This window comes from Kogia breviceps, chromosome 2 (assembly GCF_026419965.1).
Source record: "Kogia breviceps isolate mKogBre1 chromosome 2, mKogBre1 haplotype 1, whole genome shotgun sequence".
NCBI lineage: Eukaryota > Metazoa > Chordata > Mammalia > Artiodactyla > Physeteridae > Kogia > Kogia breviceps.
Window position 1 is genome coordinate 90,977,440 of NC_081311.1, and position 72,089 is coordinate 91,049,528.

Sequence of the window (72,089 nt, forward strand, 5' to 3'; positions counted from 1 at the left end):
GAAGTGCTCAGAATGCTACCTGGCTTCTCATAAGCACTCAGTAAGTGCTTTTGATTATGAATATTGACCACTCCCGCCTAAACGCCATGCTTGTGCATCCAGCGGTCTACTGGGGGTGTTTCCTTCTCGATCTTAACCCTTCAGCACCGAGCCATCACCTTCCTCCCACGCCTCCTCTCCAGCCTGCCCTTTCCCCATGATTTCATCCACGGGATCCTGGCTCTTCGCCCCACCTTCTCCTTTAGCACCCAGGGCTAATCAATAACCAAACCCTCTTCTAGAACTTTCTTTTATATTTGCAAATTCTGTCTGCTGTTCTTCGCCGTCACTGCCAATACCTGGGAGCGCACTGCCCCCTGTGTCCTGACTGCCTGTCTCCTCTCGATTTTGGATCTGTTTTTGGAGTGGCTGTTCTGTGTTCACGTACTGCATGAACTCTTCAGCGGCTCCCTGCTCCAGAGAGGAAATGACATTCTCCGGAGGCCGTGCAGGGTGCACTGACCTGCCCCTATTGTTCCTGCAGCCCAGGCCTCTCCGTTTGCCCCTCAGCCCTGCTCTGGGAGTAGCAGCATTGAGCTGTCTGCAGTCACACGAGTATATTTGTTGTTGGAAATGTGACAGTACCGCAGACTCAGCAGAGAACCACGCAAAGAAAGTAGAATCAGGGACAGTGCCTGTGTTGGCTCCCTGTGAAGGAGGCTTCTTGGACGTCCCTCATGTTATTTCCACACTCGTGGAAGAGGGGGAAGGCTCGCTTCTAGGATCAGGGGAAGCGAGGATGGGTGACCGTGTGCCAGCTATGGGTCAATCTTTACGGAGGTCGAAGGGGAGTGGGTCCTGGAGACACCAGCCGTGCAACCATGTGTGCTGTGGCCCTTCCAGGCTGGCATGGACTGTGGAAAGGTGAACTGTGGCACCTTGGTCTGGTCTACGAGTCCTGTTCAGCTGACTCTGTGGGTCTGTCCCCTGTGCCCCTGTGCATGGAGCACCGGGGCTGAGGACCTCTTACTGCAGTGCCTGCACCCATGTCCCACTTCCCATGGCCACTGGCTCTGAGTGTCCTCTGTCGCCCCTCCCCCTCTGATCTCCTTTGGGTTCTCTGGGTAGAGAAGCTTCCAGATGACCCTGCTCTGACTCCCCAGGTCCCCCATGTGGCCTTCAGGGAGGTTCACCAACTTGCCAAAGGTCACACTGCAGTTAGATGGAGGAGTTGGAATTGGAAATTTGGTCATCTGGCTTCTTCTCTACACCTCCTATTATTTAAAACATTAAAAAAATCTCATAAAGACAATTCTCTTTCTGGCCAAAGCACTTGGGTTGTACCAGTGCTTGGTATTTTGAGGGAGAAGAGACTGGTGCAGTTGCTGGCTTTTGGATATCTGAAAAGAGGTAACAGCCCCAAAGATGCTAAGTCTAGACCATAAAAAGTGTGGAAGGTGGAGAGGAGAGGTATAAAGCATCTTTTGCCCAGTACAAAGGTGAATGGCGGCAGGCGGAAAACTCAGGCGAGTAGGGTGGCTAGAAACCCAGCTAAATCTGGGGTGTCCCAGAGCAGAGGAAATGTGGAGCTGTTGCTGCCTTGTCTCCCCCTCCGTGGACCCCTTGCTGCCCTCGGGGCATCTATTGGTGGGGCTGCAGGCCTCCAGCAGTGTGGATGGGAGTCAGCAGGAGGCAGGAGAGGCCTGGGCAGGGGGCCTGAGCCAGCCTCACCGACCTGTGCTCAGCACCCGCCCCCCCTCGCAGTGACAAGGAACAGTCCACAGACAACAGCGACGATGATAGGCGGGGGGCGCCGCAAAGAACCTGAGCTGGTGAAAGACCGTGGTGAGCTGAGATCAACTCAGGAGTAGCCAGTAGGGGAGGTCCCAGGATTGAGTGGAGACAGAGGAATGTCCCCTGGCTCCTGAAAGGCAATGCAGAGAGCCCTGGGGCCCCACCTGCCATGCCTAGATGCTCAAGGCACCTATGGTACCCAAGCCTCGTTTTCTGCCATTTTCATTTAAGGGAGATAACTTTCGACGCTGCAGCTTCGAGCAAGGTAGGGCTCAGGGCCAGCTGGGCTGGGCAGGACGCACAGCTCGTGAAACTGGGGAACCCGGTGATCCAAGGGGGCTCCCTGGTTACCCCATCTCCACCCTAGGCTGAGGACTCCCTGAAGAGGGAGAGAGGGAGGGGAGAGGAGAGAGCGAAAAAGAGCCTGAGAACTTGTCTTTTTTTTTCTCCTTAAAGGAGCAATCACCCGAATAACACTGGGGCCAGGGATGGAGTAAAACATTTCTGATGCTCACTCATCCTGAAATACCTGGGTCAGATGGCTGTGGATGCTGCCAGAATTCACCTCAGAGAGAGGCACGTTCAGAGAAATATTCCAGCTGCGCAGAGCCACAGGGAAACGGGCACCCCAGAGGTCGGGGTGCTGAGGGCGAGAATGCAGGTGAGTCCCTTCAGCGACAGGGCTGCCCTGGGTTGGGCCCGTCCCCAGCCCTCCCAAGGCTCAGGCAACCCCTGGGGCGAGCTGGGCAGGTGTCCAGTGCCGGGTGGAGGGCCCACTGAACCTCTTCTCCCCCTGCAGGGCGGGTGTTGTGATCCCCGCTGAAGGGTGAAGAAAGCAAGGCTCAGACAGGTGAAGGAACTCATCTGGGCAGCGGGGACTTCAGACCAGATTTTTCTGTAAAGCCCGTGTGCTTCCTACTGCTTTGAACTGTCATGCCCAAGTCCCCAAAGTCAACAACTCAAACTTATGTCTGTACGATGCTGAGTCCTTGCAAGTGGAGAGCGTCTGTTCGTTTAGCTGCACAAACTACAGAAGCTGGTTTCAGTTCCCTCTGCTGAGCCAGGCCAGCAGAATGCCAGGGACGGGGCTGTGGCATCCTTGCTCTGCCGTGTGCCCTGAAGGCTGCAGTATGTGGTCTGGCCCACAGCGGTGGCTGCCACGAAACAGGCTGCTGTTTTAAATCACCCGTGGGCATCAGGGAGGGCTGGGCTGGGGAGTGGGGTCCCCTGTGGCTCACAGGAGGCTCTGAGGCTGTGCCCCCAGCCCTCACTGGGCTGCCAGCCTCGGGTAGTGTGAAGGGCTAATTTCATGGCTGATAAAACTCTCTGTACACGAGACTTCACAGACAAATGAGAGCACTGCTCTTCTCCTTTTATTATGACATTTATTTTCTCCTTTCCTTGAGAGTGGGACATGTTCCAGCCTCCCTCGGTCCTGCCTCCTGTGGCCGTTGTGAGAGGGATCAGGGCTTCAGGGATGAAAGCAGGACACCAGAGGGTGATGTACTGGCTCCCAGGTGCCCAGCTGCACGGGAGCAGAGCCGGTCCTGATCCCCACCAGGAGAAGATGGGACTGACGCGAGGGTCCCAGGGGGTCTGCCACAGACCCCATGTCATCCGGGATGGTTTGTTCTGATGGGGTATGAAACAACGGGCCTTAGTTTGATGGAGAAATGGTCTCATCAGCCTGTTTCTTCTTATGGCCGTCCAGATATACCCGGCATTTCACGAGATCTCCAGAAGCCAGCTCATCTTACCTCATCCAGGAGGCCCTCTCGGGTGCCCTGGCTCACAACTGTCTCTTTTCCCAGAAGCCTGTCCGAGGCCAACTCTCTAACCCTGCTGGCTTTATCCCATGGGCCAGCTGCGCCATTTCAGTACATCCTCCCTGGCGCCCGCATCATTTGCCCTGTAGTAGACATTCGGTCTGGTGGCTGAGCCCCCCAGCTAATAAGTGATGGAGCCTGATGAGGTCTGAAGCCCGTCTGGTCCGAGTACAGAGTCTGATCCAGGCTGGGGTCACATGACAACTTTTCACAGGCAACACTTTACCATCTCGGAGAGTTTGGTTTTTCTCCCTACTTACACGGGAAACTTCTTGGGAGCAGGTACCATATTTTATTTTCTGTTCCCTCTCTCAAGTATGAAACGCAGACACACACACACACACACACACACACACACACATAAATACACACACAAAACAAAAGCACAAAAAGCCACTGACAGATCAACACACACAGGACACACACACAATGCATGGCTGCCTAGACGCGTCTGAATCTTCATGCGAGCCTATGTGTGCATGACCTCTGCTCGCAGCACACAGAGACACGGTCACTTTCATGCAATTCCCAAGCACACTGGAGTGATGAGGAAAGAAGTGTGTAAAAGGGGTTTCTGCAGAAGGCAGGACTCATGGCTGCCTTGTGTGTATTCGGCCCCTTCTGCAACCTCTGGGTCTGGCCTGAGTCATGGGGGTCGGGGGCCGGGAATCACAGCTCACTGGCTGTTCATTGAAAAAGTGCCAGGAGCTCTCCCAGCCTCATGCTGTGTTCAGTGAAAAAAGTAAAGTGTGATCAGCCTGCCTTGCTCCCGAGTTGTGTGATGATTAGATGAGAACGCATGCCACAACGTCTGTTTTGTAAGAAAGAAGAGACCTATCATTTCTCCCTGAACTGCCGTGTGGCAAAGCACGTATTAGGGAGTTAATTTTATGTGCCCACCCGTCTGGGCCCTGGGATGCCCAGGTATTTGGTTAATTTCTGTCTGTGAGGGTGATTCTGGAGTTGAATCAGTAGGCTGAGTAAAGTAGATGGTTCTGCCCGGTCCATCGAAGCCTGAGCAGGAAGGCACTCTGTCCTCTGCCTGGCTTCCAGCCAGGGCTTGGTCTTCTTTTGCCTCTGGAAGAGGCAACTTACACATTAAGTGTAAGTTACACATTCCCATTACGACTTAATGGGAACTTACACCATCAGCTGTCTCGTCCTTCATACTCTAGATCTTGGGATTTCTCAGCCTCCATAATCTTGTGAGCAGATTCTTTATAACAAATCCTTTATCTGTCTATGTATTTATGTATGTATCTACTATCTGTCAATCTACAATCTATCTCTATCTATCTATCTATCTATCTATCTATCTATCTATCTATCTATCTATCTAACATCTATCATCTACCTGTCTATCTATATCTATCATCTACCTATATCTATCTATCTATCTATCTATCCGTCATCTCTTTCTATCATCTATCTTTCTATCTATCCATCATTTATCTTTCTATCTATCGTCTATCTTTCTATCTATCATCTATCAATTATCTATCATCTTTCTTTCTATCATCTATCTACTATCATCTATCTATCTATCCATCATCTGTCATCTATCTATCTAACATCTATCATCTACCTGTCTATCTATATCTATCATCTACTTGTCTATCTCTATCTATCATCTATCTATAGATCTATTTTATTTATCTATCATCTATCTATTATCTATCTATCATCTATCAATCTATCATCTATCTAATATCTATCTATCTATCTATCTGTCTATTATCTATCTATCTATCCATCATCTATCTTTCTATCATCTATCTATCATCTATCTATCTATCTATCTATCTATCTATCTATCTATCTATCATCTATCTATCTATCTATCTATCTATCTATCTATCTATCTATCTATCTATCCATCCATCCACCTATCTTCTATTGCTTCTGCTTCCCTGGAAAACCCTGACCAGTACAGGGAGGAAACTGTCTTTTCAAGGAAAAACCTTTGGGCAGCAGATGGAGGACCGGGCTGGTGAGCGGGTCCAAGGCTGTGATGGAGGGGCTGCCTCCCTGGCCTGAGTGTCAGCAGCTGGGAGTTGTCCAAGCAATGCCTCACAGAACAGCCCTCGACAGGCTAGTGGCCTGTGTGCCTGGCTGCATTACTTTTGCTCTAAGAGAGCCAAGAGGTCAGTCTTTCCACCCCGTTTGTTTGCACCGTGAAAACAGATGCCCAGGGGCACAGAGTGGAAGTAAACACAGGTCTCTGACGTGTGGTGAACTCACTCCACGGGCACCTGGTAGTAGCTGGCTCACACTGTCCCAGGATGTCACGATGAGTTCCTGGAGTTGGCGTCCCGAGAAAGGGAGCTCTGTACACTGAGTGAGGCCCAGACTGGTGGGGGTCAGCCCCCCTCTTGCTTCCCGAGGTTGGCAGTGCAGAGTGATGTACGGGGGGGGGGGCAGTGAGTGTGTCTGCAGGGCTCGACAGGGTTCCGGAATGTTCGATGCTTCCTTAGATGACACAGGTGTGGTAAAACAAAGTAAAGAGTTCCAAAGCAGGATGTGGGGAGTGGGGAGGAGGAAGAGGAGGTGCGGGGGCTGGAGACCATCCCAAGTGCTGTGGGGTGAGGGTGCGTCTCCGCCTTTGCCCGCCCGGATCACTCGGTGCTGGGCAGACAGAGCTGAGTGCCAACACATGGGTATTTCCAGCCCCTGTCTTGAGCCGCACCCTCAGTGGACTTCACGCTCAGGGAACACAAAATCACCCTCTGTTCCCAGAAAGCATGGAGCTCCCTCCCCATTGTCCCCAGTCCTCCTCCCCCTCCCTTCCTCCTTTTTTCCATGCAGTCAAATACAATATTTTAAGGGCTTCTGTCCATGTCACATCTACATGGAAACTGTCCTTGGGCCCCAGGCCACCCTCAGCACCGCCGTGAACCCTTGTATGTTGACAGAAACCTGTAGCACTCTGTATGGCAGTCCCTCCTCCTCAACCTTTTGGGCTTTTTCAACTAGACTGTGAGCATCCGGAAGCCAGGGCTGAAGAGGTATGCATCACACACCCAGGGGTGGGCACACAGACTTCACACCTGAGAGGCCACCTCCGAGCCAAGAGACCCAGGGTCAGAGGGTCCTTGCTGAAACACAGCTTAAATGCTTGCAGCCGCCACAGGCAACACCTTGGATTTCTGTTTCGAGTGGCACCCAGGAGCAAGAGCAAGTGGTGACGCTACTCAGTGGCTTTGAGAATTTTTGGCAGTAACACCACCGTAGAAAGGTAATGCTCCATGGTGAGCCAGGACGGGCGTGCACGTAAATGAAAACAACGTTTCGCCAGCTGGTACTTACTTACTCTCATGCTTTTAGATAGTTTTTATCCTTTTTTCTTTCTTCTCAAGGAACTGGTCACCACCCATTAAATCAAGTTTGGAGCCAGTACTGGTGACCTGCGCTGACTGGCAGATGAGTCCCCGCCCATGTACACTGTCTACGGATTGCATCCGTGACTAAATCCTTCTCTCCAGAATAGATGGGCAGTGCGTGCGTGTGTGCGTGTGCGTGTGTGCGTGCATGTGCGTGTGTGCGCGTGTGTGCGTGTGCGTGCACACGTTCCTTTATGTGTGCAGGACTTTGTGATTATAGGGGTATGTGAGTGTCTCACGTGTGTGCTGGTGAACGTGCTTGCTGGGGTGTCTACTGAGTTGCGTGGGTTAACGCTGCCCTTAGAGTAGGGCAGGTTGACAACCTTTCATCCACCCACCCATCCATCCATCCATTCCTCATCCATCCATCCATCCATCCATCCATCATTAGCTGGGTCCTTGCCATGTGTCTGGGGCTGTGCTGGGTGCTAGGAAAAGTGCGGTGCGCAAGACACACACCTTTTAACACACTGTTTACAACCTGGGCCTGTTCTGGTCTCAGTTTCTAAATGTGATTGACGCCACGTGGTGAGAGGTTACTACCCTAGGTGCGATTTCAGACTCTCCAACTCAGTACTTTGCAGCCACCCTAGGCTCCGGGGGCCAGGAGGAAAGGGAGTGAGTGCGGAGAGGACCACTGCAAGGACCTCCCACCAGCACATCAGCCAGCTGGGGGCAGAGGGGCTGAGCACCAAAGCCTCATCCGGAAGAACCTCACCCAAAAGTCATGATTCCTCCGGCCCCCAAGGGGCTCAACACCTGCCCAGAGCTTGTCCTAGGAACGTCCCGGGGTTCACTAGTCCCTCCTGCCCACTCACTGCTGCTTCAAATGCCTCCCCACGCCTCTGGGCACCTCTGGAACTGCACACACATGCACAGGAGGGTCCTGACCCTCAGGGTTCATGGCCAGGCCCTGCTCGTTCTGCACACCCAGATTGTCCTTCACAGACCGTCCCCGTGGGAAGCCTGCCTCCCCTCCACGCCTCCCCAGGGCTCCTTAGCCTCGTTTCTGCGGAACAAGCCAGAGTGGCGCCGGTGACGGGCAACCCCCCCCCTCCCCCGCCAGAGCCGGAGTCAGGAGAAGCCACGTGCTTCTCCACGTCCCTCACCCCTGGCACGGCGCAGAATCACGCACATCCATCTAATAGAGTTAACGCCCATCAGAGCTGATGCTGGGGTGGTAGGTGGCTCTCAGTGGGTGAGGGGTGTCTGGGGATCAAGGGCTTTATTCTAATCACACCCTTGCTGTCCTCACAGACCTCGGCTGGTCAGCCCGGCGTGAATCCAGCCTCCAGCCAACATTAGCTCCATGGCCTCACGCAAGTTACTCAATTTGTTCGTGCGTCAGTTTTCTCACCTTAAAAACGGGCAGCGGCTGTCCTCCCGCAGTGCCATGTGTGTGAGGTCCTGCACCTGTGGCCTTCACTGCTGCTTAGGAAGGCGTGCGTCTGGGCCACTCCAGCCCCTGGCACGTCCAGCCCGCCCCCTCTCGTTACCCACATCCATCTTTTTGCACTCAGGCCTCCCACGCAAATCATCGGCTCGCTCTTGGATCTCTGTTTCTCCTCGGGCAGAAAGGACAAAGCTGATTTAAATGTGGGGAGCCTGTCAGTGGGGCAGAAGTGGGAAATGAGGATGCAAACAATTACAAATTAAAGCCTGTCTCTTCTGCTGCGTCTGACCCCCCTTCTCATCGTAATTGAGGTCAGCTGCCTTCTGAGAGGCCCCTGTACAGGAGTCGGGTGCGTGCCCTCCGAGGTCAGCTCTCCCCTTCCTCTGTGGGACTTGCCTGGTGGCACTCGCTCATTCATTCATTACACAAAGATCTGTGGAGGGTGTAACAATGTGTCTGGTAGTGGTCCGGTGCCTGAAGGTAGCATCACGATGAAGACCCATCTGATTTAGCTTGATTGGGGATAGTGACAATTAGATCCTTTGAACTCCCAGGTGTTGTGAGGCGCTGGCTCTTGAGAACAGGGAGGCTTGTGCAATCCATTCACCAAGACCAGGTACAGAGTGACGGCTGATGGCTTCTGGAAGGCCTGGAGGCAGAGAGCTCAGGTAGGGCAGCGAGGGGCCCCGCGGACAGCTGGGTAGAGGATTCTCAGGATGGATGTGTCGGACTGATGGAGGTGGGAGGGAGAAGCCTTGGCGGAAGGGAAAGAAAGAGCAGGACAAGGCGGTGGGATCTCCAGGCCACGGTGAGATCTGACGTTGTCTCTGCTCGCCCATGGGAGCGGGAGTGGGGTTCCAGAAGCACAGGGTCTGTCTCTCCAGGGTCCTGTGCTGGGGAAACACCAAGCTCTCATTCCCCTGCAGGGGGCAGCCTAGAGAGGAGCGTTACTTTGACTTGAAGGCTGAGAAGACCTCAAAGAATTAGTGGGGCTACCAGACAAGCCCACTCTGGGCACTGAGTCCTTTCTGGAAGGGGGCTCGAGTGGTGCATCTCTGTGTCTGCCACAAAAAGCAGTGAGCTTCGGTGCTTTGTGACCACCTAGAGGGGTGGGATAGGGAGGGAGACGCAAGAGGGAGGGGATATGGGGATATATGTATACATAGAGCTGATTCACTTTGTTATACAGCAGAAACTAACACACCATTGTAAAGCAATTATATTCCAATAAAGATGTTAAAAAAAAAGCAGTGAGCTTTGTTGGTCAAAAAGAGGGGAAGCACCCCTTCCCCCTTCCCCCTGGTCGCAGCCCCAGCAGGTTCTGAAGACGGGTCTGCCTGGAGTGGAGGGAAGGCAGGCAGGAACACAGCAGCCGTGCAGCCTTGGGCTTCCCAGAGGCCGGGAGACAGACCTCAGGGTCTTCACCCCACTGCGGGGTTCCCGCTGCAGGACGAGACTGGAGTTGATGAGCTGGGGCTGGGAAAGAAGTCCTGGCTGCCTCCCAGCCTCAGGGCCCGCCACGGCGTGCTGGGTGCTGCGGTTGGACGGGGCATCCCAAAGCTCCTATACAGGTCAGGGATGAGGGGACTGGTCTGTGCAGACTGAGGCCACCGGGGACCTCCCAGGTTGACGCACTTTGGGTTGGTATAGGTGCTGGAGTTTCTGTTCATTACATTTTAAAATAAAATAGGGAAAACGCTGGGTTCTTATTTTAGATATGGGGGGGTGGTATGTCGCCTGTCATTGTTCCTTAGAACCAGTTACCTGGGGGGGTTGCTGTAGCACATGTGCCGACCAGTTGAAATGTTCAGAGTGTGGGCAGGGAATGTTACCTGCGTTCCAGTTCTACAAGGATCAGGCCACCTGCCACTGTAGCCGCCCCCAAAGGAACACCCTGAGGGGAATTCAGGAAGGAGAAAAACAGGACACTGGCCCTAGATAGTTAAGATGCATATCAGAGGAATCATTTCAATGAGCCCAGACTCATATCAGGGAGATCAGATATGGCCATCTTCCCATAGAAAAGCACGAAAATCATTAACTTGAGGTGTCTGGAGTTTTGTGTGTGTGTTGTGTGTGTGATTAGCTATTGATGCTCGACTACCTTTTTTTCTTTTCCAACAAAAACTCCTATATATCCTGGCTCCACCCCTACCTCTTTGGAGAAGTTCCTCAGAGCTACTGAGAGCCTGTCTCCCAAGCTATAGTCCTCAGTGAGGTCCCCGAATAAAACTTAACTCACGACTTTTAGGTTATGTGTTTTCCGTCAGTCGACGAGACTCAGGGTAGTTTATGAGAAGAAAACTGAAAACTGAGGGTGTGTGCACTTCACGTAACAGTGAGGGTGGAACTCCTGCTGCACTAACTCTGCCACAAGGCCTAATTGTAAGCTTTGGGTACAGTATTGAAACAACTGCCTGAAGGCACAGGAGAGTCAGCCAAAGCGGGTGGACACTGCAGTGGGAGGAGAGAGGCCAACTGGGATGTGAAAGCAGGGACAGAAACCCAGAGTCTCCCTGGCTGCAGAATGAGGGACTGACTCGGGGCAACCATATCTGCAGGAAAGTGTGGGGAGAAATCTCAGAGAGGAGAGAGACTGGGGGTGGGGGACAAATCCTGTGGATAAACTGCCCAGATGTCCACGCAAGGAGTCCAGTTGAGGCTTAAAGAATCAAACAGACATTTCACGGCCCCCATCACCATGGAGACAGCTCTCAGTATGACGCTGTGGCCGTACTGACCACCTGCTTGAAAACAAAATCTGTTGTGGGAAAAGTGGATGCACAGGAGGAAGAAAGTTCACCCTGAGGAGCCAGAGAGGGTCCTGGGGATGCTGAGCTTGGAGAAGAGAAGGAGGGGAGGTGATTAGTGGCTAATCATTCCTTCAAGGTCACTGTGTGTAACGGGAGTAGATGAGTCGTGGGGTCTCGGGGGTGAAACGGGCTCTCTGAAGGATGTTACAAGCAGACAGTTCCCAGCTCCACATAAAGAAACATTTGCTAAGAAGGAGAGGTTCAGTGACATGGCAGGGGGACTGCTGTAGGTAGCACAGTGATGGAGGAAATGAGACAAATATTGTGGAGAGGCTCTGAGGTCAGGTGGCTCTGGGTTTGAGTCCCAATCCAGCTGTGGATACCTCAACCTTATAAAAGAGAAGTTGACCTTCTTGGGAAGTGGATTTTCTTGGGCCTGGTACACACACACACACACACACACACACACACACACACACACGAGATGCTTAGTGAGAAATGAGACTAAATGGGGCAGCAGCACTTTTGCAGAAGCAGCGCATTTGCAGATGCAGCGCGGCTGGTCCCAAGCTGCCACTGGATCCTGGATGGGAATCCACTCTCGGGGCAGCCCTGGGATTGGTGAGGTCAGACTCTGGGTACCTGACCCCGAGACGGGACCCAGATCTCCCACCTCCCAGCCAGGCTGCCTTCTTCCCCGCCCCGGGAGCTGCCCACCCAAGGCACCACCCCTCCTGGTTAAGTGAGGCGTGGAGGTTCCTCACATCCACCCTCCCGTGAAGAAATGCAGAAAGGGCAAACTAACCGGAAAATTACGGTGACTGGAGATGCTCACAGGACAGCAGAGATGAAACGGATCTGACTGCACAGACGGGGAAGAGAAAATGAGCTCTGGGGCCTCATCACCCCACTTTGATCAGCGGAGAGGCTGTGAGGGTCACAGACAAGGAACCCTTCTGGAATCAAACACTATTTTTATCTGTTGGAGCTCCTTTGAATTGTACCACATTGAAATCTGCCAGGCTCTCTGGATTCAAGGGAGCGTGACTTGGGGAGGAAGGAGGTTGTAAGCTGGAGGCTGAACAAAGCCATCCTGAGCTCTGCTCTGTGATGATCATCACAGCTAATTAATACAGCCCCTTGAACCACTCTGTCCCAGGGGAGGCCCAGCCTGGAGGGGGCGAGGCCAGCAGGAGGAATGGGCTAGTGGTTAGTAACCCACGTCTCCCCCAGCTGCTGCCCCACCCCCAGGACTGAAGGGGGCAAGGCTGCCAGCCCCAGGAACCCCAGGCTGGACTCTCCTAGCTGGGATCCCCTGCCCTGGCTCCGCCCACCCCTCCTCCTTGTCCTAGGTCCAGAGGGCTGGTGTCAGCTCCAGGGCAGGTGGATGGGTCCAGGAGAGGGAGCTCACTCCTGGGAGCTTCTGTGCCAAGTCAGGTCACCAGCAAACTGCCCTCTCACCCTCATTTGTCTTGAGTACCTACCGTGGGCTGGGCACTCAGCAGACCCTGGGAACATGCCCATCAGCTGTGCCTGGTGGTCACAGAAGAGACAGACACTGGAGGTGACCTGGCTGAGAGGGGAGCTTCCCAGTAGGGACTGCTGGGAAGAGAATGAAGCAGCTGGACTCCCAGGGCTGGGGTAGTACCAGGAGCCAAGGAGGAGGAGTGACAGCCACAGGACAGATTCCCAAAGAGGAAAAGGCAAGTGCAGAAATGAGAAGCAAGGGAAACACCTGGCGTGTCTGAGGTACAAAAGACAGGATGAGAATGGGCCGGGTCCATGCCCTGCACAGGCCTTGCGGGCAGGATAAGCAGTCTGACTTTTTATTCTAAGTGAAATGTTTGAAAATAGCCACAAACAGTCCCTTAATTGGCTTGGCTCACTCGGTGCAGGCATTCATTTCGCTGTCCATTCATTCGCATGCTCACGCACCCATTATACTCACCTGTTATCTATGCACCCTGAGGTTTGTTTATCCCATTCCCTTCCCTATTGATTTTCTTTTTTTTAAAATCAAGAAAACAATTTTATTTTTAATATTTATTTATCTATTTATTTATCTACCTATCATCTATCTATTTATCTACCTATCTACCTATCATTTATCTACCTATCATCTATCTACCTATCATCTATTTATTTATATATTTATATACATCTTTATCGCAGTATAGTTGCTTCGCAATGCTGTATTATTTTCTGTCGTACGACAAAGTGAATCAGCCATATATCACGAAGGGGCGCTGGGGGCTTCGCTGCCTGGGAGGCGCAGCAGCGGGAAGTGGGCACTAGAGGGCGCGCATAGCACGCGCATCTCACGGGCCGCGCCCCGGCCCCGCGGCACCGGGGAGAAAAGCCCTGAGCCTTCCCTCCCGCAGAGCTGTAATCCATGCCAGTTCTTCCACCCCTCGCAGCACAGATGGGGAAACTGAGGTCCGGGAAACGGGCGTGGCTTGTGCAGGGTTACCTGGCGAGGAAGGGGCTGAGCAAGAGACCGGGAAGGAGAGGTGGGGTAGTGCCGGGTGGCCTCGGGGTGAAGGACGAAGTCGCCGTGAGGCCCCCAGAGCGGGCGCGGCCCCGAGCCCAGGGGGACCCGAGGCGCCCGCGGTGGCTGTTCCAGCCGGGGTGGACCCCTCCGGGAAGGGAGGGGAGTGGGGGAAGCCTGGGCGGCTCGGTCTCCGCAGTCCATGCAGACTTGCGGAGCGGGCGGTGCGGGGCAGGCCCGGGGAGGTAAGGGCCGGAGGGCTCGCGCCGCCCGCATCCCTGCCCCTCACCTCCTGCCGCGCGTGGCGCCAGGGCTCAGAGCCCCTGCGCTTCCTCTTCAGCGAACAGTGCTGTCCCGGCGTTAGGAATGGTGGAGGCGCCCGAGAACCAGAGAAGTCGGGCGATTTGCCCGAGGCTGCACAGCGCGGAAGCAGCGAAAGGCCGAACCTCCTAAGCCTCGCAGCCGGAACTCATCGGGGGCGCGGGTGGAGGTGCGGCACGGGGTCAGGGCCTGGGCCGGTTCCGGGGAGCAGTGACCCGTAAGGGTGACGACTGTCCTGCGCTTCCCCGCAGTCCCGCCCCTCCCGGGAGTTCCCGAGCCGGGCGGGGAAGGTCGGGGAGAGCTGAGGGGCGCCTGCCTGCGCGGGGGTTGGGAGACTGGGAGACGCTGCGCGGCGGGGCTGGCAAGGCGCTGTGTCTGGCCTTTTGCCCGCATACCCCGCCGTGACATGGGCCCGGACGTGCTGACCTGTCTGCTCCTGAAGGTTTTGTCCGCAGTCCGGGAAACTGCACGTCGCCACACTCGGGGATTAAAAGCCGCCCTCCGCTCCTGCTGGTCCGCGGGAGACTGGGCGGGGTTGGGACGGGGCGGGGTCGAGTGGCCCTGCAGCGGGGCTCTCCTTGTACCTTCAGGGGTGCTGCTGAGTCCAGGTGGGCTCTGGGCCCAGCTCACTGACTGGCTACTCCAGTCCTTCTCGGAGCCTCATCTTATTCGTGAGACCCTGTGCCCCATCCGCGTGGCATCCACCTGGCCCCCGTGGGGTGGCTTCTCCACCTGAACTCTGCCTAGTTCCAGCCCCACCCAAAGTTCCGTGGCTTCCAGCACCCACCACGCACACGTGCACCTCTGTACCCTCGCTCACCCTGTTTCCCCTCGTGCAAACGCCCCTCCCCTCCTGCCGTGGGCTGTTGATTTCCTCCCCTCCCATGGAGACAGGGTGGGTGGTCGGAGCTCTGAGGTCCTGTCCCAGGGCCCACTGCTCTCCAGTTGCCCAGTCACTGCTGTTTGTGCCACGCACCTGTCTCAGGATCTTCAGCTTTCACCTGGATGACCTGCTTGATACTCTGATACACTCTAGCCTCAGCTTCCTTGACCCCCTTGGCTCTGGGGACCATCCCTAGGGGTCCAAGTCAGCTGCCCAGGCCCTGCATCTCTTTGGATCCTGGTTGCTGTTGAGAACCCCACCCCCACCCCAACTTGTCCCTCAGCTCTCTGCCCCCTCAGCCCCTTTGTGACCCAGACCCTCTCCCTCTCCACATCGTCCCAGGGCACCGCCCCTTTCTCCCTCCTGACCCGGCTTAGCGTTCTCAGTGGATGCATCCTCTCAGTGCTTGCTCCCCTATCCCACGCCCTCATCCCCGCTTTCCTCCAGCAAGTCTGGGAAATCCCCATTCCGGGGTGAGCCCTGCCTCTCCTCTGCTTTCTCCCCTCCTGCTCCTGTGCAGTCAAGCACTGCTGACAGAGGCCCAGGTGAATTCACCATCACTGACCTCAGGTGAGGACCCACCCCAGGCTGGTGAGTATGATTGTGTAGGGCACACTGGCTCGGGGGTGCCGGCTCCCCCTCTACCACTGCTAGCTCTCCAGCCTCCTCATGACCCTGATGTATAATGGGCAAAACAGAGGATAGTAGCAGAAAGTGACAGATTTGCACAGGTAAGGAAACAAACAGCCCTGCTGGAAAAATCATCCAGTCGGAGGGCCCTGTTTGCCAAAGATACAATGGCCCACGGGGTAGGTCACATGAAGAAAACCAGATTTAAAGGAATTGGTGAAGACACAGGGAAGGACAGGCTATGAGCTGCAGGTCCCTAATGGGCCAGCAGTCCGAGGCACGCAGAGATCACGGGACTGAGGGCTATCATCAGAAGCTCCGGGAGGAACATGAGAGAGAAGACAGCCGGAGGCAAATGTGGATGAGATGGTCTCAGGAAAGGCTGAATAGAGAGAAGAGAAGTAAGTCTGTGAACCACCAGCACTGAAGGAGGAGGCAGAGGCAGGACAGCCTGAGGGGTCTGTCCTGAGCAGGAGACACTGGTACCCATCAAACCAAGGCAGAGAAGAAGTGTACCCAGCAGTTAACCATCCAACAGCCTCAGATAAAAAACCACTTTCCCAGCTTCCCAGCATGTAGGGGTGGCCAATAATACCTAAACAGAAGTCATTAGATAGGGTTCCTGAGAAAGCCTTTTGCCTCCCCCTCTTCCTCCTTGCTGCCACCTGGAACTCAGATATGGTGTCTGGAGCTACTGCAGCCATATTGGACCATTAGGCGACTAGAGGAGCAAGACACTGTGCTAAGGAGAGCAGAGCAGAAAGGTAGAGGTCGGCTCTTCATGCAGCTTTGGACAGCCCACCCCGTGGACTTCATTTATGGGACAGGGGGCTAATCCTCTGTCTTGTTGAAGCCACTGTCATGAGATGGTTTTCCCGGCAGCTGAGGGTGTGGTTTGGGGCAGTGAGGGCATCCTGGGCCTGTGGCTGTGTGGGACACAGTCAGGAGGAGTTCGTGGGACAGTTGGCAAGGGCAGGGGTGGGGTGAGGGGCAGACTGGCACTGTTTGATGGAGCAGGTGCAGGGCACGGCCTGTGTTAGGGAAGGTGGGAGCCCCTCCTTGCCCACACGGAGCACAGTGCATGTCGGGGCCAGTGGGCAGGCAGCCTCTTTTGTGAGGGTTTGGAAAGTTGCTCAGTAGCTGGGCCCTGGACAGGGCACTTTGTGCTGAGCTGTGTCAGGGCAAATGCTGCGAAGCAGGTTCTGTTTCCTCTTGTTCCTCACTCAGACCCAGAGATGGAGGAGGGGTGTCTGAGTGACCCTCCCTCCGTCACTTAAATAAACCGTGTCTCAATCTCTGTACCCACCACAGGAAGATGCTGTTGGGGCAGAAGAAGAAAATGCCCACGGGACATCCATCTCCATGTCTGGCACCTTCTCCATCCCTGACTGGACCCTCAGAGAGAGTGTTTTAGGTGAAAGGCCGCATGAAGGATGGTGGCACCTATAAAGTTCATGGGCTTTGGGGACAGGCTGACCTACCTCCTGGTCCTGCATTTTCTACTTACTCTCCCAGGGGCCTCGGCCAGTTTCTTTACTCTCTGATGTCAGTTCTCCATCTGTAAAACAGGGCTAAACACTCAGAATATCGGTGCAGAGGTTCAATGAGCATTCTATCCTGAGACCATCTCTCTTCTTGATTGTGGGGGAGGAGACTTGACATGCAGGCTGTTCAACCACCAGCCTCCCCGACCCCCCTGAGATGCCACGTAACCTGGCAGACACCTGCTTGTGATGGGCCGATGGCCCAAGCTCTGAAATGGCTGTTGAGGAATTTTTCAAAGGAACTTTCTTTAATTCATCTTCTGGAAATATCTGAGATCTCAACACAGAGTAAGAATAGTTCCGGAAATAATCATGCTTTGTGAATTCCCCACCCTTGGAGGGTCTTTAGAATAAAGATGCCGCGGATGGGGCTGAGACAGGCTCACCTGGTTAGGGTTAGGGTTAGGGTTAGGGAAGACCTGGGGGGCTTGAAGAGGACAGAGCTGGCCATCGAGGGGGTCAGTGTGAGCATGTCCCCAGCCTCTAGGTGCCGGGCCCTTTATGACCTCCTCCTCCTCAGAACAGAAAGGCTGGGGGAGAGTGGCGGCTAGGGAGGTCCAGTTTCCCTCAGCGGCGACTCCTGGGTGGTGCTGTCCTGCTTCTCTGCTTGACCCCTGCTGGCCCTGTGAGCAGGACGTGGTCAGATGGAGGCCGAGCCTTCACCAGGCTTGGCTCCCTGAGGAGACAGAGCAGATTCCTAGCTGGGCCGGATCTGAGCCCATATCTGACGCCGAGTCTCTCCTTTGTCCCCGAATGCCACCGTGCACTGCTGCCCCAGGAGGGACACGCCGGGGCCTCCAGGACCACCTCCCCTGTGTGTCTCCAGGGCTGCAGGCCCCTGAGGAGGGTACTTCACTTGCAGGCAGGAGCCCCCACTCCCCCAGGACCAGTTCCACCCTCGTCTAGAAGGGGAAGGCCCTCATTACTGAAACCCAACAGAGAGAGGGGGAAGGAGAGTCATACAGGTGTAGCAACTGCTGTGAAGGAAATGTTTTCATTTAATTTTCCATAGAAGAGTCACTCTCCGTGCGGACGTGATGCCAGGAGAGGCGGCCAACCACTTGAGCCGACATCTCAGGGTGGCTGGGCCTTGCTGTCTCTTCATGTTACATGTGGAGCTCGGCTGGTTGACTCATGCGATTTTGGTCTCTAGCATCCAGCTGGCTCCATCTGCAACGGAAGCTGCTGGATCTCAGGTTCTGCTTCCCAGGGGCTGCTTGCTGCCCAGCTGCCCAGGGCTCCTTACAGAATCCACGCCGACCTCGGGGCAGGGACAGGGTCCCGGATGCCTAGAAAAGTGCTGGGCTCTCAGCACCTAGACTCTTTCCGAAGGCTGTTGCAGCAGGGAACCCAGAGCTGCGGGGAGCTGAGTTTGCAGACCGTGGGAGGGTCCATGTCTGCCAGGACAGTGAGACCCCATGGATCCTGCGGCACAGAAGCGTGTGGGCAGCGGTGTGCGGAGAGTTTCCGGAAACCGGAGCGTATCCCTCTGAGCGCCGAGGCGCCTCTCTGCCTGTGTGTTTCTGCCTGTGGCTGTCTGCAGGCACTGACGTTGTACGGAAGGGGGTGCCGATATTTTGACATGGTGACAAGAGTAGCTTTCATTCTTGGGAATCCTTCTTTTAACCCCACTGCTGTGAAGTTAAGAGCGCTACCCGCCTCCCATCCCAGACCTTGAAGCTGAAGCGGGTTAGACCCACTCACCCCCCCGGGCGAAAGGAAGTGACAGTGGACTGATGGAAAGGATGCTTGGCTGCAGCCTCCCTGGGAGGGGGGGTTGCTGTGTATCAGCCTCTTCAGATGGATGTGGCATCACAGGGTCAGGAAGACCTTGGTCCTCTTCCCAGGGGCTGGGCCATTGGAGCAGGTATGGCAGGCAGCAAATGCCTCCAAGTTCCCTCCTTCCCACCACCTCTCAGCCTGATCCTTACCATAGACGTGGCTGTGAGATGCATCTCGGCTGAGAGGGCCTGGGAAAACCTTGGCATCTCCCAGAATGGGGCAGGAGGAGCCCAGAGGGCGTGCTCTCTGGAGGGAGAGAGGACTGTGCTGCAGAGGGGGGCCTGGAGCCCGGGAGGGAAAGCACCTTCTCAACTGGGTCAGAGCAGAGATGAGCTGGGTGCCCAGCAGCTCAGCAGCTGCCCGAGGCTCCGGGGCCACAACCTGGGACCAGACACCACCCACTCAGGCCTGGGTGGGATTTATAGCCCTTTAGAGCTCAGACACCTCCCTGGTAAGCAACAGAGGGAGAACATTGAACGGACGGCGGGGGCGGAGGGGGGGAAAGACTCATACACATAAAATACGTATAATTACTTTTTCTGTAATTGCCGGAATGGAGGCTTGAGAAAGAATTATATTCAATTATAGAAAAGTTTAGAAAACATGTACTTATTTTTATTTAATTATTTTCCAGTTTTATATATGTATATATATATATATATATTTTTTTTTTTCAGATTCTTTTCCTTTATGGGTAATTACAAGATATTGAGTATAGTTCCCTGTGCTCTACACTAGGTCCTTGTTGGTTACGTATTTTATATCTAGTAGTGTGTATCTGTTAATCCCAAACTCCTAATTTATCTCCCTGCCCACCCCTTCAGCTATCCCCTTCGGTAACTGTGTTTTAGAAAACATATACTTTTTTGCACGTTCAAATTTGTGACTAAATTTGACCCCAGAAAAGACACTCCACATGTTTGGAGCTACATCCCAGATGCTAGTGGAGTCTCCGTGACCCTTGGAGGTCAAGGTAAACTTGGTAAGCTTCAGCCCCACCACCCATGTCGCAGCCTAGCAGCTCAGTGAGCACTGCTTAGCCTCCGGAGTCCAGCCGCCACCCTAGGTCATATGTTGAAGAGCCTCTTTACATACAAACAGTGCTTGCTATCAAGAATTTTTGTAATACATTTTCTACCTTGTTTCTCATACCTGCACCCTCACACAGGATAATAATACTTTTATATGGAAATATTTTTTAAAAAGCATTGATTGCATTCTTCCTGTTGACCCAAGAGGACTGACTCTTCTTTGATGCCAGGCCCACTGCCCCTATTCTGTGATGCCAGCTCTCAGATGGCACTTCTTGGGGCTGTTGGGCACCCGGCTCTGTTAGGAGTGACTAGGGCACAGGGTATGGAAGCCCAGTAGTGGCCTCCGAGCGATTGGCTTCTCTGGGTCTGCAGCTGCGGGTAGGGCCGTCACACCTTCAGCCTCAGCCTGTCCTCTGCTGTCTGTAATCCATCTCCCAGGCTCACTGTGCGTCTGCAGCACTGGCCGTGACGCCTGGTACGGAAGGAACGCTCAACGAATGGTACCTAGTTTAATTGTTATTTATTGTTGCCCAAGAGTAAACGAAGGCTGTCAGAGGAGACAAAAGAAGCAAAATCCCTTCCAGTTTAAAAGAGAGGGCTTCCCTGGTGGCGCAGTGGTTGAGAGTCCGCCTGCCGATGCAGGGGACGCGGGTTCGTGCCCTGGTGCCGGAAGATCCCACATGCCGCAGAGCGGCTGGGCCCGTGAGCCATGGCCGCTGAGCCTGCGCGTCCGGAGCCTGCGCGTCCGGAGCCTGTGCTCCGCAACGAGAGAGGCCACAGCGGTGAGAGGCCCGCATACCACAAAAAAAAAAAAAAAAGAGAGAGAGAGAGAGAGATTATGGGAACCATTGAGAGGTTGAAATAGTTTTCAGCTATGTTTCTCCATTTTATACAGTACTGTTTGGCTCCATGCTGAGAAAGATGAGAATGTCAGTGTTATTTACATTTTTTCCTGTATACCCTCTTGCACCTTTCCGTCGTTACTTGTTTTTATACTGTCTGGACATACGATACCCTTATTCTGTAAGCAGAATCCCTGTAGTGGTTGAGTGTTGGTTATAGTTGTAAACAGATTCATTGCTTAGCAGGTTTTCAGTCATTTTTCCATTTCCAAATTCTTTCTTTCTTTATTTTTCTTTATTAGTATTCTTCTTTTTAAATCAAATTATAGCTGATATACATATATAAGTTGTAGATGTACCCTATAGTGATTCACCATTTTTAAAGTTTATACTCCATATATTCCCTGTGTTGTACAACATATCCTTGTAGCTTATTTTATACACAGTAGTAGTTTGTACCTCTTAATCCCCTACCCCTGTATTGTCCATCCTCCATCCCTCTCCCCACTGGTAACCACTAGTTTGTTCTCTGTATCTGTGAGTCTTCTGTTATATTCACTAGTTTGCTGTATTTTATAGATTCCACATACAAGTGACATCATACATTATTTGTTTTTCTCTGTCTGACTTATTTCACTTAGTATAATGCCCTTCAAGACCATCCATGCTGTTGCAAATGGCAAGATTTTGTTCTTTTTTATGGCTGAGTAGTATTCCATTGTGTGTGTGTGTGTGTGTGTGTGTGTGTGTGTGTGTATACATATCTTTATTCATTCATCTGTTGATGGACACTTAGGTTGCTTCCATATCTTGACTACTGTAAATAATACAGCTATGAACATTGGGTCCAAACTCTTTGTTTTAATTCTTCCCTTAATTGTCTAGAGTTTTTAATAAAATGGATGGTTTTTGAGGAAAAACTTTTGGATTTGGTAATCTCTGAGGTTTTTCATGTTTACATATGTTAACCTATTGCCTAAGTGATTTAAAAAGACATCTTGGCTTTTACCCTTAAGTGATATCTTGGCTGGGTATTTTACATTTTTTATCTCAGGATTTGTAGACGTCCTTGCTCTGTTAACTTGACATTGCTATTGCTATGGAGAGATTTGATACCAGCTGGATATTTTTCACCTTTCTAGATTATTTATTGTCTGTCAGGATGCTTGAAGAATTCTTTTTTCATCCTTTAGTTGTAATAGTTAACTAGGATAGAAGATATTTCAACATTTTGTGCTTTGTTTATATCTCCTGGATAAAATGTGCTTTTTTAATATATAGATTTAAAAGAAATTATTGGAGTATAATTTATTTACAGTGTTGTGTTAGTTTCAGGTGTACAGCAAAGTGAATCAGTTATACATATACATATATCTGCTCTTTTTTAGATTCTTTTCCCATATAGGTCATTACAGAGTATTGAATAGAGTTCCCTGTGCTATACAATAGGTCCTTATTAGTTATCTATTTTATATATAGTAGTGTATATATCTTGATCCCAATCTGATTTTCCCCCTGAATTTCAGAGACTTTTTTGGAATAATTATCTGGTCCATATTTGGGGGCATGTTTTGATTGTTTTTGTCTGTTTTCTTCATGATTATTTCTTCTGTACATTTCTCTTTTTCGTCTATTTTCATTATCAAGTCACTTAACTTCCCTGAGCCTCATTATAAGGTCAGAATGACATGGCTGTTTCACAGGGAAGTTTCCAGAATTAAAAATCTTAATATATGTAAAGCTCTTAAAACACTGCTCATCCCATAGCAAGCCATATGTAGATGGAAGTGATTCATTATTTTCATGAATTTTTGTTTGTTGTTATTATTGTTCATCATAAGGAAGTTGTTAATTCTTGGAGCCAGACAGCCACATATTAGTTGTGTGACCTTGGACAAGACACTAAATCTCTCTGTGCCTTTTTTTCCTTGTTTGTTAAATGGAGATAATAATCATCCCTACCTCATATGACTATAATGAGGATTAAGAGTTGGTATTATTAGTAAAGTGCTTAGGACAGTGTTGGCATGTAAAGTGCTGTGTGTATTGTTAAATATCTTCTCAAGCTTTTCTTGCAGGAACAATTATGTTTTGTGGTTTTATTCTGTTTCTCACTGTTTCTAATGTATTATTAGTTTTGTAATGATGTTGTTTTGATATTAACTTGCTTCCGTATGTCTACATTCTCTTTTTTTATTTCATCCTGTCTCTGAGTCCTCTTGTTATATGCCTTAGGCCCTTTTAAGTTGTTCTTTTGTTTAAAGCAGTGGCCAAGCATTTATTGTCACTCACTGAGTAAGTTTTCTTCTGGGTTGGGTTCTTTGTTTTTGCATGCTGTGTCCCTTTCATTACATGTGTGCATGTCAGGAATGGTCACGTGTGCTCTTTGCTTGTGTATTGGAATCTTTCCCTCTTGGCTCCTGCTCGGACAGAGATGTCTAGACCTTCTTCCTGCTCTGCTGACTTTGTTCTGTGAGGCCCACTTACTTTCCCATCAGAGCCCCTGTGTATTCTGAGTCTTATAGTGTTTCTGTAGCTAGAGGGCATGACAGAGAAGAGGACTGGAGGGCAGTCTCTCTGAGAAGCTCTGGGCCACTGTGCACATCCATTGTTGAGGCACTGACATGGGACTGAATTCCTTATCACTGTGAGCTGCCTTCATTTTCCACAGGGAGACTCCGTCCACACGTTTGCCCACATCTCCCCAGATGCCAGCAGACACTTCCACTACTTCTCCATAAGAAAAGGAAAGACCCCCAACCGTACTACCTCCATTGGCTTTACTCCGGGTTTGAGAGTGCTAAGGAACATCCTCGCATCTGCAACCTGGCTGACCTGCTCCCAGCCTGCAGCAGGGTGGGCCAGTGTGGTGGGCACCCCAGCCCCTTTGTCTCGGCTTCCTGATTGGCATGCAGGACACTGGGTTATGCCCAGTCCTCCTTTGGTTGCTGTTGCAGAGACTTCTTTTGTGGGGAGCAGGGCCTTTAATTTATGCTTTCACGAATTTTTGCTTATGTTGTTAGTTACTGGGAGGGGCAGTTCTGTGATGCAGTTTCTATCAGCCAATTCAACTGGAAACCCTGGCAGTGTTTTGATTAATTGTTCTTCTTTTTTTTTTGTCATTGCCTCTCTGGCAACCTTCAAAAGCCTACTACATTATCAAACCTATGGAGTAAGCCAGAAAAGTGTCTCTGAACTTGAATAAGGGCTTTAAAATGGGGCTAATATATGCTCTTCCCTCCTTCCCGCCTGACTGAAGGAAGCAAAACAGTCGCTCTGAAACTGGGTTGATCCCAAAGCATTCCCAAGATTGCAGAGAAATATAAATTCTCTCAACTGTCTTACAGGCTTGAGGACAGCAAGGGTCAGGTTGGCTAATTTTAATTATATTCGCTTAGCATGTCTTGAAGCCCATAAATCTAAATGCCAATAAATTAATATGTCATGCTGAAGGCCTTCCAGCCACAGCATTAAATCAACTATGCAGGGAGTGCCATGTGGAACAAGGCAAACTCCCAGAAGCTCGAGTATTTCAATTTCACTGTATTAATCTGTCATTAAAGGGGCCCTCAAGTCCCAGTGTCCAGATGTGTGACTCTGAACAATGGTAACTTGCTCAGTATGAATTCAGCCCATTGTACCCTTGGCTTCTGTACAGCTGTCCACCCCTCACAGCCCCCGAGGATGGATGCTGAGTCTTCCCTGTCCATGAGCCTCGTGTGGTTTAAGAGATGGGGTGGTCCTTTTGGTGTGGGAATGTTACAGTTAGGCTGAATGAAGGGTTTGATCAGGCCTGAGATTGGGGTGAGGCAGGCAAGGAGCCGAATCTCACCTATACCACTTCCATTTGACAGTGAAATCCTGCCATGCACACCCTACTTCACGGCTTGGTGGGTCAGACAACACCCAGATCATGATGGGCAGCTTAGGTCAAATGGTAGCTTGGTGGCCCACGGTTAAGTGTTCAATCTCCACTAAGACCCAGTAACGGTCCAAAAGCCATTTCGCAAAAGGAGAGTATTTATCTAAAGGTGATGGCAGAGCCTTGCTCCAAAATCTTAAAGGCCTGCAGTGCGATTCACATATAGGGCCCGACAAAGGCTCCAAACAGCATCTCTGTCCACTACTGACATTCAAACATGATTGGCTCCACTGGGTCACATGGCCCAAATGGCAGGGCAACCTGCCCAGCAGCTGGACCTCCTTTGTCCAGAGCTCCGCTCAAAACTAGCAGCTTTGGGGGTCACTCAGTAAATGAACTAGAGAAGCACACCTTTGTTGCCTGCAAAATCCAAAAAGGCCCCACTAGGTATGGAGCCTCTTTTCGGTAGTAGGGGTACCGGATGCAACAAAGTATCCCCTCACTTTAGAAGGGACAGCTCACCATGTCCTAGATCATTGCATCACTACAACTTTTACTGAAGTGGACAGACACTGAATTTTTGTGGGATTTGTTTCTCACTCTCTAGCATACAAATGTTTTACCAGTGTGTCTGGAGTGGTTGCTATTTCTTGCTCACTGGGCCTGATCAGCATAATGTCATCAGTGTAATGGACCAGCCTATGTCCTATGGAAGAGAAAGATGATCAGGATCCCTGGGACTAAATTGTGACCTAGGGCTGGAGAGTTGATATACCCTGAGGTAGGACAGAGAAGGTGTATTGCTGGCCTTGCCAGCTGAAAGCAAACTGCTTCTGGTGGTTTTTATTATCAGGGATGGAGAAAAAAGCACTTTCCAGACCAATGGTAGCATACCAGGGACCAGGAGATGTGTTCATTTGCTCCAGAAATGAAGCCACATCTGGGTGGGTTCAGCAGCTGCAACTGGAGTCACCACTTGGTTAAGTTTGTGATAACCCACTCTCATTCTCTGAGATCCAGCTGCCTTCTGCACAGGCCTCATAGGAGAGCTGACCGGGGATGTGATGGGAATTACCACCCACAGCATCTTTCATGTCCTTGGTGGTGGCGGTAATCTCCGCAACCCCTCGAGGAATGAGGCATTGCTTTTGGTGTACTATTTTCCTGGGTAGAAGCAGTTCTAGTGGCTTCCATTTGGTCTTTCCCATGATAACAACCCTCACTGCATGGATCAGGGAACCAATGTGGGAATTCTGTCAGACCCTGGTTGTGTCTATTCCAATTATGTCTTCTGGAACTGGGGAAATAACCATAGGATAAGGTTGTAGACCCATTGTGCCCATTGTGAGATGGACCTGAGCAGCACAGGGCTTAGCACTCAGCCAAGGTCCATTGTTCACTTGACCTTCATAAGTGGCTACCCTGACTGGTGAACCACAGTGACATTCTGGGTCCCCAGTTCACAGTCACCCTGGTAAATGGCCATAGGTTCCTTTGGGGGAGGCTGGGGAGAGAGATGAACAATATAAATTTTTGGCAGGATAGAGGAATCCTTCCTCAAGGGCACCCAAATTCTGCTTCGTTCAAGGGGTTCTGACTTGTTTGGGAGTTGGTTGATTGCCGTGGGGTAGGTTTTCTGTTTGGGTCATTCAAGGAAGACTTTGTTTAGTAGATCTAGAGTTTTTTTTCTTTTTTCTTTTTTTCATGGACACTTTTTCTATTCTTTATTCAAGCCCATGTATTACCAAGAGTTGGTGCTGTGATAGAACTCTGAAGGGTGACAGCTGCAGAGACAATAATTCTGCCCAAGTAACAGTAGGCCCTTTAGCCATTGTCCCTCTTTAAACCCATTCACTTAAAAAAAAAATTTATTGGAGTATAGTTGATTTACTGAGTTCTCATGCTTACAAATATCAAGTCAGAACTTAGCAGTCTGCTCATCTACGTCTTTTCTAGGGATGCCATGATCATAGGTGTCTGTGAGTCAGGCTCTTCTGATTGCTGCTTTGGCTTGGGGGTCCCCTGCAGTCACTAGCTTGGCATCAGAGGCCGCCCAAGATCTGGCCTCTAATTTGCCTCTCAGTTTCCTCCTCTTCTCTTCCTACCTTGAGCTCTGGGCTCCAACCATACTGCAGAGCACGTGCCCTTCCTTCTCCCCGACTCAGGTCATTCATCTCCGGGCTGTCACGGTTGCCACCCCCTCTGTCCCCCACCCTCTGTGATTCCACTGTGATGCCCAGACCTCCCCTACATTCCTCTGTCCCTACACTTTACCCTGGTGTTTGGTGCTTACCTGTTTATTTGTCTCTCTTTTTTTTTTTTTAACATCTTTATTGGAGTATAACTGTTTTACAATGGTGTGTTAGTTTCTGCTTTACAACAAAGTGAATCAGTTATACATATACATATGTTCCCATATCTGTTCCCTCTTGCATCTCCCTCCCTCCCACCCTCCCTATCCCACCCCTCTAGGTGGGCACAAAGCACCAAGCTGATCTCCCTGTGCTGTGCGGCTGCTTCCCACTAGCTATCTATTTTACATCTGGTAGTGTATACATGTCCCTACCACTCTCTCACTTCCTCACATCTTACCTGTTTATTTGTCTCTTGCCCATTAGGCTGTGAAGTTCTCGAGGAGAGGGCTGCGCATGACTCATCGCTGCATCTCCAGTACCTGGCTTGGCACTCAGCCAGCTCATGGCGAGTGCTTGTTTGCGGAAGTGTGACTTTAAACTCTGGTGCCCAAGTGTCTGAAAGAGGCACCTGACCCCTCTCTGAATGACCTGTCCATGTGAGAGATGCGGACATTTGAGTGCATCCTCATGCATTTAACTGAACACGTAAAATACACATTCCCAAATTTCACTGAAAACTCTTTCCATTCTGTATAGCCAGTTGGCGATGCTGGGGACTTGACATGACATACTGTGCACGATTTTTTTGTTGTTGTTGTTGCTTTTGACAGCCTTTCCGTCTGTCAACATGATTCCCCATAAATTGTTCTTATTTATAAGACATTTCACACTACATGAGAGCTGGCAGGAACATGGGGAGTGGGGGAGGGGTGGAGGAGGGATGCGGGAGCCCGCTCTGAGGCTTGTAAGGCTGTTTGTGTTTATGTAGAATACTGGGGAGTGGCTGGCTACTCCCCTGGCTGGGGCCTGGGATCAGCGCTGGGCAGGAGCTGTAATTAAAGGCAAAACCTTGGCACTTGTGGGCTTCACCACTCCCTCCCAGCTCCCAGCTCTGTGGTAGCTGCAGCCCCTGGAAATTCTGGCACCAAGCAGTGAATTATTCAACAGGACAAGGCAGGTAAACAAAGAGGTGGATGTAGTCACCTTAGCCCCAGTATGCAGGTGAGCAAAGAGGCTCCACAGTGGCAAGAAGCAGACACTTAGTGCAGAAACAAGAGTATTTACAGTGCAGATGCTTCTTTTTTAAAACATTTTTTTCTATTACTTAATTTATTTTATTTATTTATTTTTGGCTGCGTTGGGTCTTCGTTGCTTGCATGCAGGCTTGCTCTCGTTGTGGCAAGCGGGGCCACTCTTCTTTGTGGTGCACGTGCTTTTCACTGTGGTGGCTTCTCTTGTTGTGGAGCACGGGCTCTAGGTGCGTGGGCTTCAGTGGTTGTGGCTCGTGAGCTCTAGAGTGCAGGCTCAGTAGTTGTGGTGCACGGGCTTAGTTGCTCCGAGGCATGTGGGATCTTCCTGGACCAGGGCTCCGACCCGTGTTCCCTGCATTGGCAAGCAGATTCTTAACCACTGCGCCACCAGGGAAGTCCCTACAATGCAAATGCTTCTTAACCAGACATACCTAACCAGAAGCAAAAAAATCAGTGCATGCTTTTCCTACCCCTTTTGTTAGTCTACTGTTTTATTTATCTGTCTGTCCTCATTGGGGGCCGCTAACGTAGCATACGTATTTATTTGTTTGTTCTTAGAGATGTCGTGATTTGTTGTTATTTTTCAGGTTATATATCGCATGCCATTTCACAAAAACACAAGGGGTTTTATTTATGTATTTGCCCAGAAATTAAACTTACAAAATGCATTTATCTTATGAAGAAGCTGTTTCAATATTTAAAAGTTATGTCAAGGTGGCAGGAATCTGTTATCTTGGTCTTTTTGGGGGGTGATTTGATAGTCTTATTTCAGAGTTTTAAAAAAATGCAGGGGATTTTTTTCTGGGATCATTTCTGTAAGGAGATATATTAAGGTACTGAGGGCAGGGTCTGTTTTCAGACTACACCTCCTCTCTCCATCCTAGTCTTGACCTTGAAGTCTTCTAGGAGAATTGGAGCCTTGCTGACTCAGCCATGGGGGAAGTGAGTGATGCCCCTGTCGACTGAAAAAAATGCACAACATGAAAGTTGAGAATAATGTTTTATTTGGAAGGCATTCTGAGGACTTAGGCCCAGGACACAGCCTCTCAGATGCTCTGAGGGATTGCTCTGAAGAGATAAGGGGGGAAGCCAGGATATACAGGCATTTATGCAACAAAGACCAGGTAGTAGGAACATCAAAAGATTACTGTTAATTAAAAAAAACCAGACATCTCAAGTTAATGAATTTCACGCTTTGCTATGTACGGGAAGATGCAAGAGTGTGGGCTCACTGAACTCATTCCTTTGATCTGCACCTCAGCTCTCTGGGGCCAGCATCCTGTGCTTTCCCATCCTGAGTCTCCTCAGCGTGCATCTTGCGGGGTGGCTGTAGTGTCTGATGACTGTAACATCCTTTGTTTACTGATACATCAGGCAGCATTCTTAGTCCACACCCCAAAGGAAAGGCACTGCGTTATCTCTTAAGGAGAGGGCAGAGGACAACACACTTCTTCGGATTTCTTAAGTTTCTCTCTCAAATTCCCCAGCAATTAAAATAAATGCCTCACTCTTCACTTTAACATTGTACTGTCATTCATGCAATTGGCTCTCCTTCCAAGGCTCTGTAGCAAACAGATCCTTTCAGTTTGAAATAGTTTTTTCTCAAACACCTTTATTTCACTTTACACCCTTTATCTTCATTACTCTCATTCTCTGTTGTATTTATATTATTTTGTTGACATCCTTTATCTCTCCAGACAGACTACAGGCTATCTGACTGCAGGATCCATGATTGACTGGTCTTCGTAAGACTCGTGTAATTATTGCTAATGATGATAAATTGATGGCTTATCTATGTTTAATGAGTGAGTGAATGAATGAGTGAGATCTCAGATCTTAATATACTATAAAAAAATGCTATCTGTTACATATTTATTTTTAACCTAACAGTTAGCTCAGGGATAAGGAAAAGGCACAGGCATATTTATTACTTTTGTCAGGAATAAGCAACATTGTTTTGCTATGAAAAGAGCCCTTTATGGGGCCAGTCACCATCCATTGAATGTGTAAAGAAAGCACTATATTGAGATGTGGAAAATGAGTGTTTTGGCTTTGCCCAAGGCTAGTTACAGGACATTTTGGAACCTGAGTATCCAGAAAAGGGTGTGAAGTCAGACAGGTAAGAGCTTCTGGTAGGTGCCTCAGTAGCTCAGGTTTGACACAGGTGCAAAAGCCCAAGAATGAACCAGACACTGTGTGCACTAAATGGCATTCGCAAGGTGTTGGGGGTGCTCCCGGTGAATTTGAGGTTCTTGAGGTCTCGCCAGAGAAAGAATTCGGTGAGAGACAAAGTGATAGGTAAGAAATGGATTTATTTAGAGAGATACACACTCCACAGAGTGTGGGCCCTCTCAGAAGGCAAGAGCGGCCCCGAAATACGGAGTGGTTAGTTTTTACGGGCTGGGTAATTTCATAGGCTAATGGGTGGGAGGATTAATCTAATTATTTCAGGGAAAGGGGTGGAGATTTCCAGGAATTGGGCCACCGCCCACTTTTTGGCCTTTTATGGTCAGCCTTGGAGCTGTCATGGCGCCTGTGGGTGTGTCATTTAGCTGATGTATTACAATGAGCGTACAATGAGGCTCAAGGTCCCCTGGAAGTCGGATCTTCCACCACCTTGGACCTAGTTGGTTCTAACCAGTTTTTGTCATGTCCTGTGACTATGCCATTCTTTTAGAGGTTGTGCCCTGCCCCTTTCCCTCCTGTTTCAGTGGGGGGTGGCTGCTGAGAAAGCTACAGAAATATAACATTTATTCAGAATTAGGATAGATTTAGCAAAGACTTCATGAATAAAACACAACCCCTGGTCCAGGGGAGCTCTGCCCATGAAGGGAGACAGACATGGTAGCAGGGAATTCTAAGTGGCTGGATGGCTGCAAGGGCCACACACTGTGTCCTGGGGTCGGGAGCCCTGAGCCAGCCTGTGGGGGTCTGGGTTGACTCTCCAGAGGTGGCAGCATCTGGATTGGGAGTTGAAGGGGAAGGAAGAGTTTGCTGAGAAGATTAACGTTTGCTGGAGAAAGACATCATGGGAATAAGGAACAGCACAGAGTAAGTGAGAACGTGTGTGTGCCCATGGTGTGTGTGTGTGTGTGTGTGTGTACCCATGGGAAGGCCAAGGAAGTGGGGAGAGAGGAAATGTTTCAACTGAGGACTTAGGGGTAGTTTAGCTTTGTTGTAGAGTATAGGGCACTATAAAGGTCACTCACTTACTTATCTCCCTCTGGTTCCAGAAGGGATTGCCCGGGGCTTATAAAGGTGTATCACCTGTAGTGCCCCAGTCTCTGAATACACAGTTATCACACGGCTGCCACGTGCAAAGCCCTGCTCTAGGGGCCAGGGACACAGAAGTGGACAAAACACATGAAAACCCCTGCCTGCGTGGGCCTACCTTTCATTCAAAAAACAGACAAGAATCAATACAAGTTAGTAAAATCTTGCATTGAGAGTCTAGACTGAGAAGCACTAAGAAGAAGAACAAAGTAGGACAAAGGACAGAAGATGTGAAAGATGGGCTGGGGCTGCTACTTTCAACCAGGTGGCCAGGGAAGCCTCCCGGAGTGACACTTAGAGTCAAGAGCTGACAGGGGTGATGCTGTGAAGTAGATGTCCTGGACATTAGATATGCAAATGAAAATCCAACCCCATGAGACCTGCAGTGCAGATTCTTTGACCAAAACAACCAGCTCTTCTCTGTGTGACAAACAGCGCTAAAACAGAGGGCAGTGAAGGGATTCACCTTGTTAGTTTTCCAAGCTTCCTGCCGTTGTCTGAAGGTCGCTGCTTCTCTTGGCCTCAGGCTGGTGGCCTTGACAGAAGGATGTACTCCTTCAAATCTCCGTGGTGCTCCGCACACCATGAGGAAAGCACTTTCTGACCCACAGAGCTTAATCTCCCCAGAGCCCACACGTGGCTCTCTCAGCCGGCTGAGCTGTTCCATCCGGAACAGTGCTGTCCAACTGGATGCTCTAGGATGGGGGGGCGGGGTTCTGTATCTGGGCCGAGTGCTACAAATACAGCTGGTGTGATTGAGGATCTAGACTTTTAATCAAATTTAAGTTGAAAGAATTAAAATGGAAATAACTACGTGAGGCTAGTGGCTAGTGTATTGGACAGTGCATGTCTGGAGTAACACCCCAGGAGGCCTGGGGGTGGAGCTCAGGTGTGCTCATCCAAGGTGAGATTGGTAACTCCAAGTCTCACCCTTGGCAAGGGCTTCCCACCAGGTAAGATATTCTTCTTAGTGTGTAGCTACTTAATAACACACACACGCACACACACACACACACACACACACACACGTCCCTCTAGAACAAAAAATAATTTCTGGACCATTTGCAGTCTACACCCTTAAGACGAAGGCTCCACACCCACAGGGGAGTGGACAGTCAGAGTTCATTTACTCATTCTCTCTTCTTCTTCACATTGTGCTTACTAGGTCTCTTAATGTCTTCTTAATGATCTCTCCCTTGGCCATAGCAAGGCCAACAGGAGTTTTGAGGCATATCTTTGGCTGCCTTTGGGGATGGGAAGTTGGGCGGGTTAAAATAATAGTGTAGCCTCTGTTGAAAAGGAGCAAAGAAGAAAGGTAAGGGCCAGGAAAAACCAAGCCAGGAATAGGACCCCAAATGCAAGCCATGGTGATGAACGTACTCTGTGGTTGTACCACAGAATTCACTGCCTGTAGCCTGGGTATCTCTATGAGAGGGGAGCCTGCGCTGCTGCGTAGTATGAGAGGAAGGAGAGTATAGTGGTTAGAAGCACAACCTTTACACAGAACCTGTGTCACTCCAGTATCAAATGAGCACACTTGGGCACAGACTATGGTTTCTAAATACCATTCTCTACCAAGAGGAAGCAGGGCTCCTTGGAGTAATGGGAATGCAACGACTGGGGCAGGGAAAATACAAGATGAACCTGGAACATCTTGTGCTACAGAGAGAGTGTCCAAAGAATAATAAGGACAAGTCAAGGGAACAGGAACCAGGCTGAGCAGTTGCCTACTGGCCACAAAAAGGACCATCTGGGACTTCCCTGGTGGTGCAGTGGTTGAGAGTCTGCCTGCCGATGCAGGGGACACGGGTTCGTGCCCCGGTCTGGGAAGATCCCACATGCCGCAGAGCGGCTGGGCCCATGAGCCGTGGCCGCTGAGCCTGAGCGTCCGGAGCCTGTGCTCTGCAATGGGAGAGGCCACAACAGTGAGAGGCCTGCGTATCGCAAAAAAACAAAACAAAACAAAACAAAAAAACGAACATCAATATCAGATATGAAAAAAACCCCAAAACGGTCCCTGGGTCTCTACTGATAATAGATGATTAAATGGGGGAAAAGAGAAGATCAGCTAGAGTAGAAACTCAACTCACACGTAGAAGGAGTGATGGAGATGGCAAGGCACCCAACCACACCCAATGATTCAGGTGAGAAGCAACAATGGATGCTAAAGTGATAGGTGTAGGTTTGATGGCAACTGGCCATCTACATACTTTCAAATCATCTCCCCACAAGTTACTTACTAATTACAAAGGGAAAATAGTAACTTTGTAGTGGAGAAAGCTAACAGATATCTCCTTAACCAAATCATCAAAGTAACAGCACCAGAAATGGGGCAAATTAACATCATGTGCCTCCTGACATCACACATTGATAAAACATCATCACGTCCAAGGATTCCTATCCAAGATATGTAACCTAATGTTTATGGTGAGAAAACATTGGAAAGACCCTAATGGAGGAAATTCTGAAAACTCCCACTATGCACTATTTAAAAATGTCAATATAATAAAAGATAAGGAAAGGCCAAGAAATCATTTCATACTAAAGGAAACTAAAGAGACATGAAAGCTCTGCACCAAAAAAATAGTAGCCAAGAAGAATATCATTGGGAAATTGGTGAAATTTTAATAAGGTCTGTAGAATAGAGGATACCATTGTATCAGTGTTAAACTTCCTGATTCAGACAATCATATTTTGGGTATGTAAGTGAATGCTATTACTTTTAGGATTTTCATGCATGCTGAAATATTTAGGGATAAAGGGACATGTCAACAATGTACTCTCAAATATCCAAATAGCTGAGAGAGAGAGAGAATGATAAAGTAAAAACAGGGTAAAACCTTAGTAATTAGTATATACAGGTTCTTTTAAATATTCTTTCAATTTTCTAAATTTGAAATTATTAAAAAAATATTTTAGCCTTTAGTGTCAGATTGCTTGGCTCCAAATCCAAGCACTTCCAGTGATGAGCTGTGTGTCTGTGGGCAAGTTACTTAAGCTCTCTGGGCCTCAGCTTCTCCATCTGTAACATGAGGATAATAACAGTGCCTTCCTCAGGGTTGTGTTGAGATTGAAGAGTTAATATATGTAAAGCATTTAAAAGAATGTCTGGCACGTGGCAAGCATTGGACAAGTGGTGATGGCTGTTCTTTGTATCTAAGAGATAAAATCATGGCAACTAGGAAGGTGAGAGGGGGATTTCTCCTGAGACTCTGAGTGAGGATGTGCATAGCACTGCTCTGGGGGGTACTCAGTGCCCCTCGACCCAGGCCCCATCACCACCCTACGCCACTCATGCCCTGGTGGTGTAGGTAAGGGCCCTTACTGCCTTTGGGTCTGCCACTGTCTAGCAGGTGAACTTCAGCCTTTTACCCAACTTCTTCAAGCTTCAATTTCACCACCAACAAGAGGGATTATAATCCCCACCTCTAGCTTTTCACTATAGCAAATAATTATCCAGTGATATTTATTGAAAATGCTGAATATGCCAGGCATTTGGGGTGGATTACCATCTAATCCTCAAAACAAACCTCTGAGGTAGGTACTATCATTATCTCAATTTTAGATGAAGGCCATTGAGGCTTAGAGAAGTTAATTAAATTGCCAAGGTCACACAGCTCATAAATGGTGATACAGATTCAACCCAAGCCTCTAGGGGTAACCTCTGAGCTCTTATTACTGATAATAACACTTTCCTTGGTTATGAATATTTTTCTCTCATCTCTTCCTCCCTTCCCTCTTTCCTTCCTCCCTCCCTCCTTCCTTTCTCTCTCTCTCTTTCTTTCTTTCTTTCTTTCTTTCTTTCTTTCTTTCTTTCTTTCTTTCTTTCTTTCTTTCTTTCTTTCTTTCTTTCTTTCTTTCTTTCTTTCTTTCTTTCTCTTTCTTTTCTTTCTTTCTTTTTCTCTCCTTCTTTCTCATAAAGGAGGAAAAGTGCCCAGGGAGGTTAAGTTACTCTTTTAAAGTCACAGAGCATTCTAGTTGCTCAGCTCTGTCTCAAGCTGGACCTGCTGGTAAATGCTGTCAGAGACCAGGAAGGGGTTTCCGACTTGGCCAGGACATCTGTCCAGGGGTCCAGCATGTGTGCAAAGTGTCAGTTTTCCCGGTGGCCAATCTCATGAGGTCTCCCCCCTGCTAAGTAGGAGGCAGATTGGAGACAGACAACCTGGAGCCTTTCAGCCCAGCCCAAAGCTGTCCCTTCCCCAGAGAGGAACCCTGAAGCCAGAGCAGCTTCTGAGCTCCCAGGCGTGCACCTGCACGAAGCTGTGGCCCTAGGTTTTCAGACTCATTTGAGGGGCATTACAAAGCCTGGTTCTTAGATTCCCAGATCTGGATAAGCAGCTTAAGTAGGGCTGAACAGACCCTCCCCCCACCTGGAGATGGGTACACCAGGAAAGGATTTGGACTCAATCTGGTGGACCCTTGGCCCCCAGGTGACTCAAGAGCAGCATTGAGATCAGGGGGGCTGGATCATGTGGGTGTGCGGGGCACAGGTGCAGCCAACCCCATAGCCCTGTACCCACAGACCTTCCTCACACACACGGCGGTTGCCTCTGTGGTGACCATACCCTCACCCCCTCACCACTTAACAGCCTGACCTGGGAGCTGGGGCGGTCATTTCCCTGCTGGGGCATCTTTCTCCCAGCATCTCCCAAAGTCTGCCTGCCCGCTGGCTCAGGTGGCTGGTGCAGTCCGGCTGCCGCCCGGCTTCTGCTTCCCGCTGGCCACCCAGCACCCCAGCGCCAGGCCTGCCCTCAAGGCTGCCCCTCCTCACACTCTCCTCAACATTCATTTGTGGGTTCCTCTGACGCCCGTGTCCCTGCTGCTGTTTCTAAGAGCTGGCTCATGCTAGAGCAGGGCCAGGGAAGGAACATTCTAGAACCTCCGAGGAATTTGTTGGTTTCCTGGAAGACTTTGAGGATATTCCTTAAGGGTGAGGGTCATTGACACCTGGGGCCAGCAATCAAGCCAGTTGAGTGATGTTGGGGGCACTGGCCAGTGTTCCTGCTTCCTGAGAACCGTCACATGCCGGGCCTTTATAAATACTGCCAACTCCGGTAATCTTCCATCCTGCTGGGGACCGGCTGCTCCTTCAGGTCTTCATACGAGGCGATTGGGGCTCAGGTACATCAAGTGGTATGCCCAAGGCCACCCATGAGTAAGGGGACCCCAAAGACTTCCTGGGGTTGGGAGGTAGTTGAAGAGAATGCTACATACCTGTTATCCTCAACATCTGGAGACCCCTGGAGGCCCAAGAATGGGGGGAGAGTTCAGGTCACAGTGAGGAAGTTGCTCCCCACATTTGGAACCTTCCATAAGCAGTGTGCTCCCCCCCATCCCCCCGGCAGGATTGCCTGGCCGGAGACAGGCTGGTCAGATGTGAGGGCTGCGCAAGGAGCGGCATTAACTGGAGGTTGGACTTCAAGAGCCCCGGGTCTGAGAGGTAGCAGGCTAGACACTCAGTTCTTTGTATTTTAGTGAGGATTTGCTTTTCAGACTGGCAGTCCTGCCGGTTTTCCCTCCTAAATATCTCTTGAGCCTGTCCACCCTTCACCTCCACAATCACATGCTCCAAGTGCCAGCCTGCTGTGGCCATGGCTTTCTAGTTATCTCCCAGCTTTCTATTTGGCCCTTTATCCATCTTTCTCCAGTCTGCAGGCAGCATGATTGCTTTAAAATGTGAAACTATCAATGTCTCCCCTCCCCCACTCCCCCCCATACAACCTTTTTGCATGGCTTTTTATCTCTCTTAAAATAAAGTTTCCTGCCCTGACTACGAGGCCTGAATGGTCTGCACCCCTCTGCCCAGCCTCACCTTGCCCCTCCTCCCATGTTCTTCATTCCTCCACGCTGGCCCATGGGACAGGTGATTCTGGTGCAGTCCCACCCCAGGGCCTTTGCAGACACCGGTCCTGCTCCCCAGATAACTCTCCACCACCTGCTCCCCTTCCACTTCCCCCAAGGAACTCCTTCCCAACTTTCAACTCTTAGCTCAGGCCTTGCTTTCCATGGAAATTTTTCTTGATGTCCCCTCCCCATTCCATCCTTAATAGCACTGATGTCCTATTATAAGTGCTCACTAATTATGTGCTTATTTCTTCCTCCAGCGCCTGCTCTCTGCCAGCTGTGAGCTCCGTGAAAGCAGGCACCAAGCCTGCTTTGCTCACAATCTGTCTCCAGCAGCGGGGAAAAGAATAACTACACCAGGCATACCTGCTGCATACATTAAATGGCAAATCCTGAGGCAATGAGACCCAGGAGAGAGGATTTTGAGAGATGAAGGGCTAACCTGCCCCTGCTGACAGGTAGGCTGTCCAGGGATCATTGGGGTTGGCTTCTGGCCCCCAGTGATGGCAGAAGGGCCCTGACGTGGCAAAGCCCTTCACCAGGGTACCTGCTCCCTTGGGAACAATTCACCTGTCTTACCTCTGTAGGGATCTGTGACCTATTGGGGGTGGAGTTACAGGTGAGGGGGGTGGGCTCAGACCCAGATCCCAGGCGGGCACACCCCAGACTCTGCCCAGCTCAGGTAGTTATGGGTCCCCTTGGGAGAGGGGTTTACTGACACTTCAGCGACCATTCATTCTTGCCCTAGTAATCTTCAGTATTTGCATTATTACACATTCGTTTGGCTGTTCATGATTTCATTCCTTCTTGAGCAACAATTGGGAAGAATTGTGTTCATTGAGACAACTGCTTTATGCTAATGAAATGGAGCAGGACCCCATGGTCCTCCCCCCAACCCAGGTCCTTCGCCTGCTTTTTGTCTGTAGAAAAACTTTAGTCAAAGAATAAATTTAATCAGAGAAGTGAGAAAATACAGAAGCAAAGTAAAACAGTCAAACAGGACAAAACAGTAATAGTTTAGTCATTAAGCAAAGTCAAGGACTTTTAGTTCCTCCTCAAGGGCTATAGATAATATTGTGTGCCATAAACTTTGAGCTGTCTTATAGATACTGAAACCCCCAATAGGTGGCAGGAGTTAACTACATGATGCCCAGATTGTAGCCATGACAGAAGCTGCCACAATTCTGAGCACTGGCCTCAAAGAAATGGGAACTCACTGACCCTGAAACTTAAGACTAACTTAAAACAATCAAGATGACACTGATCAGATACTACATGATCAATTTCAAGGCCACGGTCAGAGTTGACTGTGCTGTTTCTGCATGCAGCCCCCTCCCTCCACCTATACACCCCTGAAACGCCCCTTTTAAAGCTCTTGCCCCCTGGTTGTCAGTGGAGGGAATTGGCCTTTGGACAGGAGTCTGCCCTGCCCGCCCCCGACCCTGGATGCCAGCCTCTGAAATAAAGCAAACTTTCCTTTCTACCAACCTTGCCTCTTACTGGCTTTAGAGGAATGAGAAGCTGGACCCCACTTTCGGTAAGAGTAGCGCTAAGTTGGGTGGATATTCTTATTTCCTTGTAAGAGTAAAATGATAGTTTACCCTTTTGGAAGCTAGTTTGATTTCAGCCATAATGACAAACCAGAAATCTTGCTAAATGGCCTCCCTTTCACCTGAGAACTGGTATCCCGACATCTGGCTGATGGAAATGTGATTTCATCAGTGACCTGTGCTAAGACCCGGGCTTCCGCTGACTTGGCTGTCCTAACCCGCCTAAATATTTAATGTGTGTCTATTTCATCTTATCTCCTCAGCCTCCAGTTGGTTTATCCCCATTACAATCTAATTCCAGCCTTCCTTTATTAAAGGGGCTTTCTTACAGAGCAGAATGCTCGGTAAGGCTAAGTAATAAATATACAGCAGCTTCTCAACACTGTCAGACCCAATCACCCCTTCACAGAAAATATTTTGTGGCACTCCCTTTACGATACTGAAATGGAATTCAAAGATAGGATGACTTACCTGTACACATGATTTTTTAAAAAGTCAGTTAAGCCCTGAACATAATAACTAGAGTGGAAGGGAGAAATAAGGGGAAAGCAATCTGTAGCAAAATGCTATGTATCATAATATGTAAATGATCAGGCCTGACTCTATTAGAAAATATAATGAAGTTATCAGATGTTTTCACCTACTTAAAATGAATAAATGTGGATGAAGAGAAAGGAGACAATAATTTTGCTAAACATTTTTCTTTATGTTTGACCTTTTGAAGTAAGGGCTACAAAAGAGTACTTATACATGGAGAGTACTTATACTTATGTATGGGGCCACTGTGATAGCCACAAATGCAGGTGTATCCAGGTGTTTGTGCTGGAGGTGACTCAAACACCTCAAAGGGCATTGCCCTTGCTGCAGGATTTTCCCGAAAGAAGAGCAATTCTTGGTAAAGAAGGAATTCTTCCCTTGATTCACATGATTGTTGCATTTGAAAATTCATTATATGTGAAACTAGGTAAATATACTTTGTGTATATATGTAAAATCACGTAAAGTTCAAATAACAAACAAGTCTGTTGCCTATATGAATGTCCAGTAGCACATTCAAAAGTGGGTTGGGGCCCTTCCCCATACCAAAGAAGGGCCACTTGTCATATTGATAACCCAAGTACCTCCACAAACTTCCAAAACACCCCTGAGGGTCAGTAACCCCCATGTAGAGAGCCACTGATTGACGGAGTTGGGTGTCAGCGTGGCCCAGAGGAGTTGAGTCAGGGTTTCTGCCCCTGTCTCTGCCTTTTCTCCACAGGTTATGAGACACCCACGCCAGTAATTGCAATGATAGGATTCTGAGCTTTCACTGCCTGTTGGTCACCGTGGTAGCCACCCTACCTATGTGATTAACCTACATCAACCTCTCCAGGTTGGTGGTATTATTCCCATTTTAAAGAAGGAAACACTGAGTCTCTGATGTTGGGCAACTTGTTTAGGTTCTTGCCTTCGAATGTATCGGAAGAGGAGAATACCTGCTCTGCAGTTTCAATAGAGGAAGAACAAAGACAGTGGATAGAAAGGTTTTCATCTGATGGGCTATGAAAGTTCTAGTGGAGATTAATATATGTTAAGCATGCAATAATTTGAGAGTGCTTCTCTACTGTGTGCAGCCACAGGAGATGTCCACTGGTAATCACCAGGAAGCATAAAGAGGTCTGTGTTTCATATTACAACCAGGAAGTGACTCTTGTGACCATTTGGGATTTAAAGTTTCCTTCCTGTTCTGACAGAAGCAGGAAAAGTGGATAGTGCCAATGGGCTGTTGAAGAGTGAGCCCTGGTTTAGAGAAACAAGGAGCTGCAGCCTCAGGGAACCATCCTTGTTAAGAGGAGAGAACCCAGCAGCATGACAAAGAGCCATGGCTTCACAGGCAATTTCTATCAAACATTTAGAGAAGAGCTAACACCTAACCTTCTCAAACTCTTCCAAAGTATAGCAGAGGGAGGAACACTCCCAAACTCATCCTATGAGGCCACCATCACCCTGATAACAAAACCAGACAAAGATGTCACAAACAAAAGAAAACTACAGGCCAATATCACTGATGAACATACATGCAAAAATCCTCAACAAAATACTCACAAACAGAATCCAACAGCACATTAAAAGCATCATACACCATGGTCAAGTGGGGTTTATCCCAGGAATGCAAGGACTCTTCAATATATGCAAATCAATCAATGTGATACACCATATTAAAAAGTTGAAAGATTAAAACCATATGATAATTGCAATAGATACAGAAAAAGCTTTTGACAGAATTCAAACCCATTTATGATTAAAAACCCTGCAGAAAGTAGACATAGAGGGAACTTTCCTCAACATAATAGAGGCCATATATGACAAACCCACAGCCAACATCATTCTCAATGGTGAAAAACCGAAACCATTTCCTCTAAGATCAGGAACAAGAGATGGTTTCACACTCTCACTGCTATTATTCCACATAGTTTTGGAAGTTTTAGCCACAGCAATCAGCAATCAGAGAAGAAAAAGAAATAAAAGGAATCCAAATTGGAAAAGAAGAAGTAAAGCTGTCAGTGTTTGCAGATGACATGATACTATACATAGAGAATCCTAAAGATGCTACCAGAAAACTACAAGAGCTAATCAATGAATTTGGTAAAGTAGCAGGATACAAAACTAGTCCCTTTAGTCCCTTTTTTTTTTTTTTTTTTTTTTTTGCGGTACGCGGGCCTCAGGCTCCGGACGCGCAGGCTCAGCAGCCATGGCTCACGGGCCCAGCCTCTCCGCGGCATGTGGGATCTTCCCAGACCGGGGCACGAACCCGTGTCCCCTGCATCAGCAGGCAGACTCTCAACCTCTGCGCCACCAGGGAAGCCCAGGATACAAAATTAATGCACAGAAATCTCTTGCATTCTTATACACTAATGATGAAAAATCTGAAAGAGATATTAAGGAAACATTCCCATTTACCATTGCAACAAAAAGAATAAAATACCTAGGAATAAACCTACCTAAGGGGCTTCCCTGGTGGTGCAGTGGTTGAGAGTCCACCTGCCGATGCAGGGGACACGGGTTCATGCCCTGGTCCGGGAAGACCCCACATGCCGCGGAGTGGCTAGGTCCGTGAGCCATGGCCGCTGACCCTGCGCGTCCAGAGCCTGTGCTTTGCAACTAGAGAGGCCACAACAGTGAGAGGCCCACGTACTGCAAAAAAACAAACAAAAAAACCCCCCTACCTAAGGAGGCAAAAGACCTGTATGCAGAAATCTATAAGACACTGATGAAAGAAATTAAAGACAATACAAACAGATGGAGAGATATACCATGTTCTTGGATTGGAAGAAGCAACACTGTGAAAATGACTATACTACACAAAACAATCTACAGATTCAATGCAATCCCTATCAAACTACCAAGGACATTTTTCACAGAAGTAGAACAAAAATTTTCACAATCTGTATGGAAACACAAAAGACCCCAAATAGCTAAAGCAATCTTGAGAAAGAAAAACGGAGGTGGAAGAATCAGGCTCCCTGACTTCAGACTATACTACAAAGCTACAGTAATCAAGACAGTAGTGTACTGGCCCCCAAACAGAAATATAGATCAATGGAACAGGATAGAAAGCCCAGAGATAAACCCACACACATATGGTCACCTTATCTTTGATAAAGAAAACAAGGACTGCCTCTTCAATAAGTGGTGCTGGGAAAACTGGACAGCTACATGTAAAAGGATGAAATTAGAACAATCCCTAACACCATACACAAAAATAAACTCAAAATGGATTAAAGACCTAAATGTAAGACCAGACACTATAAAATTCTTAGAAGAAAACATAGGCAGAACACTCTTTGACATAAATCACAGCAAGATCCTTTTTGATCCACCTCCTAGAGTAATGAAAATTAGAACAAAAATAAACAATTGGGATCTAATTAAACTTAAAAGCTGTTGCACAGCAAAGGAAACCATAAACAAAACAAAAAGACAACCCACAGAATGTGAGAAAATGTTTGCAAATGAAGCAACTGACAAGGAATTAATCTCCAAAATATACAAATACCTCATCCAGCTCGATATGAAAAAAAAATGAACAACCCAGTCAAAAAATGGGCAGAAGACCTAAACAGACATTTCTCCAAAGAAGACATACAGATGGCCAACAAACACATGAAAAGCTGTTCACATCACTAATTATTAGAGAAATGCAAATCAAAACTACAATGAGGTATCACCTCACACTGAAACTTTTAAGATAATTGTAGATTTACATGTAGCTTTAGAAGTAATAGAGAGAGATCCATGGACCCTTTACCCAGTTTGCTGTAAGGTAGCCCCTTGGAAAACTACAGTACAATATCCTAACCGGGACATTGGCATTGATACAATCCACAATTCTTAATTAGATTTCCCCAGTTCTACTTGTACCCTTGTGTGTATGTGTATGTATATGTGTGTGCATGTGCATTGATAACACTATCTTATCTCATGCAAAGGTTCATATAGCCACCACCAGAGTTGAGATATAGTACAAGTTCCAACAGCACAAGGATCTCCTGTGTTGCCCTCTAAAAAAATAGTTTATTGAGGTGAAATTCACAGAAAATAAAATTAATTTACTGGGAGTTTGGGGTTAGTAGATGCAAACTATTGCATATAGAATGGATAAACAACAAGGTCCTACTGTATAGCACAGGGAACTATATTCAATATCCTGAGATAAACCATAATGGAAAAGAATATAAAAAATGTATATATGTGTATGACTGAGTCACTTTGCTGTACAGCAGAAATTAACACAACATTTAAAATCAACTATACTTCAATAATAAATGAGAAAAAATAAAATAACCATTTTAAATTGGATAATTCAGTGACATTTAATGCATTTACAATGTTATGTAAACTCCACCTCTATAAAAACAATTCCATCATTCCAAAGTAAAATTTCTTGCTCATTAAGCAGTTTCTTCTTATACCTTCTCCTTAGATACTGGCAAGAATCAATACGTCTTCTGTCTCTATGGATGTTTATTCTGGATATTTACATAAATAGAATCACACGATATATGACATTTTGTGTCTGGCTTCTTTCCCGTACCATTATGTTTTCAAGATTCATCAACATTGTAGCATTTGTCAATATTCCATTCATTTTCATGACTGAATAATATTCCATTTTATCTATAGACCACAATTTGTTTACCCATTCATCTGTTGATGGACATTTGAACCTATGTGAATAATGGTGTTATGAATATGATTATATATGTAACAGTATCTGTTTTCAGTTCTTTGGGGTCACATATATACCTAGGAATGGAACTTTGGATGACACGGTAATTTAATGTTTAAAGTTTTCAGGAAAGACCAGATCATTTTCCACAGTGACTGAACAATTTTACATTCCCACAAGAAATGTGTGAAGGTTCTAATTTTTCCACATTTTTTGCAACACTTTGGGAGATTGTTTTTCAATCTTATTTACTTGTTACAGGTTGTATTAATCTGCTGGGTCTTCAACACAAATTTTGGGGGGGGAAAATTCATTCCATAACCGGCATCTATTCAGATTTTTTATTTCTTCTTGAGTCACTTTTGGTAATTTATGTATTTCTAGGAATTTGTCTATTCATCTATCTAATTTGTTGGTGTATATTATTCATGGTATTTTCTTATACTCCTTTTAATTTCCATAAGGTTGGAAATAAAATCCCCACTTGCATTTCTGATTTTAGTTATTTGTGTCTTCTCTGTTTTTTCTTTGTCAGTCTATCTACATGTTTGTCAATTTTGCTGATCTTTTCCAAGAACTCACTTTTGGTTTCATGGATTCTATTGTTTTTCTGTTCTCTATTTCATTGACCTCTGGAGTGGGTAGTCAGGAATGTTCCCAAAGATGATGGCACCTGGTTAAGTCCAGAGTGAAATGGGGGGGAAAAGGGACAGTTCTCTACCCACAAGGAGGTCCCAGGCTGGTGGGGAAGACACAGTGCAAATCTGGAACAACATGGGGAGGTTAGGGTCCTGATCTCAGCCCAAGGCCCCGTGGCCCATGCAGCAGCCTCTGTGCATGCTCTTGAGTAGAGCTGTGGTCTGTAGGACCAGACACAGTTTACATATCCAGGCTCCTGTGACAAAAATTTGGTTGTTCTAAGTTTGGAGATACTACAGATGGTGCTGGAATGACCACATCTGAAAACATCCTTTGGTGCATGTATACACACATATCTGTTAGGCATATGCTTATAAGTGGACTGGATGTGTTCAGCTTGAGTAGATACAGGCTTCCAAAAGAGGTATGGATTTATTTATTTATTGGTGAATCAATCTAACTTCCTCAGTGCTTTAATTGAAATTGTGGCAAAGCCCTCAAGCCACTAGCGGTCTTGGTGAAGCTTTCTACCAGTCCCCAAATCAGCCCAGTGGGCATGTGAAGGCCATGTGTATTATTGAAAGGAACATGAAAGGGCTTTGGAGCCAGAAAAGTCTGGTGTTGACTCTTGCCTCTGTCACTGACTAGCTGTGGGGCCCTGAGCAAGTCACACAACTGTCCCAAGTCTACTTCCTCATGATGAAGCCAGATAGCATTCAGCTGTTGAAAGGGGTTAAATGAAACTGTGTGTACAGTGGGCCTGGTGAAGGACCTAGCACATGGTGAGTGGGCAGTAAATGGCCGCTGTCAGTCATGTTGTAAATGCTTTTTGCAGGTGGTGACCCAGGAGGTGAGAAGGGCTTCAAGTTAAAATCACAGGTGTGCAGGTGGTCAAAGCTGCTCTCATAAAGGCCATGCACCAAAACCCTTGGAAAGGCTCTGAAGTTCTCCTTCAAAGCCCAGTCCTTCCTATTTTATACCAAGTCCTAAGAAGTTTCTATTTCTTTCATCCCCAGTTCACAACCAATTAGTAGAAGGCATAATGATGGTGGTGGAGGTCATTATGGGGAGCGGTTTGCCACCCACAGATATTCAGACGACAGTGGGTAACTTTAGCTGAGGGTCAGAAAAGAGGAAACGGACAAAAAAAAAAGAAAAGAAAAGAAAAGAAAACCCCTATGCCCATGGGCACGGCCATGCCTCCGCTCCTTTGAATATACTCAGCACATCCACATTGGCTGGAGCAGGAAATCTTAAAGTGCTGCTGCAGTGCCTTGGCCTCATGGCATCCCTGGGCTGGCTGTTTGTCTGCCTCAGTGGTTCGCCCAGTGTTTTTGCCCATCAGACTCCATCTTACATCCCACCTGCATTTCCCCACAATCTTGTGTTGTACCAGGCTCTGAATTCACGTTCCTTTTGTACAACACTTTGGTGTTTGCCCTTCAGCTCTACTCACCATAAGTAAGAATCTCCTGGTGCAACCCTACGTCTAGGCTTCCCTGGTTCTCCAGGTAGGGCCAGCTACCAGACAGCCTGCTGAAAAAGTCAACAGTCAGTCATCCCTTTAGTGGATCAAGGGTGCCCCTCACTGCCCACCCCTCAAATGTCCAGGAAGAGCACAGCACCATTGTGGTAACCCAGAAAGATGATTCTTAGTCACAACGATGTGTGAAGTTGTGTGTAGGATGCCAAAAGGCAGGCTGTGTGGGGATATTCCCACCCACAAAAGTAAAAGAAAGAAGAAGTTTTGAATCATCAAGAAATCATTTTTTATTATTTGGCTTCTACGTGGCCATATTTTACTTTACAGAAGGTATTATGATCTCCATTTGCAATATTAGAACCTGTGGACTTCTTAAGGGTCTGGGACATGCAGGATGTCACAGAGCTGGTCCTCGTGGCTGGAGCCCAGAGCTGGCCCCCAGTCCAGGGAACCACACTGCTGAGCAGAGCCGTCCTCTGACCTGTGTCATACTCTGAGTGTGTGTGCACACGTGTGTATTGAGGTAGCCGGTCTTTGGGAGTCCCAGTGCTGCAGGGTCCTAGGAACCCAAAGGAGCAAGACCCGGATATCCCAGGAGATGCAACAGAAGATGACAGATGAACACCGGACTGGGGAAGGGTTGGCAAGAAGTCCTTTACGAGCATCTACCCTAGGGCACAGTCTGGGAGAAGACAAGCTGTAAAATACAGAAGCCCAAGGTTCAGTCATTAACCATATTCTGTACCCACTGGCCAAAGGTGAAGTGCATTTTCAGAGAGGTGAACAAGTTCATCAAAGGAGCGAAGTTTTGCTCTGTTGTATCATAGGGGACACCGTGTTAGTATAAACATCACTGGCTGGGGGAGACGGGCAGAATTACGAAGGTAGGTGAGCCTTCCCAGGGGCCCCACACCTAGGAAGCCTCCAGGCATTTGCTGCCTGTGCCCTCTTCTGGCACAGATGCTCTGCTTTTCCACTGTGACTGGTGTTTGGTATTACCTGTACTCAGCATGTCTCTGTTACTGAAATACCCACAGCCCAGAGCCAGCACACTCATATGAGGGGGAGCTCTAGCTGGGATTGGGGTCCCAGACTTTGTATTTTTTGAGGGGACCGGTGAAAAATGGATGGATTGAAAGGATTTCCAACTCTTAATTTTGCCAAATTAAGACTTTTTTAAAAAGTTGACTATTTCACATTCTTTTCCCATTTAAATTATTACAGAATATTAAGTAGAGTTCCCCGTGCTATACAGTAGGTCCTTATTTGATAAAGAATAGATATATGTATATGTGTAAGTGAATCACTTTGCTGTACACCTGAAACTAACACAACATTGTAACTCAACTATATTCCAATATAAAATAAAATTTTACAAAAATTGCCTATTACTAACTATAGCTAATCATTTCTCCAAGGGCATTTTGGCACTAAGAGAGAGAAAATAATATTTCAAAATAAAGGACAATCTTTTATGTTAACTAAATAGGCTAAATTTATGATATTTTCTTTCTTCCTTTTTTCTCATTTCTCCAAGGGTCAGTGGATAGTTCACCATGAAACAGGACGGCTAAGAGGACTCCAGGCTGATCCAGATTCAAACCCCTAAATCTCAGAGAAGGTACCTTTTACTTTCACTGTACTTTACTTCTCTGAGTGCAATCTCAGGATTCTCCTGAGAAACAGAACCAAAAGTGTGTGTGTGTGTGTGTGTGTGTGTGTGTGTGTATTCCAAAGGAAATCGGCTGGCAGAATTCCCTCTTGCTTGGAATTTCATCTTTGTTCTCTTATGCCCTTCAACTGATTCACCTGCATTATGGAAGGCAATCTGTGTTACTCAAAATCCACCAATTAAAATGTTAATCACAACCAAAAAACACCTTCACAGAAACACCTAGAATAACGTTTGACCAAATGTCTGTGCACCGTGGCCTAGCTGAGTTGACACAAAGCATTCAGCATCACACTGAGCTCAGTTTTGCTGACTTAAAAATAAAAATAATAACCCTTTCCATGTAAATTGGTTAAAAGGACTTCACAAAGGCTGCGCCAGAAAGCCTGCCTAGCTTCAGAGGCCTGGCTACACGAGCTGTCCTTCCTCCAGGCTCCGCAGACCCCTGAGGACAGTCCGTCAGTGGACCCTAAGCTCCCGAGGATTCTAAGCTCTGAGCTGTTTCTTCCTCTGATCAGCCCTCCGGGGTCTGGCCCCAGGGGCCTCTGCAAGGCCTGTGCTTGACTCTTCACAACTCTCCTCTGCTGCGTGATCGGCCCACCTCCCTCATCCAATGATGCTTATTTTTGCAGCCAGGGCCCAGTACAGACCCTGACACGCAGTACATATGTGTAGAATGACTTAAGACCTGGGTGAAGGAGGGGATTTTAGGTGGAATTTTCCTCCTCCATCAACTGCTTTTGAAAAGCTAGACTTCCTTTGCACCAGCCTCTTTCTTCCTTCTCCTGCCCTCACAGTGGGACTTGTGTTCTGTGTTCTGAGCAATCACACTTGCCTCTCCCAGGCCCCCTCCCCCTGGGTCCCGCGGAAGCCTCTGTCACTTAAAGGCACCAGGTATATTCCTTGTTTACCTTCTGTAGCACCTCTCAACTTCAGGAGTCCTGTCCAACCCTGCAGAGCTGCTAAGGTCCATCTACACTGGGTGCTGCCACTCCTTGGGGCCTCACGGACACACAGCGTCCTGATTCATCTTGGAGATCTACCCCCTGCTCCCCAGATCCTCCAGGCACCACTTCATGATCCAAGATGACCGCTTTGGCCAATAACTTGGTTTCCTGCTTTTCTGGGACTTCTGCTTTCTGGCTAGTTTCTCCTGCTGGCGCCATAAACTTTCTCACCATCTTCACCAAGTGTTTACAACTCACTGGGAAGACGGAGAGATGATATCAGATCTCTCAGTCTCTCTCAGGACCCTAAATGTCAGTGAGTGCTTACTGTGTTTTCTCCCTCCCCTCCAACTCAGAACAAGCAATTTAAGGCAAGCCCCATGCCCTCCCACCCCACCTGAGCCCTTGCTGTCTTGCTGAGCGTGATGTGATGAAAAAGAATAGGATAAAGCAAGTTCTCTGGGACTTTGGATGAATTACTTCACCTCCTTGAGCCCCAGAGTCCTTGTCTTCCATCCCTACTATCCAGTGGAGTCACTGCTAAGAATACATGAGTCACTGGGCGTTCAAGGGCTTGGCACAGGGCTTGGCACAGAGGAGAGGTACAAGGCAAGACAGTTCCCTCACTAACCATGCCTCCAAAAATGCATAGTGGCCCTTCCATCCTGCCCCCACTGGTGTGGAAATGAACCTTGGTGCCCAGTTCATGTGCATCTTACCCCCTACCTGCCATACAGGCTGAGCATGGGACGGAGCTGCCCTCCTTCTCCCAAAGCAGGGCAAGGTTGGCATGGGATTCTACCCTCCTGATTCCTCTAGCATACTGAGGTGGGACCTTGCTCCCTTGGGGTGAGTTTAGCCTTTGCAGCGGCCTCTCATGACTCGCACATGCAACCCTTCCCAAAGGTGGCCTGGTTTTACCCTGCAAACCTCCCATCGTGTTCCTGGGGCCCTTCCAAACCAGCTCTGCTCTTCCACACGAGGTTCTGCGCTGCTGGCTGCGGTGCGTGTTGGCGATGACTCCCGTGGTGGCCATTCAGCTCTGAGCTCGTGACCCAGCAGCGGCTGGCCAGTGGAGGGCAGAGGACTGCACAGAGGACCGCCACATCCCCGCCCACCTCCAATATTCCCATCGTGCACTTTTCTTGAACTATTAAGACTACATTATGAAAGACAACTAATTAGAGGAGAGACAGCTTTGCACAGGGAAAAAATAGAGGCAGCCAGAGAGGCAGAGCCAATTTGACTTTGATTATTTATTCAGTGGTGGAAAGAAGAAAGTGTGCAGTTAAGCATTTACTGGACATTAGGGGCTCACCATTAGAGCTTCTGCTTCAAGGGGAGAGTGTGCTGCAGGCTTTGGGGTATATTAATGCCATCTGCAGAGAAGGCCTGGGGTGCTGGTGGAGAATGCCTATTAGGCCCTCAGAGCCAACAGCCCAAGTCCACCTCATTTCCAAGGATGGGAAAATGAGGTCCAGAAGGGGGCGGGGCCCAGTGCCTCTGCCTCTGGGGAACCCCACCTGGTCACTGTGGCTTTTGTGCACAGCAGTTGTAGAGTGTATCACATGCAATTGCATTACTTGTCTGCAGGTCTGTGACAGCTTGTGTCCTGGGCGCCCAGCACTGGGCCTGCCGTGTAGTAGACCCCCACTCAGTAGTCATCTTTTAGTTGACAAAGACCATCTCGGGATGGCTGATTGGCTTTTGTTCTCCATTTCCTGACTGGAAGCTCTCAGAGGCAGGGATGGAATCACATTTGCCCCAATGTTCCCAGCCTGGCATATGGCTGGGATCCAATAAGTTGCTCTTATTATAATGTCTCCATAGCTCTTGCGGGGAGAGAAGACTGAATCCCTCCAGCTATGGAGCAGTCAACCCACAGGTGTGAACTGTTCACATGGAGGTTGGAGGAGCCCGAGGCTCCCTGGAATTCAGGGAACAGACTGAGCTGCAGCTTTTCTGGCAAAACACATGGCAGTTCCCATCTGGGGGTGGGGTGTGCACGCTGACACCTGCTAGGGTGGGATGGAGCGCTCACGCTTTTGTTTTTTAATGGAAGTAAAGTTGATTTACAATATTATATTAGTTTCAGGTATATAACATAGTGATTCAATATTTTTTATAGATTATACTCAATTTGTAGTTATTATAAAATACTGGTTATGTTCCGTATGCTCTACATTATCTCCTTGTATCTTATTTACTTTATATCTAGTAGTTTGTACCTCTTAATCCCCTTCCTCTATCTTGCTTTTCCCCCCACAGCTCTCCCCACTGGTAACCACTAGGTTGTTCTCTGTTTCTGTTTTATTTGTTCATTTGTTTTAGTTCCACAGACAAGTGAAAACATACAGTATTTGTCCTTCCCTGTATGACTCACTTCATTAGGCATAATACCCTCCAGGTCCATCCATGTTGCTGCAGGTGGCATAACTTCATTCTTCTTCTTCTTTTTTTTTAGTCGAGGAGTAATATTCCATTGTACACATATACCACATCTTCTTTATCCATTCTTCTGTTGATGAACCTTAGATTGCTTCCATATCTTGGTTATTGTAAATAGTGCTGCTAATAATACTGGGGTACATGTATCTTTTCAAAAATAGGGTTTCTGTTTTCTTCAGATATATACCCAGAAGTGGAATTGCTAAATCATATAGTAGTTCTATTTTTAGTTTTTTGAGGAGCCTCCATACTCTTTTCATAATGGCTGTACCAGTTTGCATTCCCACCAACAGTGTACTAGGGTTTTCTTTTCTCCACATCCTCACCAACATTTGTTATTTGTTGTCTTTCTGACAAGACCATTGTGACAGATGTGAGGTAATATTTCATTGTGGTTTTGATTTGCATTTCCTCATGGTTAGTGATGTTGAGTATCTATTCCTGTGCTTGTTTTCTATCTATGTCTGCTTTGGGAAAATGTCTTCTGCCTATTTTTTTTTTTTTTTTGTGGTACACGGGCCTCTCACTGTTGTGGCCTCTCCTGTTGCAGAGCACAGGCTCCAGATGCACAGGCTTAGCGGCCATGGCCCACGGGCCCAGCTGCTCCACGGCACATGGGATCTTCCCGGACCGGGGCATGAATCCACGTCCCCTGCATCGGCAGGCGGACTCTCAACAACTGCGTCACCAGGGAAGCCCCTGACCATGTTTTGATTGGGTTGATTTTTTGATATTGAGTTGTATGAACTCTTTCTATATTTTGGATATTAACCTTTTATCAGACATACCATTTGCAAATATTTTCTCTCATTTAGTAGGTTTTTTTGTTTTGTCAATGATTTCCTTCACTGTGCAAAAGCTTTTAATTTTACCTAGGTCCCATTTGTTTATTCTTTTCTTTTATTTTCCTTGCCTGAGGAGACAGATCCCCAAAAAAAATATCGCTAAGACTTTTCTTAAAGGTTGTACTGCCTATGTTTTCTTCTGGCAGTTTTATAGTTTCTGATCTTACACTTAGGTCTTTAATCCTTTTTGAGGTTACTTTTGTATGTGGTGTGAGATAATTTTCTAATTTCACTCTTTTACATGTAACTGTCCAGTTTTCCTAGCACCAATTATTGAAGAGATTACCTTTTCCTCACTGCATATTTCTGCCTCTTTTTTCATAGATTAATTGACCATATGTGCCATGGGTTTATTTCTGGGTTCTCTGTTCTGTTCCATTTATCTATGTGTATATTTTTGTACCAGTTACCATACTGTTTTGATTACTCTAGCTTTGTGGTATAATCTGAAGTCAGGGAGCATGATTCCTCCAGCTCTGTTCTTCTTTCTCAGGATTGATTTGGCTATATGGGGTCTTTTGTGATTCCATACAAATTTTAGGATTATTTGTTCTAGTTCTGTGAAAAATGTCATGGGTATTTTGGTAGGGATTGCATTGAATCTGTAGGTTGCTTTTGGTAGTATGGTCATTTTAACAATATTAATTCTTCCAATCCAAGAAAATGGGGTATCTTTCTATTTCTTTGTATCATCTTCAGTTTCCTTCACTAATGCCTTGTAGTTTTCAGAACATAGATCTTTAATCACCTTGGTCAACTTCATTCCTAGGTATTTTATTCTTTTTGATGCAACTGTAAATGGGATTGTTTTCTTGCTTTCTCTTTCTGATAGTTCATTATTTTTGTGTATAGAAAATCAAGAGATTTTTGTATTTAGTCTTGTATCCTGCAACTTAACTGAATTCATTAATTAGTTCTAACAGATTTTTTGTTGGAGACTTTAGGGTTTTTTATATATACTATCACGTTACTTGCAAATAGTAACAGTTTTACTTCTTCTCTTTCCATTGGATGCCTTTTATTTCTTTTTCTTGTCTGATTGCTGCGGCTTGGACTACTAATATTATATTAAATAGAAATGTCAAGAGTGGACATTTTTGTCTTGTTCCTGATTTTAGAGGAAAAGCTTTTAGCTTTTCACCACTGAGTATGAAGTTAGCTATAGGTTTGTCATTAATGGACTTTATTATGTTGAGATATGTTCCATCTATACCAACTTTGTTGAGAGTTTTTATCATGAATTGATGTTTTGTCAAATGCCTTTTCTTCATCTATTGAGATGATCATGTGATTTTTATCCTTTATTTTGTTAATGTGGTGTATCACATTGATTGATTTGTGAATATTGAACCATCCTTGCAACTCTGGAATAAATTCCCCTTGATCATGGTGTATGATCCTTTTTGTATATTGTTGAATTTGGCTTGCTAATATTTTGTTGAGGAATTTTGCATCTATATTCACCAGAGATATTGGCCTGCAGTTTCTTTTTTTTGTCTTTGTCTGGTTTTGGTGTCAGGGTAGTGGTAGCCTTGTAGAATAAATTTGGAAGTGTTTCATCCTTTCTAATTTTTTTGGAATATCTTGAGAAGTACAGGTAATAGTTATTCTTTGTATGTTTGGTAGAATTTCCCTGTGAAGCTTACCGGACCTCAACTTTTGTTTGTTGCAAATTTTTTGATTACTTATTCAATTTCAATACTAGTAATTTGTCTGTTCAGATTATTTCTTCTTGATTCAGTATTAGAAGATGGTATGTTTCAGGAATTCAGCCATTTCTTCTAGGTTGTCCAATTTGTTGACAAATAACTGTCTGTAGTATTCTCCTATAATTTTATCTCTGTGATATTGGTTGTAATTTCTCCTATTTCATTTCTTATTATTTCTTATTTGGGTTCTTTCTCTTTTTTCTTAATGAGCCTGGCTAAAGGTTTATCAATTTTGTTTATATTTTCAAAAAACATAGCTCTTGCTTTCATTGATCTTTTTTACTCTTTTGTTAGATGGAGAACTTCTGTTTTGTTAGATGGAGAAACTTCTCAGTATGTGGATGCAGGATCAGCATCAAGTCCCACTCGGTTTAATGCTGATTCAAGAGAAAGCTAAAAGCCTTTATGAAGACTTGAAGAAGAAACACAGTGAAGAATCTGAGGGTGGATCTTTTAATGCATCATGGCTGGTTTCATCAGTTCAAAGCTAGAGCTAACTTTCACAATGTAAAAGTAAGTGTCAAGGCAGCAAGTGCAGATACAGTAGCTTCCCTGGAATTTCCTGAAATGCTTCGAGAAATTATTGATGGAGGTGCATATTTACCTGAGCGGGCTTTTAATGTGGATGAGACAGGACTGTACTGGAAGAGGATGCCAGACCTAAGTTACACCAGTAAGAAGGAAAAGTTGATGTCAGTCTATAAAGCAGCAAAGGACAGGCTAACTCTGTTATTTGGTGGCAATGCTTCCAGTAATATGAAGCTGAAGCCTCTCTTAATTTATCATTCGGATAACCCAAGAGCCCTTGAACACATAGCCAAGGGCTCTCTTCCTGTTGTGTGGAAGAGTAACCCCGAAGCCTGGGTTACACAGGCCATTTTCCAGGACTGTTTTTTCCACCACTTTATCCCAGAGGTAGAGAAATATTGCTTGGAGAAGGACATCTCATTCAACATTCTTTTGCTGCTCGACAATGGTCTGGGACACCCCCCATTCATGGATGGCTTTCATACCTACGTCAGAGTAGTGCATCTGTCACTGAATACTCTGTCGTTCACCCAACCTATGGACCAGGGAGTTACAGCTACTTTTAAGAAATATTATTGACCTCACACTTTTTGTCAGGTAGTAAAGGCAAGTGAAGGATCCGGAACAACCTTGTGACAATTTTGGAAGGACTAGAACATCTATAAGGCCATAAAAAACATTGACTTTGCTTGGCGTGAGTTTATGGCTGTCACCATGAACGGGGTTTGGAAGAACTTTTGCGTGCAGTTTGTTCATGATTTTTGTGGATTTGAGAAGGTGGATGAGGAGTCCAAAGAGGTCTTCAGCAACTTAGTGACCCTCAGCGAGAAGCTGGATCTAGATCTGCAAGAGGACAACTTCATTGAACTCCTTGCTGTGCAACACGGGGAGCTTGCTAATGAAGACCTGATGGATTTGGAGGCTTAGAGAAAGGATGAAGAGGGACAAAAGGAAGAAGAAGTAACTGAAGAACCAAAAAGATTCACAACACAGGAAATGGCAAGGGGATTTTCTTTATGGGAGAAGGCACTGTTAGTTTTTGAGGCACAGGACCCAAACATAAAATGGTACACAAAGGTTGCAGCAGCTGTTCAGAGTGCAATCCAGTGCTACTGTGTCATCTATAATGAGAAAAAAAGAGCTACTTGGGCTTCCCTGGTGGTGCAGTGGTTGAGAATCACCTGCCGATGCAGGGGACACGGGTTCGTGCCCCGGTCCGGGAAGATCCCGCGTGCTGTGGAGCGGCTGGGCCCATGAGCCATGGCCGCTGAGCCTGCGCGTCCGGAGCCTGTGCTCTGCAACGGGAGAGGCCACAACAGTGAGAGGCCCGCGTACCACAAAAAAAAAAAAAAAAAAAAAAAAAGAGCTACTACCCAGACATCACTGGTTTGTTTTATCAAGAGGGTAGATAGAATTGAATCCAACAAGGAACCAGAACCTGTGCCATCAGCATCAGGCGTGAGTGAAATTGCAGCTTGCCCTCCATCTCCTATTGCCGATGATCCTTCAGCTCTACCATCTCCCACCTCCTCTTGCTCCTTCAGGTAGTAACTCTTCTTGCCTGTTCACTTGATTCCAGCCCCTGTATGCCAGCAGTTGTACTGTACTACCACACTTTCCAAGGTACTGTACCGTAAGATTAAAAATGTTCTCTTTATTATTATTATATTTCTCTTTATTATTACTTTGTCTTTGTTTCTTACATATTATTTGTGTGAAAAGTATTATAAACCTATTACAGTACAGTACTATATAACTGATTGTGTTAGTTGGGTACCTAGACCTGGGATTTATGGACAAATTGGACTGAAGGACAGGCTCTCAGAAAGCAATGCATTCGTATGTAGGGGACTTACTGTAGAGTAGTCTTGGTTGTAGGTGTTTCCCTTTCAGGACTTGAATCTATCACGCCACTCCTTTCTGGCCTGCAATATTTCTGCAGAAAATCAGCTGATAGCCTTATGGGCTTGTATATGACTCTTTGTTTTTCTCTTGCTGCCTTTAGAATTCTCCCTTTAACTTTTGCCATTTGAATTATTTGTCTTTCTGTGGGACTCTTGGGTTCAACTTGTTTGGGATCTTTTGTGTTTTCTGTACATGAAACTCTGTTTCCTTCTTCAGGCTTAGGAAATTTTCAGCCATAATTTCTTCAAATACATTTTTACCCCTTTCTCTCTCTCTCCACCTTCTGGGACCCCTATAATGTGAATTTTAGTACACTTGATGTTGTCCCAGTGGTCCCTTAAATTATCCTTATTTTTTAAAATTTGTTTTTGTTTTCATTGTTCTAAATGGGCAATTTCCATTATTCTATCTTCCAGATCGTTTATGCACTTTTCTGTACCACTTAATCTGGGGTTAATTCCTTCTAGTGTATTTTTCATTTTAGTTATTATATTCTTCATCTCTGTTTTTAAAATTATTCTCTAGTGCTTTATTAAAATTGTCACTGTGTTCATCTATTCTTTTCCCCCAGTTCAGTTAGCATTCTTCTTATTATTATTACTTTGAGCTCTTTATCAGGTTAACTTCTTACCTCTGTTTCGCTAGGGATTTTTTTTTTCAGGTTTGTTTTCTTCTTTCATTTGAAACATATTCTTCTGTCTTCTTTTGTTTAACTCTCCCTGTCTCTATGAAATTAGGTGAAACAGTTACCTATCCTGTTCTTGCATGTGTGTCCTTGTGTGGAAGCATCCCTGTGAAGTCTGCATGTGACCAGTGGCTTTGAAGGGAGAACTGGGTCTGAAGTGGGCACAGCATGTATCTTCCCTTGGGGTGTGCTGGTAGTCACTACCTTGGTGGGAAGTAAGGCTGGAGTTAGAGGGGCTAGAGCCAGATGCAGCTGTGAGCTGGGCTTCTGCTATGCTCAGCAACCTTGATTACTCTGTCAGGGGTGGGGTCAGGGCCCAAGGCATTGCAGCAGGAGCCCTGAAGGAGTTGATTTTCTGCTGAGTGTGATGGCAGTCTCTGCCTTGGTTTGGGTTATGGCCAGGGCCTGAGGGCTTGGGGCTGCACTTCTGTGTTGGTTTCACTTTTTTAGTTGGTGTGTGTGCCTTGGTTAGAGGCTGGGTCAGGGCTGGAGAGGTTGGGGCCACACTATTGAGCTGGTTTCTCTCCTGCCAGTGAAGTCCATCTCTGCACCGGAGCTAGTTTTCTTCCTCCCAGAGGTGGACAGGGACATGTGCACTGGCGATGGCTGTCTCCACCCTGGTCAGAGGCTGGAGTCCAAGCTGGTTCTGTTCGCTCCAAATGGGCACACTCTCATTGGCAATGGCAGCCTTCGCCCTAGTGGAGAGCAGCTCTGGAGCTAGAGGGGCTGGAACAGGAGCCTCGTATGGGCAGGGGGGTGCACTGGGGTAATCCTGGTGAGCCAGCCAGAGCCCCCGGCAGTTTTCCATGTGCTGCCTCCATGCCGTGACTGGGAGTGAGCAAGTCTATGTGTGTGCTCTTCAAGAGCTGAGTCTCGGTTTCTTACAGGTTCTTTTCAAACCAGCTAAGGAGCTTATCTTCCCAGTGTTAAACCCTGGGCTAGGGTGCCTTATAAGTGACTCAAACCCCTCACTCCCCAGGGAGGATCCCAGCACCAGTGGTATCCTCTCCTCTTCTGGGTCCCTCACCAGGGGAATGCATCTCCTCCCTTCCTACCAGCTTTCATGTGGATCTTTATATATAGGCTTGGTTGTAGAAGAGCTGTCTTGCTCATTTTCATGTTAAATTTCAGTGAGAGTTATTTTACACGTAGTTGTATTTTTGATGGTTTTGACGGGGAGGTGAGCTCCTCCTCCTCCTCCTCCACCACCACCTTGATTTCTCTGGAGCACCCCTATTTCAAGCCCACAACCCAGCGTGCCACCGCCACTGTGATGCTCATTTGAAAACTCAATACAGTAAGTCCCCTACATATGAACGTGTTCTATTCCGAGAGTGCATTCATAAGTCCCACAAAGTTAGCCTAGGTACCCAACTAACAAAATCGGCTCTATAGTACTGTACTGTAATAGGTTTATAACATTTTTCACACAAATAATATGTAAGAAACAAACACAAAAAATAAAGAAAATATTTTTAATCTTACAGTACCTTGAAAAGTACAACAGTACAGTACAACAGCTGGCATCCAGGGGCTGGTGTCCAGTGAACAGGCAAGAAGAGTTACTGACGGGAGGGGGGATGGTAGAGCTGAAGGATCGTCAGCAATAGGAGATGGAGGGCAGGCTGCAATGTCACTCACGCCTGATGTTGATGGAATGCACATTTGAAAATTCGCAACTTGAAGGTTCATATGCAGGGGACTTACTATAGTGTCTTTTTCTAGATGCAGTGGTCGCTGATGGCTAAGCAGGTCCTATGTGTTTTATGATGTTATCCCTGGTAACACTCTCTGCTAGCCCCCCTCCTGCAGAGAAGCGATCTCCCCAAGGACAATGAGAGAGAGTCAGGGCTGGATCCCAGAAACCGCCCACCCAAGCCACATCTCAGTTCAGCTGATGTCCACTCATCCATCCTGTTCTAGTCCAGCCACCAGGAAGGACCATTGAGCCCGAGTGGGTGTACCACATGCCCTAACATCACTCAGCCCTGTCATTTCTTCCTGCCTCCCCACCCTCTCATCTCTGAGCCTGCATATTTGGTCCCTGTGCATCTAGGGGAGCTCTCAGGCCTTCTAGCCTTGAGCCTGGGTCTTTACATTCCTGTGTTGTTGGGTTTTTCTACTCTGGCCATGAGTACTTCCCTAGTGTGCTAATCCACCTCTAGTGGGTTTCAAACTGGAGCTGCCTCAAAATTACCCAGAGGTTCTGATTCAAGAGGTCTGGAGAGGGTCCTTGTACTTTGCCATGGCTGCTGGTGCTGGTGATGCAGGAGTGGGGGAGGGGACACTGTGAGAACCACCACGGTAGGGGGAGAGCCAGGGCCTGGCTGGGGTTGGGTCTTGGCTCCACTGTTCCCTAACTGTGTGATCTTGGGTAAGAGCCAGAAGCTCTCTGGGCTCACTCTCCGCGTGTGTAAAGTGGGGATGCCCATGCCTGTCTCATGCCATTGTTTCCAGAGGGACAGAGAAGGCAGTGGTGATGGGGACCTCCCTTTGGTCCTCAAGCAGGTGCACCCTGTGTCTGTGTCCTCAGGTCTCTGCGGTGTCCACATCCCCAAGGTGGGCCATAGATGCCCCTGGCGCTCCTCACGGGGTCACACTGTCTTCAGGAAAAAGGGAGGAAAAGAGAGTGAGGATAAGAAAATTTTTCTGCCCATTGCCTGACTTTCCTACGATGAGAAAATCTATCACCAAACCTAACCAACAGGCAAAGCATACAAATAACAGCAGCTACCGATCCATCTCACCTAGCAGGAGGCACTGCTGTAAGTTTATGTTTTGTCACCTATGATTTGTGTATGTTTATCTCCTGCAGCTTTCCAGAGTGCCGTCCTGAGCCCAAGGCCATGTGGTGAAGTCAGATATGGCAACCAGGTGGCCTCTTTCGGGGCCTGGGGGTGACCACATCCCTCACTGCCTCAAGCTGGGGCTCCTAGACGTGCTCACGCCATCGTCCTCCCTGTCCTTCCTCCTGAGATGGACCTCCTGGGAGGACTCAGCACACAGCAGCGCCCCCTCCTCCGGCCCTGCCCACTCCCTTTCCTGTGACCTCAGACACCCTGCTTGTTCCATGTGTGTCTGAATTAGGCATTTCCCCCCAGGGATGTCAGTTTTAAATTCTATTTGACCAAACTGAGTCCCCTGGCATGCTGGCTTGGTGGCATCCCCAACCTTTTTTCACCTTTCTTCTCCCAGGTAGGGTCATTTGGACCCAGCTTCTCCTGGAATCTGTAATGGATGGCTCATAGGAAGAGAATGAGGCAGCTCATAGGAGCTCCTAGATTATAACTTCTCCTGCCCCTTGACTCTGAAATTGCGATAATGGCTACCTAGATGCTGTGCTTGTATTCATATATCTAAATCTGTTATTCTACAAGTGAAGAAACCCAGGAACAGAGATGTTGTGTAACTTACCCAAGGTCACACAGCTAGTAAGCGACAGTGCTGTGTCTGGCTTGAGAGACCAGAGTCTTAACCAGCGTCTGGTCCTGCCCCATGCTTGGCCCCTGCTGGCAAAATGCCTTGTCAGTCTTCCATTTTTCTTGGGAGGGAAAGTTTAGAAGGCAAGTCCTTCCTGGGTTGGGCTGTCCGACTCTTCCTTCCCGGCTCCTCCATCACCCTCCCAGCTGTCAAAGCGCAGGCACTGTGTCCAGGTCCCCCAGCTTCTCTACTAAGGGGCTCTGTGTAAGTTTCTGCCTGCCTTGGGGTTGGGTGGGGGAGGAGGGCTTGGAGCAGCAGTCGAGAACACAGGCATGATTTTGAACACTGCGAGTTCTACGAAAGGTCTCCTCATTGACAGTCTCTGTACTTTTTCACAGATGTCCTGCGGTTCCCCTCTCTGGCTCTTCTTCATCCTGTTGAATCCCGTGGCTCTCAAGGGAAAGAAAACCCTTTACTAAAGAAACTCACTTTAGATCCTTTGTAGAACAAAGCTTTTCTGGCCTTAATGGAAAAAGGGAAGGAAAACCAGCACCCAGGGCAAGGGTTTCTTACTAGCCATGCACTTCATGGGACCTGTTTAGAATCACGGTTTCCAATGCCTGCATTTTCAAAGTGCCCCCTCCAGATGGCAGTGCAAGCTGGGCTTCTAGAACTGGTCCACGCCAGCCACTTTCACTGAGGGTCTGGGCCGTGTGTCTTCTGGGCTTCTCAGATGGGTGGGGCTCTGGGGCAGGAGAGTAAACCCTGTTTTGCAGAAGAAAAGATGAGGCAGGAAGGGTAGCTGAGATCAGGGCTGGACCAGGATGGGAGGAACTGGTGACAGCTGAGGACCCCTCAGCTCGTATCTCTCTAAGACATGATCTCATCCAACTCTGACAACACCCTGTTCTGGAAGTGAGGAAAATATGCCTCAGAGAGGTTTAGCAGCTCTTCCAAGGTGGTCTGGCCAGTGAGGAACAGTCTTTCTGACTCCACGGCCAGATGTTCAGGGCTTTGCACGCCATCTATCTCCAGGTGGGGGTCGGCTTTCTCTCCCTGGAGAGTTTTGCTTTTCTCCTCACTGGTGAAAGGCTTTGTATGTTAATTCAAAGAACAAAGTGAGCGTCAGAGGAAGAGGATATTTTCTCTGGAAAAGGCAGAAAACCCCAGCTTGGAGTCAGCAGCCAAGAGCTGTCAGTTCTGACAAGACAGTGGCCAAGATTTCGCCTCCGTAGTCCCAGCAGCCAGGAGAGGCTTGGCAACTTTACAAGAATAAATGATGGGGCTTCCCTGGTGGCGCGGTGGTTGAGAATCCGCCTGCCGATGCAGGGGACACGGGTTCGTGCCCCGGTCCGGGAAGATCCCACACACTGCGGAGCGACTGGGCCCGTGAGCCATGGCCGCTGAGCCCGTGGTCCGCAACGGGAGAGACCACAACAGTGAGAGGCCCGCATACCACAAAAAAAAAAAAAAAAAAAGAATAAATGATGGAAAGAACCAATGGCTCTCTCCACCTCTGTTGCTCCTTCCTGTCCCTCAGGCTCATTCCTGCTCTGGGAAAGAAAACAGCACCAGCAGTGATGATAGAGGCACACACACACACACACACACATATGCACGCATGCACACACATACGCACACATGCAGTTGCGCACATGTACACACATTCTTGCACACACATGTGCACACAGACGTGCACACATATACTTTACAGGACATGGAGGATCTTGTGGTTTGGAAACAAAAGAGGAGGAACTGGGAAAATCTCAGTGGAGAGGACCCTGAATGCTTGACCTCCAGGAGTTGGTCACCCTTGGTTCCCATCAGACATTGCTTCTTCTGTAAGCTCATCTTGTGCCCCTAAATATAAGATCCATGAGAGCAGAGACCGCTATTCACTGCTGCATCCATGTGGCCCAGGATAGGGCTTGACATCATGTGGCATTTTTAGAAAACAAATGTTTTTTCACTGACCATAGCTGTCTGCAGGGACCCTGTGTGGGAACCAGGACCTGGGGACCGGGTGTCGGGGCTACATGGTTCTCCTGAGATGAGCTATTCAGGCGCACAGAGCCTGCCTCAAGCTCAGAAGCACAAGGGTGGGCAGAAGAGAATGGGGTGGCTGCCAATGGGCCTGGAGGGTAGATGCCCAGGAGGATGGAGAAATTGGAGCAGGGCATGAGGTGTTGGGGGGTGGGGTGAGGTGGGTGTCACCCTCCTGCTGCCCGCCCCCCACATCCCCTCCTCATGCCCCCACCCTTGTTGAATGTACCCAAGGCTTGCAACCCCTTCCTCTTTCTCCTGAACTCTTTGGGCTGATGGTGGGATGCCTTCCCCCCATTAGAGGTGGGAGAAGCCAGGGAGGTGACCCAGTTCAACCCCCCTTGAGTCCACTGCACTATACAGACACTGCCGCCTACCTCCCAACCTCTTCAGCTTTACTTGGTTGCCGGATATTTTTTTGCACCTTATAATGGAAAAGTTTTAAACATTTACAAAAATAGAGAGAAAGTATAATGAACCCCCTATGCCCATCAACAATTTTTTTCATGATTCTTGATATTTGCCAACCCTGTTTCTTGTCTTTCACATTTTTCCTGGATGGTTGTAAAGCAGACCCCAGACATTAAGCCATTTCACTCGTAAACATGTGAATATGCGTCTTTTATTGATAAGGACATTTTCTTTTTAAACATAAGGTCTGTTACCCTACCCTCATCTGGCTGGGAAGGTCTCTTCAGAGCTGGCCACCAACAATCCCTTCCGTTTCTACCCCATTCCTCAGGAGAGTGAAGGCTGGTCCCCATTCCTTGAATCTTGGCCAGGCTTGTGACCTGCTTTAACCAATATAACGTGATGGAAGGGACACCACGTAATGTCCAATCCCAGGTTAACAGGCCTTTCAGTCTCTGTGTTTTCCTTCTTGGGACCCAGTTGCCATGTAGGGAACCTTGGTCTGGAGTATAAATGCTGAGATTCCATGAACAGAAGGAGCCAGATGGCTACAAGAGCCCCACCCACCTCCGCAGAGGCATCAGACATGTGGATGAAGTCTTCTAGAATGTTCCTGCCCACCTGGGCTCCCAGCTGAGTGGAGCCACATGAATGACCCCAGCCAGCACCACACTCAGTGAAGAACCCCTCAGGTAAGCCAAGCTTCACTTTGCAGAATAAATGGTTATCCTGCTTGAAGCTCGACAGTTAGGGTGTGTGGCCCAGCCCATGATGTGAGCTGTTCACAGCAGCCCCTTCCTTGCTAAGGGAGGGATTCTAAGCTGTGGGGAGGTGTGGAGAGGAGGTAGCTCTTCAACCAGGCAGGACAGGGTCTGGAGAGTGTGAATCTCCCTCCCAGGGAGTCCTGACTGGGCCAGGCAGGCTCTGGCTCCTGCAGGGTAGGTGCAGGGTCCTTGCAGCCTGGCCCCCAGGTATCTCCCTGCCAGCACTGACTGAGTGCTCTTGGGCAGGCCACTTCACTACTGTCAATCATAGTTACCTCATCTCCAAAACTGAGGAAACACAGCTTGAGTCCTGGGGCTGCAATGAAGATGAGACAAGGACACAGAAGGGGGAGTGGCAGTTCCTACCGTGAGTAACCTTTCCGTGTTGTGACCTTCTAGGGATCTGGGATCCAGGAGCCCAACAAACTAGCTGAGATGTGACTTGTGCTCTTAAGGAGTCCAAGCTCACTCGGCTTGCCGCACGACAGGTCAATAACTTGGGAGATGAGGTGTTGAGGCAAAGGAATAATGATTTTATTCGGAAAGATGGCAGACGGAGAAGATGGCAGACGGAGAAGATGGCAGACTAGCGTCCCCCAAAACCATCTTATTGGAGTCTGGATGCCAGTTTCTCTTATAGAACAGAAGGAGAGGTAGTGAGGAAGTAAAGTAAAAGGCCATTAGTCTTGTAAGATATCTCCTTTCTTGGCCCGCATCAGGGAGGGGCTGTGTTAATTTCTTCTTTTCTGCAGCTGTTCATAGTTGAGCAGGGTTCCCTGTGACAGGTCATTATGTATGCTTACAGCTATAGACAGCATCCTTTTAGTGATTATAATAACAAAAGCAACAAAAAGCAAAGGTTAAAGTAAAAGAAACAGATCCAACGAGGAGTCAGATCAGATTTCCCTCTTCCCTGTTACAATTCCCCACGGTCAATGCCCATTCCACAATCCTGTGGGGACATGACCACTCTTGGCTACTTCCTGCTGTGTAGGGGTAATGAGGGATGATCATGGAATGGAACTGATCAGCCTTGGGAAGGGGATAAGTCTTAGAATTGTTAATGCAAGTTCATGTGCTGGACGCACAGTGAGGCCAAACAAACTGAAACATCAGGGTTTGGAGCAGAGAAAGGTTTACTGCAAGACCATGCAAGGATACAAAGTGGCTCATGCCTTAAAAATCCTTGAGCTCCCCCGGGGGTTTCAGCAAAGCATTTTTAAAAGCTAGGTTGAGGGGGTGATCAGATCGTGCACAGTTCTCTGACTGGCTGATGGTAAGGCAGCAGGGTGGTGCCACAGGGGTTATAACTTTATCAGTCTTTAGGCTCCAGGAAGCCTGGGGTTATGTGCTTCTGGTCATCAAGCAGTTAACATCTTCCATTTGGTGAGGGGTTTTTACATCTGCAAAACAACTCAGGAAATTTGCATCAAATACTATTATCTACTTACTTCAGAGAGCAGCTAAAGCAGGGGACATGGGGGAAGGTCTGTCCCAAGAAGGCCCCATAGGGTCCTGCTCAGTTACAGAATTTTTAGTAAATAGTACAACTCTCAATTATTTGAACCTGATGCTCTGTTGCTCAGTAGAACAGGATTAAACAAGTAGACTGACCCACCCTTCTCAAGCTGTAAAGAAATTGCAGTCTCAACACCTATCCTTTTTGAAGAGCAACCTTAAGTCTTCTAAAGGTTCACAAACCCACTGCTCTCCAAGCCTCTCAGGAGTTGGGTCACTTCAGATGATGGTGGTGCAGCTTTAATGCGAGTGTGATGAATCCAGGCTTTATCCCAGCCAAGCTGACAGGTGAGTGCATGGTGAGTAATACCACGTGTGGTCCTGTCCACCTTGCAGTCAGCTGGTACCCAGACCTTTGTTCTCTCCAGGTTTTAAGGAGGACTTGATCTCTGGGTCAGAAGGGATGTAGGGTTACTTCAGTTGCATAGGCAGACCTGCTGGAAGCAAACTCATGAACAGAGGTTAACATAGTGCCTGAAGCTTTAACATAATTAGCAACAGCTAGGTCTTTCAGAGCAATTACATATTCCCCTGTCTGGGCAGACCCCTGGAATGACCTGCCATACAATATTTCAAAGGGGCTTAATTTAAGCCTGCTTCTGGGAGCCACGCTGATCCATAGCAGGGCAACTGGCAACGCCTTATCCCAAGTTAAATTAGCTTCTTTCCATGTTTTAGCAATGCTCCTTTTCAATGCATGATTCGTTTTCTCACTTTTTCCTGTTGATTGTGGTCTCCAGGATGAATGTGACTTCTAATCAATTTGCAGCACTTTACACACTTTTGGGGGTTATGCTAGAGACAAAAGCAGGTCCATTATCCCTCTGAAGGGCGTTAGGTAGTCCAAACCGGGGAATAATTTCCTTAAGGAGGATTTTAACCAGTTTGGAGGCTTTTTCTGTTTGTGTGGGATATGCTTCCACCCATCCTGAAAAAGTGTCCACACACAGCAGCAGGTATCTGAAGTTTCCTGCAACTCGAGGCATTTGAGTAAAGTCTATTTGCCAGTCCTCGGTGGGGCAGGTCCCTTTGTGCTGGGTCCCCATCGGAGGAGGTCTGACAGCAGTTTTGGGGTTATTTTTAGCACAAATCATGCAATTCCATGTGACTCACTGGATGGTCTTTTGTAGCTGAGGTCCAAGTATAAACTTCTGAATCCACTTCAGGGGGCATCTCTCCCGTAATGGGTACTGTCATGAATGTGTTTCAGCACAGTGTCCAAGAGGAGCCTCAGGAATCAAAGCAGTTCCTTGTGCATTACATTTCCAGCCAGGTGAGTTATGGTCAAGAGTGAAACCCCACTCTTTGGTCCTCTCCTTGTCCTTTTCTGAATATACTGGCTGATATTTTGACAAGTCGATCTGTGGGAGAAGTGACCCAATCATGGCTTGAAAATCACCTTCCTTTGCTGCTTTCTTTGCAGCTTGGTCAGCTAATCAATTGCCTTTTATTATATGAGTCTCGCCCTTCTGGTGGCCTGGGCAGTGCATTGCAGCCATTTGTGAGGACTTATGGACTGCTTCTAATAGTGACAGGATTTCAGAAGTATGTTTTATGTCTTTATTGTTTGAAGTGAGAAGCCCCATTTCTTTCCAGATCACCCCCTGAACATGCACCAAAGAGAATGCATAGTGGGAATCTGTGTATATATTTACTCACTTCCCTTTAGCAGGGAGCAGGGCTCTTGTCAGAGCAATGATTTCTGCCTTCTGAGCTGAGCTCCCTGGGGGCAGGGCTTTTGCTTCAACGATCCTTTTAAGTGTTACCACTGCGTACCCGGCACATCATCTACCTTGGTCCATGAAGCTGCTTCCATCGGCGAACAATTACGTGTCTGGCTCAGCCAAGGGTTGGTCCATTATGTCCGGTCTGCTAGAATACAGTAGCTCGATGATGTATAGGAGTCAGGCTCTGAGGATTGTGAAGCATCAATCGGGAGCAATGTGGCTGCATTTAGGGCTGAAGTGACTTGAAGACTTATGTTGGGATTGTCCAGGAGAATGGCTTGGAACTTTCCCATTCTCCAGGAAGTCAGCTGATAGCGTCCTTTCCGTTCCAGCAAAGAAAGGGACGGTGAGGAACATACACAGTGTTCACAGTGGTGCTTTGCCCCAGGGTAAACTTCTCGCCTTCCTGAAGTATATCCCAAGTAGCTGCTACAGCTCGAAGGCAAGGAGGCCACCCCTTAACAGTCTGTTATAGTTGTTTTGAGAAGTAGGCAGTGGGTGGAGGGATAGTCCCCAGAGTTTGAATTAACACCCCAAGGCTTACACGCCTTGTCTCTCATGGACATACACTGTCAAAGGTTTCTTTAAGTCTGATAGTCCCAAAGCCCGGGATGAGACTAACTAAACAATTTTTTATTGTTTCAAGGGCTGTTTGGCACTCTTACCTGCAATTGCCTGCTTTCTGTCAGGCAAGAGATCCCGCTATCCTTGGGAGAGGACAAAACCCAGATAAGAGATTTGCTGTTTGCATATCTGGGTCTTTTTCTGGGGACATTATATTCACAATCAGCTAAATAATTCAGGGTTCTGATGGTATTTTGTAGACATTTATCATATGTAGGGCTTGCTATGAGCATGGCATCCACATAGTGGAGCCAGAGTCCTTCGTGAAATATTAAGTTTGTAAGGTCTTTAGCCAACATCTCCCCAAACAAGGTGGGGGAATACTTAAAAAAAATTTTTTATTTAGCATATTTATTGGAGTATAATTGTTTTACAATGTTGTGTTAGTTTCTGCTGTATAAAAAAGTGAATAAACTATATGTATATATATATATGTATGTATATATATATATATCCCCATATCCCCTCCCTCTTGTGTCTCCCTTCCACTCTCCCTATCCCACCCCTCTAGGTGGTCACAAAGCAACAAGATGATCTCTCTGTGCTATGCGGCTGCTTCCCACTAGCTATCTATTTTACATTTGGTAGGGTATATATGTCCATGCCACTCTCTCACTTCATCCCAGCTTACCCTTCCACCTCCCTGTGTCCTCAGGTCCGTTCTCTACGTCTGCATCTTTATTCCTGTCCTGCCCCTAGGTTCATCAGAAGCATTCTTTTTTTTTCTTTTTAAGATTCCATATATATGTGTTAGCATACGGTATTTGTTTTTCTCTTTCTGACTTACTTCACTCTGTATGACAGACTCTAGGTCCATCCACCTCACTACAAATAACTCAATTTCGTTTCTTTTTATGGCTGAGTAATATTCCATTGTATATATGTGCCACATCTTCTTTATCCATTCCTCTGTCGATGGACACTTAGGTTGCTTCCATGTCCTGGCTATTGTAAATAGAGCTGCAATGAGCACTGTGGTACATGACGCTTTTTGAATTATGGTTTTCTCAGAGTATATGCCCAGTAGTGGGATTGATGGGTCATATGGTAGTTCTAATTTTGGTTTTTAAAGGAGCCTCCATACTGTTCTCTATAGTAGCTGTATCAGTTTACATTCCCACCAACAGTGAAAGAGGGTTCCCTTTTCCCCACACCCTCTCCACCATTTATTGTTTGTAGATTTCTTGATGATGGCCATTCTGAGAGGTGTGAGGGGATACCTCATTGTAGTTTTGAATTGTCTTTCCCTAATGATTAGTGATGTTGACTATCCTATCATGTGGTTCTTGGCAATCCATATATCTTCTTTGGAGAAATGTCTATTTAGGTCTTCTGTCCATTTTTGGATTGGGTTTTTTGTGTTTTTGATATTGAACTGCATGAGCTGCTTGTGTATTTTGGAAATTAATCTGTTGTCATTTGCTTCATTTGCAAATATTTTCTCCCATTCTGAGGGTTGTCTTTTCCTCTTGTTTATGGTTTCCTTTGCTGTGCAACAGCTTTTAAGTTTAATTAGATCCCATTTGTTTATTTCTGTTTTTATTTCCATTTCTCTAGGAGGTGGGTCAAACAGGATCTTGCTGTGATTTATGTCAAAGAGTGTTCTTCCTATGTTTTCCTCTAAGAGTTTTAGAATATCTGGCCTTACATTTAGGTCTTTAATCCATTTTGAGTGTATTTTTGTGTATGGTGTTAGGAAGTGTGCACACTTCATTCTATTACATGTAGCTGTTCAGTTTTCCCAGCACCACTTATTGAATAGGCTGTCTTTTCTCCATTGTATACTCTTGCCTCCTTTATCAAAGATAAGGAGAACATACGTGCATAAGTTTATCTCTGGGCTTTCTATCTTGTTCCATTGATCTGTATTTCTGTTTTTCTGCCAGTACCACACTGTCTTGATTACTGTAGCTTTGTAGTATAGTCTGAAGTCAGGGAGCCTGATTCCTCCAGCTCCATTTTTCTTTCTCAAGATTGCTATAGCTATTCTGGGTCTTTTGTGTTTCCATACAAATTGTGAAAATTTTTGTTTTAGTTCTGTGAAAAATGCCATTGGTACTTTAATAGGGATTGTACTGAATCTGTAGATTGCTTTGTGTAGTATAGTCATTTTAACAATGTTGATTCTTCCAATCCAAGAACATGGTATATCTCTCCATCTGTTTGTATCATCTTTAAGTTCTTTCATCAGTGTCTTATAGTTTTCTGCATACAGGTCTTTTTTCTCCTTAGGTGGGTTTATTCCTAGGTATTTTGTTCTTTATGTTGCAGTGGTAAATGGGAGTGTCTCCTTAATTTCTCTTTCAGATTTTTCATCATTAGTACATAAGAATGCAAGAGATTTCTGTGCATTAATTTTGTATCCTGCTACTTTAGCAAATTCATTGATTAGCTCTAGTAGTTTTCTGGTAGCATCTTTAGGATTCTCTATGTATAGTATCATGTCATCTGCAAACAGTGACAGCTTTACTTCTTCTTTTCCGATTTGGATTACTTTCATTTCCTTTTCTTCTCTGATTGCTGTGGCTAAAACTTCCAAAACTATGTTGAATAATAGTGGTGAGGGTGGGCAACCTTGTCTTGTTCCTGATCTTAGTGGAAATAGTTTCAGTCTTTCACCATTGAGGATGATGTTGGCTGTGGGTTTGTCATATATGGCCTTTATTTTGTTGACATAAGTTTCTTCTATGCCTACTTTCTGGAGGGTTTTTATCATAAATGGGTGTTGCATTTTGTCAAAAGCTTTCTCTGCATCTATTGAGATGATCATATGGTTTTTCTCCTTCAGTTTGTTGATATGGTGTATCACGTTGATTGATTTGTATATATTGAAGAATCCTTGCATTCCTGGGATAAACCCCACTTGATCATGATGTATGATCCTTTTAATGTGCTGTTGGATTCTGTTTGTTAGTATTTTGTTGAGGATTTTTGCATGTATGTTCATCAGTGATATTGGCCTGTAGTTTTCTTTTTTTGTGACATCTTTGTCTGGTTTTGGTATCAGGGTGATGATGGCCTCATAGAATGAGTGTGGGAGTGTTCCTTCCTCTGCTATATTTTGGAAGAGTCTGAGAAGGATAGGTGTTAGCTCCTCTCTAAATGTTTGATAGAATTTGCCTGTGAAGTGATCTGGTCCTGGGCTTTTGTTTGTTGGAAGATTTTTAATCACAGTTTCAATTTCAGTGCTTGTGATTAGTCTGTTCATATTTTCTATTTCTTCCTGGTTCAGTCTTGGAAGGTTGTGCATTTCTAAGAATTTGTCCATTTCTTTCAGGTTGTCCATTTTATTGGCATATAGTTGCTTGTCGTAATCTCTCATGGTCCTTTGTATTTCTGCAGTGTCCGTTGTTACTTCCCCTTTTTCATTTCTAATTCTACTGATTTGAGTCTTCTCCCTTTTTTTTCTTGATGAGTCTGGCTAATGGTTTATCAATTTTGTTTATCTTCTCAAAGAACCAGCTTTTAGCTTTATTGATCTTTGCTATTGTTTCCTTCATTTCTTTTTCATTTATTTCTGATCTGATTTCTTTTCTTCTGCTAACTTTGATTTTTTTGTTCTTCTTTCTCCAATTGCTTTAGGTATAAGGTTAGGTTGTTTATTTGGGATGTTCCTTGTTTCTTAAGGTAAGATTGTATTGCTATAAACTTCCCTCTTAGAACTGCTTTTGCTGTATCCCATAGGTTTTGGGTCATAGTGTTTTCATTGTCATTTGTTTCTAGGTATTTTTAAAATTTCCTCTTTGATTTCTTCAGTGATCTCTTCGTTATTAAGTAGTGTATTGTTTAGCCTACATGTGTTTGTATTTTTTACAGATTTTTTTCCTGTAATTGATATCTAGTCTCATAGCATTGTGGTCAGAAAAAATACTTGATATGATTTCAATTCTCTTAAATTTACCAAGGCCTGATTCGTGACCCAAAATATGATCTATCCTGGAGAATATTCCATGAGCACTTGAGAAGAAAGTGTATGCTGTTGTTTTTGGACAGAATGTCCTATAAATGCCAGTTAAGTCCATCTTGTCTAATGTGTCATTTAAAGCTTGTGTTTCCTTATTTAGTTTCATTTTGGATGAGCTGTCCATTTGTGAACATGGGTATTAATTTCCCCTACTGTTATTGTGTTACTGTCAATTTCTCTTTTATGGCTGTTAGCATTTGCCTTATGTATTGAGGTGCTCCTATATTCGGTGCATAAATATTTACAATTGTTATATCTTTTTGGATTGATCCTTTGATCATTATGTGGTGTCCTTCTTTGTGTCTCCTAACATTCCTTATTTTAAAGTTTATTTTATCTGATGTGAGTATTGCTACTCCAGCTTTCTTTTGATTTCCATTTGCATGGAATATCTTTTTCCATCCTCTCACTTTCAATCTGTATATGTCCCTATTTCTGAAGTGGGTCTCTTGTAGATAGCATATATATGGGTTTTGTTTTTGTATCCATTCAGCCAATCTATGTCTTACAGTTGGAGCAGTTAATCCATTTACATTTAAGGTAATTATCAATATGTATTTTCCTATTTCCATTTTCTTAATTGTTTGGGTTTGTTATTGTAGGTCTTTTCCTTCTCCTCTGTTTCCTGCCTAGAGAATTTCCTTTAGCATTGTTGTAAAGCTGGTTTGGTGGTGCTGAATTCTCTTAACTTTTGCTTGTCTGTAATGGTTTTAATTTCTCTGTTGAATCTGAATGAGATCCTTGCAGGGTAGAGTAATCTTGTTTGTAGGTTTTTCCCTTTCATCACTTTAAATATGTCTTGCCACTCGCTTCTGGCTTGCAGAGTCCCTGCTGAAAGATCAGCTGTTAACCTTATGGGGATTCCCTTGTATGATATTTGTTGCTTTTCCTTTGTTGCTTTTAATATTTTTTCTTTTTATTTAATTTTTGATAGTGTGATTAATATATGTCTTGGTGTGTTTCTCCTTGGAATTATCCTGCATGGG